This window comes from Pseudopodoces humilis, chromosome 13, assembly GCF_049639895.1.
Source record: "Pseudopodoces humilis isolate 2021_Gansu_Grassland_sample_001 chromosome 13, ASM4963989v1, whole genome shotgun sequence".
NCBI lineage: Eukaryota > Metazoa > Chordata > Aves > Passeriformes > Paridae > Pseudopodoces > Pseudopodoces humilis.
In genome coordinates this window covers 17484328-17545275 of record NC_142212.1, presented here as the reverse complement: position 1 = coordinate 17545275, position 60948 = coordinate 17484328, and the positions used below count along the sequence as shown (strand labels likewise).

The 60948-nt window shown below is 45.3% G+C and overlaps 1 protein-coding gene across 1 annotated transcript; it reads left to right on the top strand.

The window, feature by feature from the left end:
• Positions 1-245: 245 nt before the first annotated feature.
• RYBP (RING1 and YY1 binding protein) lies at positions 246-38860 on the top strand. The gene is made up of 5 exons (XM_005521978.3): positions 246-442; positions 1264-1389; positions 33931-34107; positions 34222-34320; positions 38272-38860. The coding sequence occupies exons 1-5, from the start codon at positions 411-413 to the stop codon at positions 38522-38524; spliced, it is 687 nt and encodes a 228-aa protein (XP_005522035.1). The 5' UTR covers positions 246-410; the 3' UTR covers positions 38525-38860.
• Positions 38861-60948: the final 22088 nt, after the last annotated feature.

Genomic DNA, 60948 nt, shown 5'->3' with positions numbered 1-60948 from the left:
AGCCCGCGCCCTCCCGGTGCGGAGGAGACCCGGCGCGGAGGGGCGGCCCGCGGGGGCTCCGTGCGGGCGGGGGTGGGACCCGGCGGGGCGGCGCAGGGGGCGCTCCCGGCTCCCCCCCGCTCCCTCCCCGGCAGGGCCGGCGGCGGGGCCGCCCCCATTGGCCGCGGCGCGGCAGCAGCTCCGCCCGCCGGAGCGGCGCGGCGCGGGGAGGGAGAGAGGGAGGAGGAGGAGGAGGAGGGAGGGCGCCGGGCTGCGCTGCGCTGCTAGTCCGGAGCGGAGCCTGGCAGCGGCAGCAGCGGCGGCGCGGGGTGCGCAGCAGCCGGAGCCTGCTGGACGGAGGCAGCCCCGTCCCCCCGCCCTCCCTCCCCTCGCCTCTTTCTTTGTGCGCAGGGCAGGGGCGGCCCCGATCCATGGTCATGGGCGACAAGAAGAGCCCGACCAGGTGAGCGGGGGCGCGGGGGCGGGCTGGGAGAGGCGGTAAGATGGAGGGAGCGCGGCGCGGCCGCCTCTGCCCCGGCCCCGGCCGAGGGGATGGCGGCGGGTAGGCCCTGGCTGGCAGCCGCCGGCGTGTGCTCGGCCCCGGCGGGGGGGGGCGGCGAGGGGCGCCTAAGATGGAGGGAGCGACGGGGGAGGGGGCGGCGGGCCCGCGCCGCCCCGCCAGGTCCGCGGGGGGCGGGGGCGGGGGGGGCCGCGGGCGGGGAGGGAGTGAGGGAGGCTCCTAAGATGGAGGGAGCGTGGAAGGGCAGCAGGAGGAGGAGGAGTGCCGGTGTCTCCCAGCCTGCCGCCGGTGCCAGGGCTGGTGCGGTGCGAGCGCAGCCATGGCGGCTCCGCTCGCTCGCACTCCCCGCTCCGCGCACTCGCCGCTCCCAGACAAAGGGAGGTTTAACAAGGTGGAGGAGGGAACGCGCCTCCCAGCCCGCAAACTCGCCCACCCACCCTCCCCCCCTCCCGCCGCGGGCGGGGGGACGCGGGCGGCCCGGCCCGGCGGGTTCGGCCCGGCGGGGCCGGGGCGGAGCTCGGCGCCCCCCGCACCTCTCCGGGCCCGGCCCCGATCGGGGTTTGTCGGCTGCTCCCGGCCCCGCGGGAGAGCGGCCGTGCGAGCAGGCGCTGGGTTTCGGGGCTCTGTAACATGGTTTCTCATGTGTGTGTTTTCTTTCTCTCCTCCTCCTCCTCCTCTCTCTCTCCTCCTCCCGCCGCCTCTCTCCTCCTCCCCAAACACACACGTACACACACACGCTTTCCCTCTCCCTCCCCCTCCTCAAGGCCGAAAAGGCAAGCCAAACCTGCAGCCGACGAAGGCTTTTGGGATTGTAGCGTGTGCACCTTCAGGAACAGCGCGGAAGCCTTCAAATGCAGCATCTGCGATGTCAGGAAAGGCACCTCCACAAGGTACGTCCGCACCTTTCAACCCGGCTCTTGCTCCGCGCTGGGCTGCGCCGACTTGTTGATTTTTTTTGCTGTTGCCTGGATATCGGCTGGTTGCATCCCTTCTCTCCCCCGATGCCGTCCCTTCTGTCCCCGTTCAAAAGCTTGTGGATTTTAAAAATTCTCTTTCAAGCGTTTAATTGGAGCTGGAAGACATGTTTCGTGGATATGGCAGCAACCCGAATCTTTTTGTTGTTCTGTGCTTTTTTGTGTTGCTGGTGTTCAGAGAACCTTTTGGAGATGCACAGCCAGCCAGAAACGTGCTGACTGTGGTTTGGGGCAGATGGTTTTCTGTGGTTTGGGTGGAGGTTTACCTGTGTTCTCTGCAGGAGTAGAAATGATTTAGGATTAGGGAGCGAGAAAGGAAACGGCTGAAACTAAAGATGCGGTAAGAACAACTCCCTCCCTGAGATGTTGATCTCTCGGTGACTGTTGTCATCAGAAAGGAATCGGCTTTGTGTTCAGTGTGGGAATGGTGCGGGATTTTGAAAGCTTTAGCTGTCAGGTCTCTCTGATTGCCTTGCTCTGAGAAACTGTGGAGGTCTTTGTGAGGTGGTGAGTCTGACATGCAGTAGTTAATTTAATCTCAAAAAAGCCCCCAAAGTTGCTATTTCTCAGTTGGAGGGTTTGGAAAGTTTGTCCTGGAGGTATCAGTTGATGCTAAAGCAGGCATGTGGTGCTCTGCTTTCCCTTTTTTTTGTGATTTGTTCTACCATGTTGATTTCAGATTTTGTTCATACTGTGCCTTCCAAATTTGGGTTCCCATTGCTGTGCTTTGCCAAAGAAATAGTCTGTGAGGTTTCCATTGTGAAAGGCTTCGTTTTCCTTGAGTGCAGCTGTGTATTGAGGTGCTCTCATCAGCAGGCTGTTTGCATGACTTGGCTGTCTTAGCTTGATTGACAAAGGAGGTGAAAGCGTGTTGGATTGTTATTGTTCGCACTGTGCTTTAGACAATGTGAAGTGCCTACATTTTTAATGGGGAGCATGTTTTCGGGCCATTGAAACTCTGAGTTACAGTAACAGAGCACTGAAGTGCTTCACTCTGTGTTTTGTGATGCACGTCAGCTACAAGTATCTGTGTTTTTTACAAAATGTACAGAGGTTGAACTTAAACCAGTTGTAAATAACATGGTTAGAGCATTGAGTAATGTCTAGCTTTGGGACAGCAGTGTTCCGTGTGCACCTGGAGTTGATTCTTGACTCGTTCAGTCTTAGTTGTGCAGCTGAACTTTCCCAGCACGTTTCATTCCTGTGGGTTTCTGCTTCCTTGGCTTCCCTGTTGGCTCAGGTGGAACATGTTGCTCCTCCGGAGCGTGGCCGTGCAATCCCCACACGCTCCCAGTGTCACCAGTGCCTGGGTGTCAGTGGGAGCAGAGCCCCAAGGAAATGCAGGAGCCCAGATGGGATCTGTCCTGTATCAGACACTGTTATTTTCATTGGCCACCATGCTGCTGTTCATTTGGAGAGCAGCAGCCTGCTCTCACATGCCCTTGCGTTTTTATTTTTTTTAAAGATAACTTTCAAACTGTTTGTTGCTGTAGTAGGATGGTTTGTCTTTTAAAGGGCCATTAAGAGTGAAAGCAGTCGATGATTTCAGGTTAAGAGCTGTAGCCTTACTTGCAGATGTGATTCTCGGGTCTAGAGCATTGTAATTCTGTTTAGCTTTTAATGGACCCTTATGAATGGCTTCTAATTTTAATTCATTTAATTCATCAGCTTTCTATTCATTTTTTGCTGCTTTTAAAATTGCTTTTGTTTGTAGAATTTGAAAAAGTATTTAAAATATTCAATGGCCCATCATGTCTGCTTGCATATTTGTATAATTTATGAATAAATATAACAGAAAGCAGGAGTGATTGAGTGTTGTGAGAGAGCATTGTGTGTTGGGAAGTTCTGGGAGGTCAGAGCTATTTGTGGTGTTACTTTGAATTTTATACTATGTGGTGTACGAATCAGTGCTGGGAAATTATTCAGATTTTTTTAAAATAAATGACTGATGTAAAGATACTTAATGAGTTATGATTGATAATTTATTACTTGAAATATAAGGTGTCTGATGAGCTTGACTTTTAAGTTGCAATTTGACAAGTTGATGACACTTTTCTACAGTTAAAACTGCCTTGCTTCCTTGTGACTTACTTCAGTAACACAGAAATTTATCAAACTCACTTTTTAAAAAAACATAACCAAGTAGTGAAAGACATGGTGAGGGAACTGTTTTTCATCAAATTGTTGTATGCAGTCACAGCATGCCCAGGGATTTTTTTAAGATCTGGTATGACCTACTTCTCCCCTCCCTGTACTGTGAAGCCAGTTATTTGTTGTGGAATTTACTTTGGCTGATAAATATTCTCTTATTTAAGAACTGGTGAGGCCCTTAGCTAGTTCTCACCGTGTGTATATTTTTTCAGAGTCAATATAATCTGTTGGTGTGTGGGAGGGGTGGCTGGCAGCAGTTAGAAGTTTTATCTTCTCAGATCCAACTATCCCCTTTCCCTAGGATCTCATAAAAGGAGCTTCAAACAACAGTGAGTTTTAGAGCTGACCTGCCAAGTCAAAATCATTGTAGAGGCTGAACAGTTAAATTGCACTCGACTGCTTTTTCAAGGAGCTGTTTATAAATATTTCAGGTGCACTTTTAAATAAAAATTAGGTCAAATCCATCTCTGAAGAATTGTTGTGCAAAGATTATATTAAACGTGTAGCACTTGTATACTGGATTTGTTACAGTATGTCACTAACTTCCTTTCCTCACCTGGCTTCTTGCTATTTTATGGTTAAACTTTTATTACTTTCTATTTAGGCAAGTATGATGAGTTTTTTTTTTACTGTTTTCCTTCTGTGAGGATGATGGCAAAGACACCATCTCTGTTCAATACAGAGCTCAGCTGGGTGAGATGATGATTTAGCTGGCTGCAGAGTGAGCAGTGGGGAGCTGTTTGCTGGGGTTTATAGAGCCTTATCCCTTTCCTGGAGATTTTTATTGGTGTCACAGCACAGGGAACTGGTGCTGGTCACCACTTAACTTGTGTTCTCTGTCTCTTCTGGTGGTTTGCTCTGGTGTAGCAACACCAGCTCCTGCACTCAGAAGACTGGAATTGAAACTTCTGCCAGGAAGTTTGCTCCACAGACTCATGTTCCTTTCCAATATCCATTACTTCTTCAAACACGGAAGGAAAGTTTACTTTGGATTTCCTAAGAATGTGAGGGCAGGATTTGGCCTCATATTTCCTGTGAGTTCCTATTTGGGGGTAGGTGATGGCTCTCTGCTCCTATTTGTTTTTCCTAATGGCATTCTTGCTCCTCTTCTTGCTCCTTTGGTTCTCTGCTCGTTTACATATATTGTGTTCCTGTACACCTCTCATAACTTCCTCTCTCCTCCCAGGCAGGGGTGTGAAGTGTTTCTACATGGAATTGTTTTTAGACTTCATTGTGAAGGAGAATATGTGCTCCCTTCCTTATGATTTTAGGGAAACTGTTTTTTAAAACTTTCATTTTGGATGAATAGGCAAGTGGTGTGATGTGATGGAGTTTCTCTGATGTTATTTTTTTCTCTAAATTTGAGATGAATGCTTTTCTTGTCCAAACTCCACATCCTCTTATCATGAATGTGCCTTGAGTACAGAGAAATTCACTTAAAGGTAGTGGAAAATGTGAAAGCAACAAATGGATGTCTGGTGCGCAAATTAACAAAACAATGGGAGCTTTTAGTATGAAACTGAGTTGAAATGTGTGTGTCCTCTGCAAGGTATAAATTGAGCAAGAATTTCTGTTTTATTTGTTGCTAATACCTGTATGCCTGAAGTTGAAGCAGGGTTTGGAGTTTGTACCAAGTGATGTGAATGTACACTTAATTGTGGAGTGCTCAAGGAGTGATGACAGTAGTACTTCACCTTCTTGCCATCTTTATTTTTGAGGGGAGACCGAGCTAAAACTGTTTATATTTTATAAACTGAATTCTCTTCTATGGAACAGATGTCTCAGATACTGGCCTTTGTTTCTCTTCAGTTCTGCAGAAAATTCTCATGTTTGTGGGGTCTGAATTACCACCTTGAAGGATGCAAACTACTGTCCATGTCACCATGGAAAAGTATTCTCTTCTGCATCCAGGCTGGGATGACCAGAATAGGCACCAGATAGTCCTGCTATTCCTGGAATGAGGAATCAGGCTTATGATCCTGACCTTCATACAAATAATATGTGCCCTGCTTATTTGCCATGTGTTTGCAGGACTGTTCTGAAAACTCTTGCAGTGATGTGTGGCTGTGGTGTAGGTTGGAAGCCAAGTGGTTTAATTTTGTTCTCTCAAGTTAGTTAGCTTTCACTTGCATTAAGGTGGGTTTTATTTAGCATCATAGCTGGCTTTTAAGTGGCTTAATTTCTATAAAAATGGAATATATAACTTGTCTTAAAAGAAAGCTGCTGTGGAAGCAGTGTTGGTGCTTTTATTCTGGAATATTTGTTTTACTATTTGGCTGTTTAAATCTATTGTCAAATCATCCCTGTTTTTCCTGTTGATTGCTGAATTTAAATGGCTGTTGGATTAGGAGAGGAATGAAGCATGGGGCTGTACCATGCTGGAGTTGTGGCAGTGTTCCACTGGACCATTCACATCCTGAGGGTGTATCCCCTCAGGGACTGCTGTTCTGGTGCTGGAGGGTGCAGTGTAACCCTGCCTGGGTACTGCTGAGTGCTGCAGTGCACAATCCTATTTGCAAAATGTTTGCCCACGTGCCAGGAGTTCTTGAGATCTCTGTTGTCTCATCCCTTATTTACCAGCACTGCCTAAGAGTAAGTGGCTGTTACTTTGTGGATTTGGGGAGTGCTTCTACTAGGTCTGGCAAACCCACCAGGGCAGAGGAGCCAAGGGCAGGAGCAAACACCATCTGACAAGCAGACAATGCTGATGGTTCACAGCAAGCCCTGAATTCTGGGGCTGTGGTTTGACAACACACCAAGTTTGAATCTGTGACTTGTCTTGCAGAACCACATGTGTCTCAGCCACATGGCTTGGAGTATTGATCCGTTATGAACTGACTTCTGGTACAGATTCATGCTGCACTTACTTTTTAGACTAGCATGAAGTTGGTCTGTGTGGCTTCAACTGAGCAGATGAAGCTGTTCAGCTTCAGATCAGCTATTATCTGTCAGCCTGGTGCAAGCATAACCCTGGCATAAGATCTGTGTCTTGTACTTTGGCTGTTTGAAAGAAGTGAGAATTGTGTCCTGATTTGCTCTTTGCGGTGTTTGGCTCTGGCATTAATGATCTCATTACCATCACCCCAGGATTTCTCTTAGATCTCAGCACCTCTGGGAAATCATTCTCAGCAGGGAGAATCCTCAGTGTTGACATGCAGCACCAAGGCAATACCCCTTTGCTATGGTTGTCAGATTTGGGTACCTGAGAAGCTGTGGGTGGCAAATTCAGTTTGGGAGTATGGTGGTTCCTGTGACTCACTTTGCTTCTACCACTTTTTTTTTTTTCTGAATGTCCTACTAAGGAATAATAACTATACCTGTTTTCCTTTTTTTCATTAGGATAAAAAGATCTTTTGGCTAAAATAAGTAATAAAATCTTCAGCATGCTTAAGGGGCGTTGATAATATTTATGTGGATTCCCGTTTGGGTTAATTGTGGGTGGTAGAGTTTAATGTCAATCTCTGATTTCTCGTGGAGACTCTCTGCAGATCTAATGGATAAACTGCGACACTGAGCGTGTTAATACATCACTGATAATATTCAGTGTGGATATTATTCATTTTTCCGTTCCTCCACAGGCTGCTTTTCTGGGAGATGGGAATCTAAATCAAAGTGTGTGTGTGCGTGTAGGAGGAGAGGGCATGCAACTCTCTTTTATTGCTGTGAACAGACGTTGCGTCCACTGGGATGCTGACCCCTGGCTCCCAACAGGTCCTCGTGGGGAACTGGTAGGCAGAGGAATGCAGAGCAACTTTCTCTGCGTGCCTTTCTTAATTGCCCTGATTGTTTCATGTTCCCATCAGCTGCTGCTGCGGAGGGGCTGCTGCCTTTGCACGGCTGGTGGGTGCACCCCTGATGTGGGGTTTGTCTGGTAAGAGGAATTGGCTGCACTGGAAATAAGACAGTGTGCAGTGTTGCCTGGAGTGATAGTTGAGAGGAGGGAAGTGGTGGGTGCAAAGTGTGGTTCCCTGTGGCTGTCCTCTGCTCCTGTGGCACCCTGGCTGAGTGTCCTGTGCTCAGTGTTGGTGTTCCCCAGGAGGGTGCAGCACTCTGGGACTCTGTTTTGGCTGAATTTTTAAGTCCCTGAAGAAAATGCATGAGACCCTAGACCCTCATGAGAGGTGAAAGGAGTCAAGAAATGTGCTATGGGCTGGATGGATTGTTTTGGCTGGCTACACCTGGCTTTTGTGCTGTAACTTGGACACCCCTGCCATAATTCCAGATGAGTTCACTGGTGATCTTGAATTGGGTGTCACTCGTACTCCAGCTGGTTTGAATTATTGGTGGGCTTACTGTTCCTTGCTGTGGCACTGCTCCTTTTCTTCCTGCTCCATTGGGCTTGAACAAACAGGTCCCTCCAGGGTCCCTCAGTGAGGAGCACAGAAGTTCACAGCACTTCTGGGGAGTCCTGCTGGTCTGCAGGAATATGGCAGCAGAGTGAGACACATGGCTCCTGCATCAGGCAAAGCATGTGCTCTGCTTGTCCTTTATTTCATGTGCATCTCTTCTTGTCTGGGGAATTCTTCTTAGGAGGAAACTCACTGACCTATTTTGTGGGATTTCAGGTGGTTCTGTAGGTTAGTGGGTTCCAGTCCTGCAATGTAGGTCACTCGCAAGGTGCGCTGGAGTTTCGTAATGCGTAGCTCTGACCTGAAATAAGATTCATACAAACTCTCCGTGGCTGTGTCTTCCAGCTGTACTTTGTCTCTTTGCACTGGGCTATTTCTTCACAAGGAGAAAAGGAGAAATTTGACCATTTCCAGAGGGAAGGGAAGTTTATGAGTTATTTAAAGTTGTTTCAGACAGGTAAGGGCAAACTTCCCTTATGGCCATTTTATGTTAAGGGCACAGCAAAAAAAGCAGACCAGGAACACTGAGTAGCCCATCCAGGCTACCCTAAGCAGATGTCCAGGATTACAGGATACAACAGAAATAATGTGGAAATGCCTTCATTACGTTTCTCTAAGTTCCTTTTAGAGCTGACATATGCTAAATACATTGATTGTCTCTTTGTGCAGACAGATTTCCTTTACATCAAGCAGAGCTCCTTTTGCACTCTTTTGGTACATCTGGAGGTACAACCAGATCCTTAACATTGCTCTTCCCATAACCCAGCTATTAATTAGGAGCATGTTTTTTGTAGCAGAGTGCTAATTGGTACACCAACAAAATCACTGCCTGTTAAACATGGGAAAGATAGTAATTCTGACTGGCTCAAATATAAGTGAGAGAGAAAAGCGTCACTTCTCTTTGCTGACCCACTGGGTTTTGTTTGACTGTTCAGTAACTCATTGTATTCCAAATAATGTCAATCTCAAGTTCTCCCTACAAAACCCAAAATTAATTGCTTAAAACTGTGTGTTCCTTTGATAATATTTTATTCCTAAAGTTCTTTTTGTGTTTCTGAAAGTTCAAAGTACACCCACAGCCTATCTGCTGTTAAGTAATACTGGAAATCCACAAGGAAAAGGGCTTGTAGGGATCTAAAATATGGATCATGAAACCAGGAGACCTGATTTGAACTGTATGTGGTCTTTCCTGAGACACTGGCCTGGGATTGTGGAACACACCCTTATGCCACAAGGATCAAGACACTAGAAATTTGGAGAGGGAATTTTTACAGGGGCATGAAGGGACAGGACAAGGGGAATGGTTTCAAACTGGGCAGAGGGCAGGGTTAGATTAGGTATTAGGAAGAAATTCTTCATCGTGAGGGTGGTAAGGCCCTGGCACAGGTTGCCCAGAGAAGCTGTGGCTGCCCCATCCCTGGAGCTGTTCCAGACCAGGTTGGACAGGGCTTGGAGCACCCTGGGATAGTGGAAGGTGTCCCTGCCTGTGGCAAAGTTGTTGGAACAAGATGATCTTTAGAATCCATTCAAACCCCAGCCATTCTATGATTCTCTGTTCAGAAGTTCCAAAAACTTTAGTTTTAGGATCTTACCAGATTGGTTGTCTTTAAATAAAATGGAAGCAAAACAAATCAGTTTTGGATTTTGTTTAGGGCTAAACAAGGAATAAATGTTTAGACATGTTTTCTTGAGCAGATTGTTCATGGGGATTTCTGAGTTATAATGAATTGTTTGTAACATGCAGAGGTGCTAAGTGAGACAAAGTATCTTTCCTGAGATAAAGCTGCCTTCTTCAGATTTATATTTTTGAGTAGACAGAAGTGAGACTGATCATAATCAAAAATATTTTAACTGAACTAAATTATTTTTGTGCACATGGAGCTGTGTCTGGGTAATTTGTGTGCAGCTTCACGTGGTTGATTTGGGCAGGTGGACAGAGGATGCAGAACTGCTGGGATTTGGTGGCTTCGGTGATGTAAAGTTGATCAGAAAACTGCTTGATGAGTGGTGAGTGTGGATTACTCCCTGCACCCCGGTCCCATATGTGCAGCATTTTATAAATTATAGGGGTATTTGTTAATGGAATAGGATTGCTCTCTTTTTTTTTTTTTCTTTTTGTTACCTATGTAGTAAATAAATACATGGAAGGATTTCTATTTTCTTCTGTTTGAAGATGACAGTGGGGCTTGTATGGTATTAATGTGATTTCAGTCTGTGTAAGAGATGCTGGAATTCACCCTTTAGCAAGTCAGCTAACTAAATATCCTCAGGATGCCATTTTTAATCTGTATTATTATATTCACTGTCTGTGTTATAATTTGATCAAGAAATTTATGTCTGCAGTACGTGTTTCATTCCTTTGTTTAATTAAAAAGAAAAAAGATCTAGTTTAGCAGAAGGATATAAATCTTACTTGTCCTGGGTGGACAAAGCATGGTGATCTGTTCAGGTTGCTGGGAATGTGTGTCTCTGCTGAAATATTTGGCTCTCATTATATATCTTGGAGCTCTTATTCTGAAAGTGCTTTCACTGTTTTTTTCGGAAGTGGCACAGAGCACTTTCTCTTCCTGAGATGAGATTTCAATAAGAGAGGCAATACATTGATGGATGATGGCCCTGTGATGGAGTCAATCAGCCAGTGCAGTCATTTGTCTCCTGGGGATACAGGGTAGAGCACATCATTAGCAGCAGAAGGGGAGGCTTTCCTCTGTAATGCTAATAGGGCCAGGGAGCTGTTTGGTGCCTGTTTGCTACCATTGCTCCGTTATTACAGGTGCCTTGAAGAGAAATAAAACTGTTTTCATTTGTTACCTAAGGGTGTGGATCAATTTAACAGAAATATTTAACAAGATTTAGGAAATGTTTGCAATTCAGCATACTATTAGCAATTCGGAAACCTGCACCCTGTAAAAATGCTGCCCATAAAAATGGTGAATTATTCTGGGGGAATTGTGTGTCTTATTGGTTTTACACACAAGTAGCTTGACTGGTGGAGAGAAGACAGGCAGCTGGCTGATTTGAAGGGCGGTGGGTCTTAATTGGAGGAGAAGTGTTGAAAGGGAAGCCCTTGGGTTGCAGAAGTTACTGCAGCGGAGTCTGGTGGCTCTGGGTTTCTGTCAGAGCAGAAGGCAAAGCGTGAGGCAGTGAGGGAGGGTGGCTTGTCTGGGGCTGTGCTGGTGTGTGGCAGCAGCACTGGGGTGGATTCAAGGTAGCTTGGTGTGCTGGTCTTCATCCAGCTTTGCCCAAGGAGGGTGAGTTAACCTGCAAGCTGCTGCTCCTCCATGGCTGCTTTGCTCCCTTCTGGGCTCTTGGGAGCCACAGCAGTGATCCCATCTGAAGCAAGCATGGACTTCCCTCAAGGTGGGCAGGAGTTTTGGGATACAGGGCTGCAAACCTTGTGTAAGCAGAATCTGTGTCCAGAGATGGTCAGTTCCAACAGGGCACACATGGAAGCTGTACATGTTGGGAGGAAAGGGCTGCTCTGAGTGGCTGGTGGGTGTTTCTGTACCCTCCAGCACTGTGAGTAGGGGGCTGGCAGCTCTGACATGACTTCTTGGGGGGTGGGGGGGGAAGCTTGCTGTGAATCTGGACATTTAGGTAACTCACCTGCATGCTTTTACCTATCCGTAAAATAAATGCACTGTGAAGTCCACGTACAGCTTGTTGGGAGACACTTTAGGTTCTGAAATGTCTTGTCAAAACTTCACGCGAAGTCAGAATTAACAAACAGTGTTTAACTTCGTTTGTCTGAGCTGTATAGATAAAAAAAAAGAGCAAGGGCAGCCAGAAAGCAAGTGATGTTGAGCTGCTGGAATGGTCTGGGGGTTACTTTTTGTACACTTTTCTCTCTTATACAGTGATGTCTTTGCTCCTGAAGTACGGGAGGAATGGCTCAGCTGTGTGGTACTACAGGCACGGGACTGTCAGAGCTGTGCAGTTTTATATAGGGGTTAGCAGAGCGAGGAACATGCTTTGTCATGGGTGTGGGAATACAGGGCTCTGGCAGCAATTAAGACTCATTAATTAGGAGAACTTATTGCCAGATGTGAGTCAAGTTAGTTGTAAGTTGCTTAACTTCTGAGGTCAAGAAGATCTGATGCATTTGAGACATACTTTGTTAGCAGCCATGGGACTGTGGGGCTGTCCACAGGGACAGGCTGGAATAGCAGAGCTCAAACTGAAATTTTGAGCTTCGTTAGATGACTTATTGACAGTGACAGTTTGGCAGCACCTCTGCCAGCTGGGACCGCATATTTGCATTCAGTACTGTAGACCTGTGAAGGATTCCTTGAGGCTCCTGGGTTGCATCAGCTGGGAACATACAAGTGCACTCCAGGAATTTACACTGCTGGGCTGAGACACACTGAATCAGCATTCAAAAAAGCAACAGTGAAACTTGTAAGGAAAAGCTATCCCATCTATGAAGGGGATGATTTTTTTTCCAATTACAAATTAACAAATTGGTAGAAAAATCAATGACAAATAGAATATCATGCCCATGTGCTGCATTGCTGCTCTGTGAATGCATGGGAGATCACACCTTCATGTTCAGCCTGTGCACTTACAAGGATGTAGAACATCAGGACAGTCTTGCTTCTTGTGCCTGAAAGAGGCACTCATGCTGCCAATGGCCCAGCATGTCAAGCAAGTAATGGAAAAAGATCCGTAATAATGTACCTATTATAGTTCTCAGGGTTTTCCCTAATGTGCAGGGACAGTGAAGAATAGCACTGAGCAGTAGTTTGGTTTTATTTCCACCTCTCTAGTTTTTCCTCTCTTGCAATTTTTGAGTTTTAAGCCAGACTGACTTTCCCACTGGCACTCTGAATTCAAAACTCTTAAGTTGTACAGCTGTGTACTGCACTTAGTTGTTTATAAAAGCTGTCACAAGCATGAGTAGTGTATTTTTTATTTTTTTTTCCAACAAAGGTGTAGTGTGAGGAGCAGGTTTACTTAGTCACAGGTGTGGGAATACAGACATTGTGCTTAGAAATGAGTTTGATAACTGTTGGTTGCTTTATTTCTGAGTGTGCTAGCATCTGCATGTCTCTCTTGGTTCAACAGGTAGTTGATGCTTGGGGAGAATGTGACCTTTTGCTCCTTGCATTGATTTTTTGAGTCATGTCCAGAGGCTGCAGAAGTCAGCACAGCACTTTGCTGTCAGCTGCAAGGGCTGGATCAGGCCTCTGGGATTGATGCACTGAGAAAAAAGGGAATAAGTTGACATGAAACTTAACATGGTTGTCTTTTGTGATCTTGCTTTTTTTTTCCAGGACTGTTTGTTCAAGTAGATGTTTTTAATAGATAAAAAAGATTTGAGAAATGTGTTGAATAAAGCCCTAAACAAAGACTTCAGGGAATAGCATAGTCTGTCTGTGTAAGCAGAGGACTCATCAGACTGCTCTTTGCTCTTGGTCTTCCTAGATCCTCTAAAGTCTGAACAGGGCCTGAGACTGCTACATCTGGTTCTTTTCTGTTTGTTGGTTTTTTTTTTTTAAGGAGAGCACCTTGGTGACCAAACATTTTCTTGTTTCCAAGCAGAATGGAACAAAATACCCAAAAAAACCCAAGAGATTCACCAAATTTTGCAGAGCTGCAGTTTTCAATGAGCTTCATCTATGTGCTCACTTGTATCAAAAAGATTACATTCCTTTTCCCTGGAGTTGTATCCATGTCTTTGCTTGTATAGCCAACAGATTATTAGTAGGTAAGACAGGTCGATTATCGTGACTTACTGCTTTCCCTGCTTGTGCCAGTTCAGGGTATTACCCTTAACAGCTTTTAAAGTAAAGTTCCTCCTGGAAGAATTGCTGGCTCCGGGCAGAAAAAGTTTTCCAACCAGTTCTGAACTACTGGGACTGTTGAATTTTTGGAAATGCTGTTCATCGCTCCACAAAACTGCTGCGAGTACACCTTGAATCATGCATAGCCTGAAGAGCATCCTGGGGGCAGGGAGACATAAATAATTGTTTAGTTGCTCTGCTGTGTAGCTTACATCATGTTGAGTATATAGAAAAAGCTGATTCTAAACAGTGTTTTACAGTAACAATTCTCTGAGACTGAGGATGAGCATTTATCCCAGTAAAGTTTAATGTGGTGGTAAGCACAGCATGCAAATGTGTCTTGACTTGAGTTTGAGTTTGTTAATAAAAATCAGTCTCTCAGCTTTCAGATGTTTGGTAATTACACTAACCAAAGTCTTGAAGAGTTTTAAAAGGAAAATGTCATTCTTTTGGAGGGAAAAACTTTGTCATTAACATGTACAAATTGTTAATAACTATTTTCATATTTCATTAGATTAATGAAAAAACATGTCTTCTGTGGTTGTTAGCACATACAGTAGAAATCAAATAATATACTAACATTTTTTTGATTAAGAATATCTTGATAATTCTAAAAATTCCCTTTTGACATTTAGCTCTTAGGCTTTAAATTAATGTCAATCTTGGGCTTTCTTATGCTCCAGGAAAATATGCTCTTTTCTGAAAACAAGCAAGCTCATGAAAATCAGTATAACAGAGTACAGCCATTGCAAAATATCATTACAATAGTTAAGTAATTAGCCCACTGCATGACTTAGCAGGAGGGATAAATAATGCATGTAGAATTGTGTTGGAGCTTGCAGAGAAGGTCCTGGCTGGCAGAGTGGCTGGGAAGAGCATGTGGCTGAGGAGGAGGGTGTCTGCTGGGTCCAGGAGCTGGTGGCTGAAACCTTTCCTGTGAGGAAATGCAAACCAGACCAGATTTTCTTTTTTCCCTATAAATTTGAAGGTGGCCATTGGGAAGTCTTCCTTTGCTGTGTTAGCACAGCTTGGTTCCTGCCTCTTCCCAGAGCTGTCCCATGGACAGCGTGTCCCAGCCCCTGATGGAGCTGTGGGTCTGGTCAGCAGGAATATTGGCTCTTTTTGCAGCAGATGAGGGGTTTGATTTGTCTTCCTTTCAGCTAGAACTGAATATTCTGAATCTGTCAGTTGCTGTCAAGAGGATTGTACTTTGGATTAGTGAGCTCCTGGAAGCAGTTTGAATCATTGCAGTTAAAAGCACGCCGAACAGCGGTGTAATTAATTGTTATATAATGTACCCAACAAGCTTAGGAAGCCAGGATGTAACTTGGAAAGAAACACAGCCCTGTGCAATCCCTGCATTGCCTGAGGACCACTGTGCATTTAAAGGATGATGTTTTTTGTCCATTATGGTCAGGGCAGGTTTGTTGCTGATGTGTCAGTTCCATCACGAGACTTATGGAGGCATCTTTCTGTACCTTTCCCTTTTCTCTGATGTCTTTCTCATCAGGCCCTGCTCAAACCAAGAGCATTGCTCATGTTAAGCTTGTTGGAACTATTCTTTGCTTCTGTGTTTGCAGAAATCTTTGGCTGCTGTGTAATTGTGGATGCTACATGAAAAAACTCCCCAGCTCCTGAGAATAATATGCATTAATACACACACTCTGTTGTGGAGTTTTTGAATAGACATTTCAGGGCAATTATGCAATACCTTTCTGCTGTGCAGTACCTGTCAGCCCTTAACCACTTGTGTTTTTAGAGGAGCTGAAATGGCTATTGAGCCTTCCAGAGTAATTTCTGCTTTGTGACAAGCTCGAGCCTGTCAGGCAAAGCTGTGTTTTTCAGCAAGGCAGCAGGTGAGTCTGTGCACCTCAGACCTCCTGTCTTGTAGGGATTGGATTGGAGGTAACACTTTCAAGTATTTTATATTAATGTCTGTGAATATCTTATGCACACAGAGATGGTGATCAAAATTCTGAGGTGTTGCTCTATCTAATTCTGGGTGAGTTTGATAAAAAATTAATGTAATTTTCTTCCTTTAGCTGACTGATGAACACTTCAGTTGTCTTAAAACCTTTGCACTCCAGTGTCTAAAAAGGTTTTTTTCTCTTAGCTGATGTGTAGGTGGGGTGTTTGGAGACATGGTTTAATGGTGGACCTGGCAGTGCAGGGTTGGACTGGGTCTTAAAGGTGTATTCCAACCTATGTGATTCTGTGAAAAAGGGAGAATTTTGCTGGTACAGACCTTAGTATTTCTGTTTCTAAGAAGGCACAGGTTATAAAATGTGATTGGTTGGTTGGTGATTGATTAGAAAGTAATTCTCATCTCTAAAAGGAGCTACTTTATTTTAAAATGGGATGCTACTGCTAAGCAAATGTAAGGCTGCCTGCCCTCCTGGTTTCTATCTATATTGCTTCCCCAAGTCAGTTTGCTCAGTATTCACTGCCACTGACCTTGGATAATTAAGAAAAAAGTCTGCTGTTCTGAGAAGATAAATGCAGCTTCTGTTTGGAATGAGGCTGATTAGCTGAGTTGTGAAAGTGTAATTTAATGTCTGTAGTTTCTGGTGGGATGGATCCTGCCTCTGCCAGGCTTGATGTCCCTCTTCTGCTCCCTGATACCCAGCTGAAGCTGTTGCTGAAAATCCCCTGGGCTTCCAAGATCTAAAACTTGCAGTGGACCTCTTCAATTTCCAAAGAAAATTAATTGAAGGCTTCTTTTCCTTTCTGAATCACTGACACTTTCAGCATATTCCCAGTGCAGCTACAAGGCTGCAGTTGTGCTCCAGGTATGGGTTTGAGATTCCTGCTTGGAGCAGGGGCTGGTACACGTGGCTGTTGCTGTTCCACAGCAGGGCTGATGTCACTGCCAGCCCTATGCACAGGGGCTGGGTGGAGACCAGAGAAACACCAGTGGAGAGGAAAGGCCAAGTCACAAAAACAACTAAAAAATCAAGCAAAAGAAAAATTTTTTCAGACCTGTGAAAATACTTGTCAAAATTCATCTGTTGGACAGGTCCCTTGCTCTCTTTATTTTTCTCTGTGTTGCTGCTTGGGCTTCATCTCTTACTTCTGTTTTTGCTCTCTGAGTTACTTGGATTGTTTGTGACTTAAAATACCTGCTTGTTTACAGTGTGAGGGCTGTTTGTTTTTTAAGCATCTTCATGATGATCATGCAGTTGCATGGTATTTTAGTGGGCTTTTTTCTTAGTCTAGGTTTTCCACATGAGACACTTACTACTGTATTTGCTCTGGCAAAGTACTCCAGGCTGAAGATGGTTCATAAAGTTAAAGTTGCATTTTAGTGATCTTTTCTGGTTTTGTTTTTCTTTAGCTGGTGTTAGCCTTTTCTTTAGAGAATATACTTTGGTGGTAAATTGTGTATTTTGTCAGATTGTCTTTTATTATTACACAGTGGGGAACTGTTCCTGATGGGATTTTTGGGTGCTGATGTAGTGGCAATACTTATCAATAAGATTTTGAATGGCATGTGGATACTTAGCTTTTGAAGCCAAATATGCAGCCTGAAGATCTTCAAGTCATCATAATCTTCCCCCCCCTCTACAAAGGTAGAAATTTATTTGGGAAATTGCATAAGGCTTGTTATGCAAGCTGTCTCTTTTTAGCCTCTGTGTAAAGTGTATTATAGAAAAAAGTGGGTTTTTTTTTCAAATTCAGGCAGCAAGTGGCACAAAAATCTCACAACTGAGAGGTTTTAATGAAGGTTGTGTTTGGAGCAGAGGTAAAGCAGAACTGCCCACAGCTCCAGCAAATGCTCACACCTGTTCCCAGCAAGAGATTCAATTCCCACCATGCATCCAGTTCCAAGGAACAGTGGTTGAGTGGACAGACTGTGGATAAAATCAACGTAGGTCTGTTAATTGCAATACATTTTTCCTGGAATGTTGCTAGTAAACAACTTCTTAAATGAAATCTATCCATCCAATCTTACTGTACATCTCATTTAAGGATTTGCTGCTTACCCAAAGTTCTAGGTCATTTTTCACATGTCTGTGCATGTCCTGAAGTAACTCATTTTCTGGACCTCTCTCCCTTTCCTCTGCAGGCTGGCTTTGTTTTTGAGTTTCCCTGAGAATCTGGTTTGAAACAGAATGAGCTGATACAGTGAAGTATTGCTGGGGTTGTAGGAGGACACCAGACCCCTGGTCCACTTTGCACCTTTAACTCCACAGCATTAAAACACAGTGTGGCTGCTTCCCAACATCAGTGCCTTATGGGTTTTACATTCAGGTTGTAGCTGTGTGCCTTGACTAAATCTGTTTAGTTGGGGAAGGGTTGTTTCATGTAATATGTCTGAGTGGAAGAGTTACTTGAACAAAAGAGACTTAAAATGAAGCTGTTAATTGTCACAGCCGGTGACTTTTTCTGTGCATTGCTGCCAGCTGAGAGCACTTAAAGCTCCCATCTGAGGTATGAGAAGGCCCATGCCTCTTATCTGCACCTCCCTAAGTAAGGAAAGCAGTTGTTCAATTATTCTCTATAATTAGTGTGCTTCACTGGGTAGGCAGGTATTAGTTATTCACAGCCTCTTTCACTGTCTCCTGCTTTTCCAGGAGTGTTTGCTTACCCCAGTCTTCCTTCTCTGTCCTGAGGCATCTGGGTGAACCTTACCTGCCAAGACCTGGGTAGTGGATGGGCTGTTCCTAACAGTTGTGAAAAGGGGGAAGTTTACACCACTACAAAGATCACTCCAGCTGATATAAGAATGTCTTACCTAGGTTGAAAGAATGTGAGAGATGCTGTGATTTCAATAATGAATGAAGTATTTAGAATAACTTCTCCAGTTTTCTGTGGTTCCCGTGAAAGGAGACTTGCAAGTCTGAGGGCCTATTTTTCAATCTCATGAGGTTGATTTAGACTAAGCTTATGCCTTCCTGTAGATATTATTGAACTTAAACCAGCAGGTAATCACCACCTCAGTACTACTGTTAACGCTGCTTTCTATAAAATACTTGTTATAAAGTATTGCAGGATCCAAAAGGTTTCTCATCACTTGTAACCCAGACAGGTTTGTTGTGCACCTGTGTGTGATGTGGAGGGTATGTGCCTGTAGGTTTAGCATAGTTTATCTGCACAGAGAGCTTTGTGGCCTGTAAAACTCTTGACAGAATACTTAGACCCTGTGTTATGGGAATTACACTCTCCTGGGAGTGGACCAAAGGGGAATATATGATCTGATGTTTTTGCTGTTATGGAAAAAGAAATACAGAAGATTTTGTTGCTGAAACCTGTGTTAAAAAAAAGGTGAGTCTGAAGCTGTTGTGGTGATTTTTTGTTTTTTGAGCAGTGAAAAAATAGCTTGTCAAAGGCTTTGTGTCCTGGTTTTGCAGTGGGCATTGTAGGTGCTGCCCATTATCAGGTCAGCTTCTTTAGACTTTATCATTTAAGGTTCTTTTATAAGCTTATCAGGTATTTTATGTCACTACATGTCAGTCATTGAGATGGTAGCCTTTGAAACCACATCTGCTTAGATTAAAAATCAACTTTCCTGAGAAAAACCTTTTCTTTGAGACTTCTTTTGCCAAGTACTTTGATGGGAGTCTGTCTGCTTTGGTGAAACCCGTGTTTTAGCTCCTACTACAAAGAAAAGGGGACTGTTGGGGTAAAACAGTGATGGAAAAGCACATTGCCTTTTTGGTGGTTGGGTGTACCTAAGATTAGGAGAATGAGAGTCCTGGATTTACACCTTAATGCAATCACATCGTTCCCAAAGGAAGTAGAGCAGAGAAGAGCACTGCAGCGGATGTCAAAATGAGCAGAAGATATTTAGTATCCAGGCTTTCTGCTTAAAAAGTGTATTTAAAAGGTTCATGTTACTCTTCCTTCAGCCCTGATCCCTCAGTCAGTCCACAGCCTGTGTAAGGCAAAGAAGTTTGCTTGAACCTGGTGGAATTGGTGTCACTGAGGTTAAACTTCATTGTAGGATGTATTGTCTGAAACACCAGCGAAGTGCATTTGTCTGTGAGCAGAGAAGCCAGATGCTTCCCAAGCATTTGGTATCCACAGCAGCATCTTTGGGAAATGCCTGCAGCCTCCAGGGAAGGAGCAAAGGATTCTCTACTAACTCACGCTGGGAGTTTTTTAACCACTGTGTAAGTAGCATTTAAGCTACATCAAGCTTTAACTGTGTAACTTGTTGGCTTTTCCCTCTTCACCTCCACCACCTTCTTTGAGCTTAATGTGACACATGGGGTCAAAACCAGGAATTCTTTTCAAGGAGGCTCTGAGGTGATTTGTTACCTTTTCCTTTGGAGAAGACTTGAAGCTTTTTCCAGGTTCACAAGGACACGGCTATCTGTGTTTCAAAGAGCAGCATGGAGTGGCTGTCAGGATCAAGGGCTGCTTGTTGGTTTTGGATGGAGCTTCCTGCCCGTGCTGCCCTGGCTGCCACCGGGAGAGGGAAGAAGCTGAATAAACAGGGAAACTGAAATAAACAGAAACAAAAGCAAACCAAGCCCCTGCCTCGGGGTGTGGGCTCAAGTCAGTCAAGTGGACTTTCTTTTGTTAAAAGGAGGCACATAAAAGCTTTTCTGCTTTTGGTTTTTTGGTTTTTTTTTTCCATAATGATAATTTCCATGTTATTTTCTGTGGTATTTGATTGCTTTCAATTTCTTCCGAGGAAACTTAGTGGAAAAGAAAAAGTTTGTGTTGCTGCAGATGAAGGGGTTGCTTCAACCTTTCCTGCCACACATACCCCAGTGTTTTTAGTAGAAATGATCCATTTCAGGTAGTCAGCTTAAGCCTGCATGTTTTTCCAAGTTACTACCCAGCTTTTAAAGATGTTATTAGGCGTTTTGGATTCCAGGTCAGGCTGTAAATACTCATTCTGAGACTTCAGTACTCAGAACCTTCCTCAGTGTTTATTGTGAATGACAAAGCTGCCAATGCACCAGTGCCAACCCCTCTGGCTTTGTGTGTTAATCAAGGGGGAATAGGTGGGTTTGGGAAGCAGGAATGGCAGGAACAGGCAGGGCTGTCTCATGTAGGCAGTGCAGACAGATGGGGGAGGTTTGTTTGGTTTGAATCCTGGCACTTGCTGCAGCTCTAAAGTGATGCTGGAGATTACGAAAAGAGATGGTGATGAAAAATATTTTCTTGTTTTTCCTCTAGACAGTTCATATGTGTGTAATTGCTCACAAAGTTCTGCTAACCCCAGAGCTTGTGCTCTTTTACTCCCCAGTTTTGGTGCAGAGTGCGGGTAGGAGCTCCTTAGGAAGTGGTTGCTCAACTCCTTTTTCCGCAGTGCGTTCTAGTAAAAACAAGGTTCTGTTTTTAGCTTGCTTTAACTTGGAAATTCTAGTGATAAGCATTTAGCTGCACAAATCCAGTAACAAATTAGAGGAAGAAGCAGCATAACATAGTAGAATCCCACTGAGTCATTTTTGTAAATCTCCAGAAGCAAGCAATTTCTCTAAACTGGTAGATGTGTATCACCAGTGGGGTGTAGTCCCAGAGCTCAAAAAAAACTTCCCCTGTAGTTAAATGGAAATAAACCCTAACCAAGGGGTATCTTAATAAATATACCTGAGATTGAAGTGCCTGGGTATTGTGATGCTGGGAGCTGGATGATTCTCTTAAACCAGAACCCAACCCAATGTAGCTTAGTAGTGTCTTTCCTTAAGTTGTTTAGTTACCATGTTTGCTAATCTAAAATAATTGGTGTGTGTTTATTAGCACCAAAAAGTTGTAATATGTTGTCTGAAAATACCTGTATATAGTTAGATAGTTGGTAGTTTTATCTTTCTCTGCTCATATAATTCACAAAATCTCTGTTACATGACATCAGATATAAAGTAGAAAATCTTGGTGTGTCAGGGCAGTGTGTGTTGTCTGAGGAGGTTGTAGAGAATGTGCCATGTGCTGTTCTTGAGCTGTCTGTTCTCTTTTGTTGTACAGAGGAAGTGAAACTTCAGCTGTATTCTGAGTATTCTTTTCTTCAATTTCCAAGTAAGATCTCTGCCAGCTTCTGTATTTCATTCATCTACAAACCAGTTTCACTTTTGTGACACTTGTTAGTTACGCATGATGGTAAATTTGCATTTATTTGCTATTTGCACGTTGTGTGGTATTTCCTGCTGTGTATTCATCCTGTCAGAATTTACAGTGGGATTTACAGGGCTGATGCATTGTCTCATACCTAAAAATACCTCAGTATATCTTTTATACAGAAAAATACCCAAGCCTCATTTCTTTCTGCCCTGACTAATTGCCAGGCATAGAGACAGTTTAACAACAACCCCTTAAATCCATGAGTGACAGCTGACTTGGTCACAAATAATTTTTGAGTCCATATCTCTGCATTTTCACTGTAATTAATTAGTTTAACAGAAGGTAGGTTGTCTAAAAAGAAGTTACTCAGAATCTACACATTCTTGATGTGCAGATTTTGAGTCATTGCAAGACAACAGTCAAGTGAGGACGGATGTTTTGTACGAGAAAGCTTCGAGTTGACTCTCCAACCTTTGGTTAAAGGATCGTGCTGGATGCTGCTGTTCTTACCTCACATATTTGTCTCTTGGAAATCAGACGGTGGCAAACACCCAGACACTCACTTCTGTACCTCCTTTTCCACCAGGGCTGGGAAGTGAAGTAGCTGGAAGTGTTGGGAGCTGTGGGGGCCCGTTTTGCCCCGAGCCTGTGCAGATGACAGAGTGCATTAGGCTGACAAACCCACACGTGTTGCGGGTCAGGCAGGCTGCCAAGAGCTCCGCGCTCGGCCAGCGGGGAGAGAAGCATTAGGAATCCAAATAATCCGCACATCAGTCTCTGTGTGCTGCCTGGTCAGTGGAGACCGAGCGAGCGAGCTGTGGAGAGATTGTGGGTATTAAGTGGGATGGGTAATGAAAGGCTGTGCTGGCACTGATGTGAGAGTCTTTAAATGGAAAATGACTTTAAATGATGGTGCCAGGGCAGTTGGAGTGATTTGCCGCTGGCGCGGGATCACAGTGTAACTGGTAGCTTTCAGTGAGACTAACCACTTCTCCAGGGTGGAACACCAGAGTTGTTTGAAGAATTAAGAAGCAGGGGGGAAAACAACTCTTCACTGAATTTACTTGCTTTCCCTCCTTGGGACTTGTACCATACTGATGGCAATTCAGGATTTTGGTTGGGTGTGTTCGTGTACATACAAATAAACACAAGTCATGAGAATATATGCAAAGCTGCAAAGTAGAAGTCATCAGGATGAAAACTGGTAGGACAATAAAATCAGAATTTAGGCTCAAGACTATTTTATCTGAGAACTTTCTTGAAAAATCAGTTTGTCTGGACAAGTAGTTATCATTGTTATCCGCAGATCAGAAGTTGGCTTGCGGAGAACTCGGAAATGTTTCTGTTGTTGTAATTAGTTGTTCCTGGCTTTTTGTTGTGTAGGAGAGCACTCTCTGCAGTTTTCTTTACAGAAGTAGCTGTGTTGCCCTGTCCTACATCATGCTAGGCACATACAGGTAACTCACACTGGTACTCCAAGCAGGAGCCAAAGTTTACTAAGTAGCTTCTCCTAAGGCTTTCTAGCTAGTGGGAGGAAGAGCTTTCAAACTGAGTATTGTAATATTGTTTCCTGGCAAATTTTGAAACCGTCTGGGTCAGTTCCTCACGCCCAGGAGTAATAATTCTGAAAGCAAAAGTTTCAGTGCTCTGGGGCTGTGTTGTTCCCACGGTGCCTGCACAGCAGCTATCGACAGCAGCCTGACTCTCCCTGTGGCTTTCCCGGGCAGCAGCAGCGTGTGCAGGATTGCTGGAGCTGGACACCCCCAAATGTCACTGGTACATCTGTGTTCACTTATCACATTGTGTTCAGAGAACACAATGGAGAAAAAGAGCTCCTCTGAGCACATGGTGGCCTTTTGAAAACGCATGTCTGCCTGCCCCGTCCTTCAGAGCGGCTTTTATTTCTTGGCGTGTTTAGAAAAGCAAGCTGAGTTATTGAACAGTGAGGTTTTCTCTAAACCTCTGGCAGTGACCTTTTCACTGCTGATGGGGCTGGGACAGTGGTGTGAAGGGAAGGGGTAGGTAGGGTACCACTTACTGGTACCAGTGGGACCAGCTCCCTGAGCTGCTTCCCAGGCAGTGTCTGCTCCACCTTGGAGCAGCCCTGATGTCTCTCTGAGTGCAGGCTGCTGCAGGCTGGGGCTTTGTCATGGAGCTGCATTCTTGGCTGTTCAAGGGCTCTTGAAATGCTGCTTTCATATGAAAGGAAATCCTATCATTGATGTTCTTTTAATAAAAAGGAGGTTTGGCTTGCTGGAAAAGCTCAGTTCTTGCTCTTTTAGGTAAAGCCTCCAGTGTCTGATGTAGCTGAATTAAAATTACTACCTTGCTCAATTGGTGGTTTTTTGGGTTTTTTTTTCTTTTTTTTATGGCATCCCTAGAGATTTAGGGTCTATTAAGTCTATTCAGAATCTGTTGTAGAAATGGTAGTTTGTCATTTTGCTTCTCTCTGGACTTACTCTGCTAGGTAAATGATAGAGAAGTCTTAATTTTTAAGTGTACAGTATTCCAGTGTCATGCAAGCGTAGCAGAATTTTGCTCTGATGAACTGGGCCATATATTTTGAGGGCACTTTGCATGAGTTGCTTAGAAGAAATTCTTCCATTGTTTCTAAGGAAAGCCATTGTGCCTTTCTATCCACTGGTTGGGTATTCAAGTGATTTGAATTTCTCCAACAGTAAATATGATGTGTATTTAAGCACTATTCTCTAAGTTCTGGACTGGTAATAGGGGTTCAGCTTGAGAATTTAACAGACTTTTTTTTGGTAGGGACATATTTTCTCTGCATCTCTCCTTTTTCTTCCTTGTTTTCCAAGTTTGGTCTCTCTCCTGCTGTGATTTTGAAGCGTGAGACTCGAGTATCCCAAAACCTGGAGGCAGATGCTCACAGATGGGACATGTCAAGCTGGATTATATGTGACAATTTCCATTATTGGTCAGGATTTCAGTGTCTGAAACAGAAATGCATATATTGGCTGCAGTAATAAGATACTTTTATAACAGCAAGCCTGGTATTCCTAGTTTCTAGCTTTGGCACTAAGAACTATTATTTTCTTCATATTTTTGTTATTTGAATTTATAATACAATAACCATAAGCAGTTGCTTTGGGGAATCTACATGTTAAATTTTTATCAGAATAATTTATCCCCTCATGCTGCCCAACTGCACTCTGTTTCCAGGAAGTTTTGAGCCAGTGTGCTTTTCTCAGGATTACACATAACTTAATAAACAGTGAAATAAGAAGTATTTTAAGTAATTGTTTTTGTTGTAAATCCGTGTATTTTATTATACACATCTTGCTTGCTGCCAGCTTTATGAACTGTTTTCAAATTTTTGCTAGTGAGAGCAGCTTATTTTTGTCAAGCAAGTAAAATGGCCTTAGTTTTATCATCATTCTGGTGCTTGTAGGCAAGTAAATTTTGTGCTGAGATCAGTGATTTTCCATAACAACTTTGTAAGTCCCTGTAAATCATGGAACATTTGGTATTTTGCAGTAAGGTATGGCCATAGATGAAAACAGCAGAAGCAGCTGCATGATAAATTTTCCTCTTTGCGAGTACGGAGTAGTGATTGGAATTTTTAGTGATGGATTAAACTGAAGCTCCAAGTGGATCTGTGATGGGTCAATAGCACAAGCAGGGCAGTTGCAGTAAGTTTCCAGAAATTAAGCTTGTGCAGCACTTGCAACATAGAACTAAAATTATTGGTGACCGTGGAAATTGGCATACCTAAGCGGAATGATTTTGGAATCTCAAGGCCATCTTTTTAAGTTTGGGCTCAGGATGATCTTTACATTTCCACTTGCATCTCATTTCAGTTGTGGTTTTTGTGTATACTCACACAATTTTTCTGTTGCTGTAGAACTTCTTCCCTATAAATGCAGTAAATGAATAGGAAGCAATGCTCTTTCTGGAATTCATAGCCTGGACCTAACTACTGCTGGTGGTAGAGGGCAAGAAGGGGAGTTGTAAAGTTGTTTTTGTTCAGCTGGAATTTAGGGTGATGTTGCAACTGGGAGTTGATGCCGTTTTAATCTATTACATATTGCAAGTTTTGTTTTAAGCAGAAGAGATGTATTGTGCTGTATTTTCTTAATTTATGATTTTTGTAAAGTGGGCCATTAAAAAATCTTAATAGAAACCCTTTTTTCTTTTTTTTTTAAAGTAAAATAATGGAGGAAGAAATCATCTGAAAATCTGTATTTCTGGCTATACTTTAGTCTTAAGGAGTCACAGAATCCTGGAATAGTTTGGGTGGGAATGTACCTTAAAAGTCATCTTGTTCCACCCCCCTGCCATGGGCAGGGACACCTTTCACTAGACCAGGTTGCTTAAAGCATCATCCAACTTGGCCTTGAGCACTCCCAGGGAGAGAATAGTTTGTATATAGTCATGAATCAGAAGCAGTAATCTTATAGCATAATGAAGTTGTGATCACTTGGACAGTTCTGTTTCCCCATCAAATGAGACAAAAATGGTCTTAAAACATGGTAAAATTGGTGTTTTGCCAATTCTTTACTAATTTTACACTTAGTTAATTAAGCGTGTTGAACCCCTTATTTAAGGAAACGTTGCTTTTTTAATGAAAGCAGAAAAAGCTATTTCACACATTTCCCCACTCTAGTCCTTAAAAGATGTTCCTATTGGAAGTTAATCCCAGCAGATGAACGCAGAACAATCCTTAGTTAGAGTACACAGCTCTTCAGCACTGCCCTGCTGGGTGTGGTGTGTAAATATATTTATTTATACACACCCAGAGCTCCTGCTGACAGGGAGCTGGGGGGCTGCAGCTCCAGGGACAGAGCTGGGACTGGCTGGGAGCATCCAAGCGTTTTCCAGGGATTTGGGCTAGTCAGAGACAGCAGTTGTGGGATGAGCATCTGCTGGGTAGCCGCGGGGCTTTCGCTGGCACTCATTAGTACAGATTAGATATGAAATGATCTGCTTACATGGGTGCTACAGGTGAGCAGGCAGGTGAGGCTGCCAGCACCAACTGTGCTTCCAGGCAGGCTTTTCCTCTGAAAGGAGGAACAGCAGCCTTTCTTCCAGAACTTCAGCGTGACTTTTGTTTTGCCTCCTGCAGACACAGTAAGTTAAATTTCATGGTATTAGCACTTAAGTAAACGTCAGGCTCTGTTCCAATAACTGATACTCAGTGTTGTTACTCATCATCACTGCTATTTTCAGTCCTCACTCTGGTAGCAAAGAAGCCTGAAGAACAACTTCTGTTCAACTCTTGCTTTTGGCTCTCTTTTCTCCAGAGTGTACAGGAGCTGCTGTTCGCTGCTGTCTTGAAACCGCTTGGTATCAGGATCTCTCCAGAGTCACATCAGAATAAACCCATGGTCCAAAACACATGCGCTATACAGTGTTAGCTGTCTCTTTTTGAATGATTTTAGTGTTGTGTGATAGGTATGGACAAGGAGCAGAGCCCATGGGACTTGGCAGAACAGACCCAGGTTTGTGGTCACTCAGGTTCAGCTCTTTTTGACCAGAAAACCTGCTGTGTGATTTAACAGTTTCTCTGTGGGGAAAAAAAAACCCAAATCAAACCAAAAGAGAGGCCAAATGTTTGCAAAAATGCAAACAGTGATGCTTCTTTACTGAAAATTTTCCAAGAAAATCCCAAATAGCCCTATTTTCTGGCTCAGGGCTCCTTTCTTGCTGGCAGTCCCCCACCGTGTCCGAAGTCCAGCTGTGCAAGAAGCACCATATAAGATGTTTCTTAATTTGATAGGAAGTGAATGGTCCAGATTCACTTTCATGACTGCATTTCATTTGCAGTTTCTAGTTTTGTACTCTATTAGAATGGGTGTTTTGTGGAATTCTGTGACTTCTCCATTTTGGGGTGGCAAAATTCTAGTCAAACTGCTTCCAAAAACATCTTACGGCCCTGACTTCAGAGTTTTGTAATAGCATTACATGGAACAATATACATTAAAAAAAGAACTGGAAAGGTACTGAAAAACCTTTAACATTGTGCTGTTGAGAAGTCCTAGTGAAATAGTTTATAGAGCAGTTCTGGGACTCTCTTAGAACTGTTTTTGCATGTTTTCACTGAAAAGAAGTCAGAAACATGAGCTGCAGAATCTGTGCAATGACAACACTGGGAATAAATCTCTTTTATTTATACGCTTTGATTTGTAAACATGCCCAGATATTTTTAAAAAAGTAATGCTGAGGCTCCTGTAACAAGCAAGAATGGAGTATTCTTTTTACAGGCATCATTCAGAGTCTCAGCTCTCCTCTGGTGGCACTGACCAGACACTTCCCAGCAACCAGGAATGCTTGTCCTGTTCTGTAGATGGAGGTGACAGCTTGCATTTAATTTAATAATGTTCTCACTCTTATTTGATCCAAAAAAAGAGTGAGAAAAAATAGAAGAAAAGTATGTTTACATCCAAAAAGACAAAGAACTGGCAGCTTTATATGAGCCCAGTAAATACTAACTGCTGCAAATAATTTTGAACTTTATAAAGTTTATAAACTTAAGTATGGGATGGCGTGGGGGCGGGGAAAGATTGTTCAATTTGTGAGAAGTGACCTGAAGTCTAAAAACTTCTGGTGGACAAACAAAAAGTTTAAAACACTCTTCAGAAATGTGAACAACTCAAGGTTTGTTGTCATGGCTGGGAATAGTTATCAGCAAAGCTGAGGCTTCTTTATCTCTGTTGCCTGTTCTTGACTCCTCCAAGGAGGTGCAAGACAGGAATTGGATGGTCAAGAAGGATTGAGCAGCTGAGCAGTGTTTGGAGGTGGCTGTACATTTTTAAATGTACTTAGTTTATTTTGTGACAAATAGTTGCTTTCTTTGGGTGAAGCTATTGTTTCATTGTTTTTTTCTAAAATATTCAGACTTGCACTCTGAGTCTTTTAAACTTGTTGCTGTGCCCAACACCTGGGGCCCACAAGTGGGTGTTCCTTAGATGGTCTTTTGTATTTTTAAACATCTATCTTCTAAATAAAAACACAGTGCTAGCACATCAGTGTTAAAGGAAAAATCTGTTCTTCAACCAAAATATTGCTCAGTCACATATTTCTCGCAGTTTGTCCTTCTAGACTTCTTTTCCTGTTGTTTTGTTTCCTTGGCCATGTGGAGAACTTGAGATGAATGTATACTGCTGCCATGCTGCTTTGCAGTTCTACTCTAACGACAATGTGTCCATTCATCCTTGTTCTTGTTGCTAAAAAGGACCATGTGGTCATCACAAATGAGCTGGAAAATATTCATGTAGGAATGGGGGCTCATCCCATCATGTTTATAACTTAATTTCCCCAAATCTTTGGTTCTTCTGGATGTAAAATTCTTTTGAGGAGATGTTAATTGTTTGTGCTCATGGGTTAGTTTCTAATCCTGCTTCATGCTCAGAAGGATGCTTGTTGTATAAGTGTTTTGGCACTGTTTTATAAACACTGTAAATACTTTTAGTCTTGTTTTCTTGTTTTTCTTTGAGCAAAGATATATTCATGTGTGACTGGGGTTATTAAAATAATCATGTACTTCACACTGCACAGTGCATGAAACACATTTTCTCAAAGCACCGCGGAGCCGCGGAGAGGTCGGCTGGTATCACCGCACGCATCAAAGCCAGAACAGCATGAAATTATCCAAATCCTCTCTACTTCATGTTACATGAGGCTTTTGACTCTGAAATCCCACTCGATGCCACTTTCATTCTCCTGATAACATAGTTTTAGGGAAGTCAGAGCAGTTGTAATTAGAGCCACGTTCCTGGGGATTGCCGGGGTCCCTCCAGGTCTGTGTTTCCTTAGGGATAAAGCTCAGTCGTTCCCTGGTGTCTGCAAGAGACAGGTACCTTCCCTTTTCTCAAGGCAGAGTGGCCAGAGAAATCCCAAACACATAGAGAAATTTAAGTCACATGAAAAATGAGGTGCAACTTATCCTCCTGTATCCCTCTTGAAATCCAGGTCTGAGTAACTCCCATGTTGCATGTGTGGTGACTTGTGCTGCTGCACTCCTAAGCTTGCTTGCAGAGGGGTTATAAGTGGAGCAGCAGAATTCCTGGGTGTCCATGCTCTGGATTTGGTTCTGAGGCATGCTTTAAAGGGAAGCTTTGAGATACAGAAGGAAATGCAAGTAGTGAAACACTACTAGCCAGAACCTTAAAGTTACACTTTGCTTTTTAATTTATTAAAATAGCCCAGCAATGTATGCAGTGAGCCCTTCAGAAAAGTCTTGCATTTATTCCACTTCCCATGAGTGAAACATCCCAGTGTCATTTCATGGCAATCTGAGGGTATGATATTTACATATATATATATATATATATAATATTTGCATATAGTATATATTTGCAGGCACTGTGTTTCTGTGAAGTCCGTTACTAAAAGGTAGTAAGGATTATTTCTGTGCATCATTTACAGGAGTTGATGGTGAAGAGACCCAGGTGCCGCAGCCATTCTTAGAGCAGACAAATATATTTCAGCTTTTCTATGCAGGAGTGTGTCCTTGTTGCAGAGGTCATGAGTTGTTGTGCAAAATGTCTGCTCCTGGGATGTAAACTACAGTTCAATTAATGTGAAACAATTTAATTGTCTGTACATAACTTTGAAAGCACAGTTTAATTTTGTTTAATTGCTCTTAGTTTTAGAGAGGAAGAAGACAGTCCTCTCCATGTTGTAGAAAGAAAAATGGTGTGCATTTGTTTGTCACAGCAGTGTTGGATCTTTATTTAGTCTTTACTCAGATTATCACCTAAATTAGGGCAAAATTGCCTAAGCAAAGCATAATTTTACTATCATAAAGAAATTCAGGTAGGAGAAAACACACCTATTTCAGATACTTATATTGAAAATTCAAGAACTAAGTCTAAAACTAAGTATTGCATCTCTTCAATTTTTGGGAACTTGAGGCCTTTTAGCTGTGAGTAGCGTTGGTACTTACCTTCTAGTAGGTTACAACATAGTTGTTCCTTAAGCATGAGTGCTGGTTAGAAAGGCTGAAGAGGCTGAACTAGGGTTTGATTTTTGTCACATAAATGTATTCTCTGTGTATCTGAACACGTCAATGTTGCAGAAAGTAAACCAATGAGAAGATCTTGAGATGAAAAATGGTTAATATTGTTTCTGTAGTTGTTTATTCTTACATATAAAGTTTAGAAGTAGTTGCAACCTTCTGTTCAGATTGTTCTACTTAAGTGATAACTACTTTAATGTAATAGTCATGTATTTGTGTTGATGCATTCACTTTGGAGGTGGCCAAATCATTTTTGGTAGGCAGGGAAACTTGGAATAAGTTTTGGAAGTTGCAGCTGCTTTACTCAATTGTGGTTCCTATGGTTATAGTTTGCTGTGGTTAAAAATGTGCTGTTCAACTTGCTTTGCTTGGCTTTTTAGTAAAGGGCTTTTAACCAGTGTGTCCTGGCTGTAGTGGCAGTGTGGGCCTTACTTGAAGGATTTTATTACTCCTATTATTATTACTATTACTATGCCAGTTACTTAAATTCCTGGTTTTGACCCTTTTCCTAAGCTTGCTGCTGGCATGGGTGAAGCAATCAGATTAGGAACTAGAAAGTTGTTGGGTTATTTGCATTATTTCTAAAAAAATCTTTCCTGGTAGTGCAGCAGATCTTGAAAGATGCTCAGTGTTGACCCAAGGCTCAGCAGCTTTGTGCTCCCTCCCTTGTGGCAGGGCTGGTTCTCCTTCTCACAAGTCCCTGGCTTCTTCCACTGTTTTCCCTTCCAGTTTTGGCTTTGCCCTCACTAGCAAACCATCCTGGTGGGTAAGAGGAATATGTAAACATGGATTTTGGAGAAGTTGTGCTGGTTAGGTCAGTGACTGGCCAGAAAATGATTGAAGTTAATAAATGCAGTGTGCTGTCACAGGCACAGATAAGGAGCAGAAGAGCATGGGGCAGTGTCTCCACAGGAGTGCTTTAAGGCTGGTCCTTTTGCCATTCCAGCCTCTAGGAAAATACAGTGGGACTTATTTATGTGGGTTAGGTTTTTATTTTAGTTTGCATTTTAAAATTTGTATCTCTGTTCAAGGAGTGCAGCACTCCTGCAACAGGAAGGGCAGCTGGGCAGCTGCACAGGTTGGGTGCAAGGCTTGGAAATCACATCACAAGGAGCACATCAGAGTTGTGCAAAGTGGGAAAAACTCTCAGATTCATGAACTGGGATTTCCCGTGAGTGGCTCAGGTTTCTGACTTGGCTGGTTGTGTAAACAGCAAATGACTCTAAGTCTGGGCAGAAGTGGCAGCTTCAAGCAGTGAGGTTAATCATGTATAATCATGCAGGGAGATGGTATCTTCTGCCCTCTCTTTGAAGATTTCTTGACATTTTATCTTTTTTTCAGTAGGCGGTGAGCAGGTTGCTTGACACAAGTTACTGTTGTCAGCTTTTAGTGTGGTTGAATCAATCTGAAAATCTTTTCCATGTAACCAAACCGCTACGTTTTACATGTTTATTCTCAGTCACACAGACAGAAATTGCTGTGTACTGGATTTCAAGGATGCTAAATATCTTCACTGTTCTGTGGAACAGGTAACTGCTTGATCTGATCTACAAAATGTTTCAGCATCACAGTTATTTAAGGCTGAAGACCAGATCATTGTTCCCTCAGATGTGTATGCAGATCGTAGCATCAACTGAGTTACAGTTTCCATGTTGGGTGAAAAATCCAGATACCAGAGGTGTGAGATGGATCAGGGGCCTGATTACAACCTGGTGCATAGACTTTATTATAATCTGTGGTGGAGAAATGAAATACTTGGGTGTATCTGGCTTTAGTAGGAACATCTTGGTACCATTACACAGGAAACCAGTACTAAGAGAGACTTAGCAGATACTTGGATTTTCCCATGACAGGGAGTAGAAATTCTCTGGGTGTTCCCTTGTGTTTATCAACTCTCAGTGCAAATGTTATATTTGAGCAATTAATGTTCTATACTTTTTTTCAGCACATCACACCACTAAGTGGGTACTTGAAGCCTCTCTAGATGTTTGTAGTAAAAGCTGGGTGCAGGTACAGAGCTCTGCAGCACAAACCCCTGGGGTTCTGTGTGCCAGCTGTAGAGCTGATGGTATTTGGGTGCAGCTTTCACTGACAATTTGCTGTAGTCTGATCTACATGCAAAACTTGAATTGTATTTATGAACAATTTAGCAACCCTGGACAAGCCTGGGCAACTGTTGCAATTAGTATTTGGATTATTATAGATGACTAAGGGAGTTGATTACCTGATTTAGTTCCTCTCCCCCAAGTGTGTGGTCACAGGAAGCATAGATCTTTCTGGAGTGTTGAAGAGATTGAATCAATCATGAATAACCAAAATATTCAGAGTATAAATTGCTCTGTGATATGCCAGAGGAGAAAGTTTTTGAGTTGTCAAGAGAAGACTAAATTAGAGTTTAGGTGAAGAATGCAGGAGAGACAGAGGTACCAATTCCTGTGGGATGTGAGGATCAATAACCAAAATATTGGTTACATGCAGAGCTCCTCTGTGCATTAGCCATGATTTGCAGTGGAAGCAGCGTTTGAAAGGCAGTTTGGGTCTGTTTTTTGTCTGAGCACACTGGGGACTGGGGACAATGGTATGAGGACGGTGTGTCCGAGGCTGGCACGGCCCTTCCCAGTACAAGTGTGAATGCCCACTTGTCTCCTGTGCTCCTGCCAGCCTGGCCCTTGGGACAAAGTCATCTCAGTTACCTTCTCTTGTTCTTTGTTATTTGTGCAGCGTTTGCTGCTGCTGAACCAGAAGCTGATTTGAGAAATTGAACTGAAGGATATGAAGGAGGCTGATGTTTATCAGGAAACTTTTTTGTCACATTCTGTTCCTTTTCTTAAAGTGCAGCCACAGTGTATGGCTGGCAGCTTCTTGAAAGCTGCTTTTTCTCTATTGTTCCCCCCCTAAAATTGGCTGTGATTTCATGACATAGATGAAGGAAGGGAGCATTATACTTAATAATCTTAGATGCTAAAACTTGATGAAACAGCAGTTTAGAGTATTTCTTTCTTTTAAGGTTTCTGTCTTGTTTGGTTACAGCAGTAGTGCTTCACATCAAATAAGGACATCCATTTGGTTCTTTAAGTGGAGTGTTCTTTCTCTGGTTGCCGAAATAAATCTTCATACTGCTCTCACTGTAGTTATTTTTACTGTGTAAGACTGACTATAGATCTCTCTCTTTTCATTGTCGTTATAGAAAACCTAGAATAAACTCTCAGTTGGTGGCACAACAAGTTGCCCAGCAATATGCAACACCACCACCACCTAAGAAGGAGAAGAAGGAGAAAGTGGAAAAACAAGACAAAGAAAAACCTGACAAAGAGAAGGAAATTAGTCCAAGTGTTACGAAGAAGAACACTAACAAGAAGACTAAGTAAGTTTGAAGGATGCAGTGTTAAGTGTGATGTGATTTCAGTAGCACTGTGCATTGGTTAATTGTGCAGTTAAACCAACATCGTAATTTCCCTCTTCCCTCCAATTCTCACAGACCAAAGTCGGATATTGTGAAAGATCCTCCTAGTGAAGCAAACAGCATACAGTCTGGGAATACTACAACAAAGACCAGCGATTCAAATCACACTTCAAGGTAACTCTAGACTAAAGTTGAGACTGTGGTATCTGAGAACTGTGTTAAAAAGCAAACACTTCTTTTTTTGATGCACAAGCACTTGAACAGTGCTGGTGAGGACAGATTTAGGCTTTGGAAATATTAATTCTGTTGTCCAATCTGTTTTCATTTCTCTGCTAAAACGATTGTATTGTCAGTTGGGTAGTAATGCTTTTGGCTGTAGACAAAGTGGAGGAAAAACATTAACCAGCAAAGAATCGTATCAAATTCTTATCATCGCTTGATAGCAGTAACAAAGGTTACTTTTTTACTTCCTTATCTGTAATTCAGTCACTGTAATTGTCAAGATAATTTTCCAAGTATACAGGAACTAAGTATACATGAACAGATTTGCTGGGATCTTGCTATCAACAAAAAGCACAAATGACTGGTTTGACATTTGTCTAAGTTTGAAATGGGCCTATAGAGAGAGGTTTATTCCTAGTCTTCCCTGTACTGTTCTTCCATTTTTTAAATCAAAAATTCAGCACCACAGAACAGTTTTTGTATTACTGAACCTGAGAGCTCCAAGAGGAAGAACTGAACTGGGTGTTTTGCCTGTGTGGGCTGTATAAGAATTGCATCTCTCTTTAAAATGTGCTGTAATAGGTGTTTTATAGTGAAGCCACGTGAACTGAGGCAGTATTAGCTGCAAACACTTGTAAAGCACATGGGAAATACGGTTGGCACTACTGTTGGCATTGAAGTTGGCAAGGTATGACTGCAGAAAAATCTTGGTTCGGAAGTTTTTAAATAATAGCATGAAAATCTTTGAAAAGAGGGAATATCCTTTTGCCCAGTAACCCACTGGAATGTAGCGAGGGCAGTGTGGAATCTGCTGTGCTACAAGGCTGAGCTGTTTGCAGGGATTTCTCTTAACCAGAAACCCCCAAAGAGTGAAGTGTTCGTTCCCGATTTGATTACAGACAGGCAGCTTTATTGTAATGACTCTTTTCTTGTCCTGTTCTTCTTTAAATGGTACTTATTTTGAGCCTTAGGATGCAGGAGACTTGATGTACTTGACTAATGACATAATATTAAATTGAGAGATTACATCAAATAATTGTTTTTACTCATTAAAGGAGTCACTCTGTCTACTGCAAAGTCTTTTAGTTCATGTTTTGTGGCAAGCTTTTGCCAGGTCTAATTAAGTCTTAATAGTACCAGGTCTAGGTGGGTATTTTAAAAAGATACCTCATCTCCTTTACTACTTGAACTGTCTTTTTAAGTGTTTTGTTTAGTGTTTAGGAACTTTGCTGGCAATTCACTGTTCTCAGGAGTGCTGTCAAAAGTCTTTTTCTGATTTTTACAGAATTAGAAGGTTATTTTCATGCCCAGATTCTTAACAGTTGTTTTGGGGTTTTTTGTAAATTGTTTTTTAGGGCTCTCTGGATTTTTAAGAAATTCTGTTTAAGCTTCTTGGACACCATGGCTGTTTCTGACGAAATATCTCGGTTTATACCATGCCTTCCTGTGTACTTTCAGATTGAATGTTTTGAAACACCTCACTTATTTGGCCATAAAACTTCCTTGCTATAAACATGAAGCATTGGGGTGTTTAATTTTGCAAAATAACATGAGTGGGCCGATTGCTTTCTTCTGTAAGAAGTAAAAATTGTAGGCATGTGCTGAGGAGATTGGTGGTTTCCATCTGTGCTTAATCAGCTCTTTGTACAGGGGAAACCCTGAAGACCGTGCAGAGCAGTGGTTGGGAGGCTCATTTCTAAAAGTGATAATGTGAATGTTTGTGAGTGTTTGGGGCTGTGGGGAAATCCTGCACCTCAGCCCTTATGTGTTACTTTGTCATGGCATTTAAAGATGCATGGGCAGTTCCATTTTTTTCTTTTTTTTCAAATTAATTACATCTCTCAGAGCTGCCTTTTAACGAGCAATAGCCAGAGTTCCTGTCCAACCTTGTAGCAAGGAGGAGGCAGCAAGCTCTGTTGCAATATCTGGGACAGCATTTTGGCTCTTTCTGAGTACAAGAGGAAACAAATGACTGAGGCAAATTACAGGAAGAACTGGGTTCCTAGAGGAACTCGGGGCTCGGGGAGGAAAATACGTCCTCGTACTACGCTTCCGGGAACGCCGGCAGCCGCGCGGGGGATCTGCCGGGACGGTACCAGAGCGCCGGCAGAAACCTCAAAACCTGCTGAGCCAGCTGGCCTTTCTTGTAAGCCACAAACAAGGTGGCATCATTTCATCTCCCCGTGGTTATGTGTGCAGCTTGGCAGCTCCTGCCAGTGTGTCTGTGCAGCGTGGGCACCTCTCCTTGCCCTGGAGATGCCCCGGGAATCCAGAGCACGGCTCCAGGCTTGGAAAGGCTGGTCCTGGAGAGAAGGGGCTGCTGCAAGTAGGAGTTTTACTGAGTGTTAGCCCAGTGCAGCAATGTTTTGTTTTGGTTTTTTTTGTTTGTTTTTGTTTGTATTTTCTGTCTATTAGAAATGCTTTTCCTATGGTACTTGTTAAAATTTGCAGCAGCCTCCTAGGTTAGATAAGAAAATACTATTTTTGGTGCGGAAAAACTTCATTTTTGGTGAGGAAGTTTGCAGAAATACAATTGTTCTATTTTGGAAGCTGTACATCCGTCCCCAATGCATTTTTCTGTTCTGTCTGATTCTGGAATACCACTTAGATAACTGCTGCTTAAGGACTTTCTCCTTACTAGCTTACCACTGCAAGCCATTGAGTATTCATGGCGGGTAGAAAATGAGCTTAATTCCCTCTTTTTCTGTTTTACTGCACTAGCCTTGTGTGCTGCAAGTGATGAGGAGAAAAGGCAAAGTGGTTTAAAAGCTGGAGCTTGATCCCAAAGTAAACCAACCTTCTTTCCATCCCTCTCAATAAGGCAGCTCTCAGCAAGCTGCTTTTCACTGATGTATAAAGACTCTCCTTTTTAATTTCCCTATTGGGAATATTCTGCTGCTTAAGTCTGACCCTTAATTAGGAGCAAAAGCTGTAAATTACAGCAGTCACTGCAGCTAACTTGGAATTTGCTGGTAGCTGGAGGAGTGTCCAAGGCTTGTTGAAGCGGAGCTTTGGACCAGCCCATGAAATGTGCTTGAATGTCAGCTTCCTAGGGCTTCGACCCTTATTAGCTACATTACTAATTGAATGATAGCACAGCATGCAAATTACCAAGATAATCCTGAGCAATAAATACCAGTGGGTTCTTTTCAGGTGGTTTGTATTTTTTTTTTCCCCCCTTTTTCTTTTTCCCTTAACCAAAAGCTCTGGCTGCAAAAAATACCGTTGTACATTCTGGATTTTATTTACAATAGCTTTGATTCCAGAGGGAACATTTTGAGCTATTTTATCCATAGGCTGATTGGGCATCTGATTTGTATAAGCTGAAAGCAGCTGAAAGAGAAGCCAAGTTGTCCCAGTGCCTGTGTTGTTTGCAGCTGCAGAGTTCCAACATGGGAATGAAAGAGCCGTGGCCGAATGCTTTCATGTGGTTTTGTATTGCAGAGTCACAGCCTTGTCTCATAACATCAGGGCACATGATGAGATGGTGAATTTAGATAAGAGAACTCTTTCATCTGCCCCTTGGGGAGTAGATCCTTCGCTCTGTCTGGCTCCTGTCCGCTTGGCTCTGCTGTGCCGTCCTCCTTTCTGGCAGGATTGGATAGGGAGAAGCCTGCAAGGGACTCACTGTGCAGAGCTCTGTGAGACAGGCTGTTCTCTGGGGCTGAGTGTGCTCCACAGCCCTCAGAGGCACAGGGAGCCTGCCTGGCACAGGCAGCAGGTCACACCTTCATCCTGTGCTCTGCAGCTCTGCCTGCCCGGGTTCTCCTCCCAGCCACTGCCATCTGCACAGGCGAGGGAACACGAGTCACACAGAGTTTGTTTTCAAATGCTTTTCCTAATAAACTTTCCCTTTCTCCCTTATTTTTATCCTTTTAATAAATGTTTTCTCATTCATTTTAGACCCAGACTGAAAAATGTGGACAGAAGTACCGCACAGCAGCTGGCAGTCACAGTGGGAAATGTCACAGTAATTATCACAGACTTTAAAGAAAAGACTCGCTCTTCATCCACATCATCTTCTACAGTGACCTCCAGTGCAGGATCAGAACAACAGAATCAGAGCAGCTCGGGCTCTGAGAGCACAGACAAGGGCTCGTCCCGTTCCTCCACACCCAAGGGAGACATGTCAGCAGTCAACGACGAATCTTTCTGAAAAATTGCACATGGAGTTGTGGAAACTATGAATCAGGGTATGAAATTCAAACACTCCACCTGCCCACGCTGTTCAAATCCTGGAGAGCCTCTTCTGTGCTTGAACACACTTTCTCGGACATCGACCTCTTACTGATGCAACCAGGATAACTTCTGCTTGCCGTGGGCATCTGGCCACCAAGGAATTTCTCACCCTAGCGATTACTCTTGACACTTTTATGTATTCCATTGTTTTATATGATTTTCCTAACAATCATTTATAATTGGATGTGCTCCTGAATCTACTTTTTTATAATATCTGCTGTGCACAATTTTCCATGAACATGACAACTTTTTGTTTTGGGGTAGGGAGCGGGTGGGGTGGGAAGGGGGCTTTATTTATTGCATTCACAAACTCCATCCTCTTTCAACATATCCTTTTTAAGTTCAGTTCTTCTTCCAGTTATACTGTGTACTATCAGTTTTGATATAAATTATATATAAATATATATATAAATAAATATATATAAAGGGTTATTTGAAACCAATACATGGAAACGCTGGTGCTTGAAACACTGTGAAGTGATAAAACAAAATAATTGAACAGTTCAAGATCTGGGACAGTCCCCTTCTGTGAAAGTACTGAAACTGAAATGGAACTGGTCTTAGGTGAAAAGTGTTCCTGAAGGTTTGAGCCTGGATGGGACCTGTTCTCTCTATTGTTCCTTCCCCGTTTCTTCCCTAAGCAATGGCTAAAGTGTACTGGACACGGGTTTGATCGTTACAGCTTGGGATCTGAGATAGAGAGGGTTGCTCCAGGTAGCTGGTGTTTCCCTAGGGTGGCTCAGGTTGCTGATGTGCAGGTCCATGCCCAGCTGGAGCAGAAGCATTCCCAGCCACACTGCTGGTGTTACCCCACGGGTCCGTGCGCTTGGTACCGTGAGCACGGCTGCGCCATGCACAGCCAGTCCCACACGTCTTGGTGTTGTTGATGAATTCCAGCAGCCTCAGTGCCTGAGGTAACGAGAGCTGGAGTGGTGCTGTGGGTTGCAGCAGGGAGCCTGGGAGCAATCCCGAGTTCAGGAACCGAGCTGGTGCTCGCTCCGGCTGCGTGTGGGTCGGTGCTTGTCAGCCCTGTTCCATCTATCCTATCCATGCTGTTGGGATGGCTCTTGTCCTTGTAGTCCATCTGTATCCCTAGAGTGATCTCTGAACAGCATTTTGTCCAGTGATGGGCTTGTCAGTGTTTGGACACTTCGGAGTCTCCTGCTGTGGGAGCAAAAATAGGGAAAAGTTTTCATGCTGGCAAGTGAGCGATGTGTGGCTCATATGCTCATGACCAGCATCTCCTTCTTTCTTACTCTAAAGCTATTCAGACTATAATTTCTTTTCCTGGCCTGTTAGTGTTGCTTTACAGTTTACCTTCCATGCATTATCCTGCTAAAACACTCGGCTGAAGAGGTGAAACAAAATTTTTTTTTAAAAAGCAAAACATACCCCAGTCCTCTTTGGCTTTTCATCTTTATTTAGTGGCCCCAGGGTGCTTTGCAGTAATTTCAGGCACAGAGGCTGTGGCTTCATCTGACATCAAATGCATAACTTTTGGGCATGATGAAAGAGGGCCACATTTTGACAACTTTGTGCCTGCTTGTTATATTGTGAATTATTTGCTTGGCAAGAGAAATTTCTCTTTGTGGAGGCAACCAATTTAAGATTTCTTTTAAAATCTGTGTGGTTTTGAGTAGCAGACGTAGGTTCCTTTCACACTGGCGACAGAAATGTGTGAGTAAGGGATCTGGTAGAGCCCCTGCTTGAAGGCATGTGCAGTGGCAGTGCCTTGGCAGCAGTGGTTTTGTTCTGAATATGTTAACACGGGCACCCCAACTTGATTCTGCTTATATTCACAGTATAGGCTGTCTTTTGTAAGCATTTTTAAAAGTATTAAAGAACCAAAGGAAAACAGATGCTTCCTATGAGCATCACGACAATTTATTATACATAGTTTTAAATACTATGAATATCTCAATCCACATTTTAACATTAGTGGGATATTGCAAAGACATTCCTTTTCCAGTTTTTACTATTCCTTTAAGGGTCTCAGGGAGGGTAAACTGGTCAGCCATATTTATTTATTTTACTGAAATGTATTGGAATAATTTTTTAAGAGAGAATTTTTGAAGATGCCCCTGAACTTGTATATTTTGCACTGCTTTATAAATGATCCATTATCAATTAGGCTTGCTTGCATCTCGGCCGCGATCCAGCCAAGAGCGTGAGCGAGTGGCAGGTCCCGCTGGCCTCAGCAGGGCTCGTTCTGGTGCTTCAAGTCAAACCACGTGCTCACCTTCTTTGTTGGATCTGGGAATTTGTGCAAAAAAAAAAAAGAAAAAAAAAAAATAGCATTGTGTGTACCAGGAAATTGCTTCTTTTTCAAGTGAAACTAGACCTGTAGATCAGTTAAAAAGCTTTAACACCGTCCCCAGCTACTCATGGTAAAGTTGGTAACATCTGTCCCTTTGGCGTGCCTCCTTGATGAAGTAGCTTGCTATAAACAGATGGGAAAATTTCTTTGGAACGAGTGACCTGTAACTCTGCAATCAGTTAGGAAGTGCTAGCTAAGCATTGAACCCCCCAGCCTCACCCGTAGCTGTTGTGTTGTGGTTTTGAAGGACAGTGTTTGCTTTCACACTCGATTTCAGAAGTTGGCATTCCTGCGGCACCGCAGGTGGGGTTCCCTCCGCGCCGTGGCCGTGCGCCAGCCCGCCCTTGGTGGGGAAGGTGTTCCAGAAGCAAACCAAGCAAACACTAGTGTAGGGAAGGACCAGATTCACGGTGTTCAGTGGCACAGAACGCAGGTAAGTGAAGCACAGTGTTACAATGGCGAAGTTTCGACTCTTACACAGACACACACACACACAGACACCGACACAGCTTGCCTGACTCGCTCAGTTGACGTAGTTCTGCAAAGGAAAGGTGACAGCGTTTTACACCACCAGGCTATTTATTTCAATTGGAACTTTGCTTCAAATTGGACAGATCCAAAATTTGGCAGCAGCTTCTGTGAGTTTATTTCCACTGAGATGTTTTCACCTGCCTTACCAAGATCATTCTCAGTCTACTTTTTTAAGCTCTACCATAAACTTAAATTATTGAAAATTTATTAATTGCTGACAGTATAATAACCTTTGCTTGTATGTAACCGAATGGTTTTAAGAGCCAACATTTAGAGTATGACAATGGAGCTGAACAGTTTTTAATGCGCAAGCAGTTCTGTTCTTGTGTATGACTTGTAACCTTAATTTACTGTGTAAAGATGGTTACATTATTTCCTTAGCTTTGTTTGTTGGAGACAAATATAGAATGCTTGTTTAAGTATGTCAAAACATAATCTTATCTTGTGGATTTTTATGTTAATGTATTATACGAGCTCTATTTTTCATTTGCCCAGAAAGACAGCTTGTATAACGCTTCTGAAAGTTTTTCCGCTCTGTAAAGTCTTTAGAGCTGACAGTCCTGTTAGGTTTGTTTTAATCTTCATGCTAAAGTGTCAATGGTGGTTTTGTGAACTGGTCAGAAATTCACAGGTCTTAAATGTTTTTGGGAAATTTATATTGGACACTGCTCTTTGTCTAGCAAATAAAAGATGTTAATATATTCCTGTTACTGGCATGTGCACGACTGTTATTAGAAGCCACTTTATCATTTTCCTGCTTTAAATAGAAATGTCTATTTATGAATTCTGCTTGTAGTTTTTTCACAAATAAAATAGTAAAATTTAATTATATCTGAAAGCTCTCTTTTTTGGGAGATGCCAGTATTCAGAAAAAGTGGAGAGTCCTGTTGTTGGAGCAGCTCCTCAGCGTGTACGGCTCGTTCCTGAGCCACTGCTCGAGCACCCACTTCTGCAAACACAGGGTTGTGCCTGTGGAGAACCTCAGGCAAGTGAGTAAATCCAGTTTGTTCCCTGGGACTCAGGACTTGGGGACACTTTGTGGCAGATGTGTCTGCAGAATTTGGGTTTCTGGTCCCTAGAAATAATAATTTTTCCCCTTTGTGTAGCTGCAGGAGGGACGAAGCTTAGTGCAGAGGATTTAGTGAGAGCCCTTGGGAGTTCCTTCGCTAACAGAGTCCCAGGAGTAAATTTAATAAAATGTAATTGAGAGTCTAATTGTATATTTGTTACATAAAAATACTGATATTTTGCAAGCAGTGTTTTGGTCCTCTGCCTAGGAAACAAGGTGCTGTGAATTACTGTGCTCTTTCTAGTTTGAGTTTCCCCTCCACCACCCGAGATGGGAGATGTGTGATGTAACTGTTCAAATATGAAGCCCAAATTCAAAAACAAAGCAATGGATAAAATGCCAAGGGGACAGAATCTTTTTCCTGAGAATAGGAGGGCAGTTCCTAAATGAAAAAGCATTCGGATACTTTTAGGTATGCTGGGGGAAGTGTGTGTTACAAATAGAGATCGCTTTAGAAAACCCCATGTGCAAACAGACGCTTGAATGCTTTTAACCTCAGTTGGAAGCGATTCAGGTGCCTTTGTGCCAAGAATGAGAAGAAACAGGAAAGGTAGTGGTTGTTCTACAGACGTGAAAAGCGCTTGCTTGGCATGCTGAGGACTGAGCAGAGGAACAGTCCTTGCCTTGAAGAGTTTACAGTCCCTGTCCTCAACCTGTGACCGGACAAAGGCGCCAGAGCCACCGTGGGGGGCAAAGCCTGAGAGCTGCAGGGAGAGGAGGAGGCGGCTGCGTCTTCATCACCTCTATACTTGAATGGAGCCAGCGAAAAACTTCATGGCAGTGTTGTCTCCCTCAGAGCCTGCCCAGCCACCCCTCTGCTGGGATTTCAGGAATTTCCATGGTCTGGAAATTCCTTGCCTTGGAGCCACGAGAGCCAAGGGCCACCTGCGATGCTGGAGCTGCAGCTGTCCCCGCCACTGGCTGTCACTGGGTGAAGATGATGCAGTGCCACTCTCAGGGATCTGTGGATTCCTCCAGGATGCACATGTTCAGATTCAGGCTGGTGGCTTGCCTGGCAGCAGCTGGATGGATTCCTACAGCTCCACTTGGTTGTTTTCAAGGTAAACCTGAGTCTATACTGCTTTAAACAGTGCAGAGCTGTGAAACCTCACTTGTGATTCACAAACGGATCAGGTTAAAAGAAAACCAGAACAAAGTGAGCTGGAGAACCAGCAGGATCTGGAAGGAAGAGGGAGACTGGCTGTATTTTGTAACACCTGGATGCCCTCATGGCTTTTGTAGCTGTAACAAGGAGAGGGAAATGTTGGATCTTTCTGCCTGCCTTTCTCTCTGCTGTTCCTTGAATGTTTACGTGCCCAAGTCTCGCTTGCCATTGCTCCTGCTGTCAGCAGACACAGTGAGGTTTGTTTGCTGTTTTCCCTTACAATGATGGATTGCTTGATATTTGTATGGAGCCTTTTTCCAGACAGGGTTGGGGCTGATGCTGATTCCAGCTGAACCCATCTAATAGGAAGACACTGGAAACTTCAGCCCTGTTTTCTCATTGCTTATTCTCAGCAGAGAAAAACCTACATGCAGAGAACACCAATAACATCAAAAGCTGTTTCAGAATTTCCTAATCAAAGCACTTCACACCGCTGCAATTATCCCACTTGCAGAACTTCCCCATGGCAGAGCACGGAAGCCTGTGACAGTGAAGAGCACTCTGTGCCTGACTCTGGTCTGCAGTTAGTAATGAGAGTAAAGGTAAAAACACTGTTTTCCTGCAACCAGTGCTGCACATCTCTGGATTGCCTGCAGTCCCCTGTTGCTGCTCAGACAGGGATCACTCTTTGCACAGCAGGAACTGATCTGGCAGCCCCAGCAGGAAGCACGGAAGGCACGAGCCAGTTGTGCTTCCTAGATGAGGAATCAAGAAACAAATACTCCCTTGTTCTCCTCTGTCTCCATACAAAAAAAAGGAAAAAGAAAATAGAGAGATATTGCTCTCCACCATGACTATTTATTATTCCCAGGATACTGGAATTTCATTGCTTTCTAACATTCTTAATTTTTCCCAACTTCTTTCCCTTCATTGTTAGTTGTCAAAAGTGTTCTGACATCCTTAAGAGGCTGTTCCACTTCCTCCCTTCTCCAAAACCATTCTGAGAAGGACTGAAAATGGCACAGTAGCAACTAGAGAGTCCCAGTGTGAGAATCCCTGCTGCTCCACATCCCTGTCTTGGCAATCCTCCCCTTCCTCCTGCCAGCAGGTGAGGCAGAGGCATCCAAAGCTGATATTCCCTTAAATACTGTGAAATTCCCAGTGCAATACACACTTGATAACAGCACATCAAAAGGTTTTTAGGAAGCTTTTTAATTGGCCACAGCTACTGAAGCTGGACAGAGTTTGAGGGGGGAGATCTGAAGTGTTTAAGCTAAGTTTCTCTCAAGTGTTGGAAAAAAAAACCAAGTTTGGGAGCTGAATTTGGGTACAGAATATCCCTGTGAGCAGGAGGAGGCTGGAATGCTGTAGGAAGAGCACACAGTGGCCCAGGTAAGTAGAATGGGAATGGATAAAGCTGATTTTTGTTCCTCCTCGTGCTGTGCTGTCTGATTCATGTTGCCCAGGAGGTGTGGTGCAGAGTTGGCAGCAGGAGTTCTCCATGTTTGTGTGTGTATTTTAGGAGGGATTAAAGCTCACAGTCGAACCACTGAAATTTTAGTTATGCCTTCATCCAGGTATTGATACCTATATAATACATACAAGCTATAATCTTAAATATAGATGTTGTATTTTTACATAGGTTGTAGAGATATTCTATGGGACAGGCTAAAGGTGCAGTGAAGTTTAGAAGCACAACTTGTCAAAAGTTGTCTCTGACAGGGATTTATTCTTTTTCTGACTCTCTGGAGGAATCACCAGCATAAGCCAAGAGTAGGGCCAACAATCCCTCCCACCCCTTCTGGGTGGTTGTTACAGTCTTACTCTGAAAATTGGCTTCCACAGCAAGTAGGCTGTCCCTATTCATATGCTTTACTTCCCTGTGGGGTTTGTAAAAATAAGATGAAGAAAGGGCAGGAAAAAAGTAGCTTTCCATTAAATTAATTGCTTTCTGATCCAAGAAAGACAAAATCGTGGAGCAGCAGAATGAACTGGTTAGGCTCAAGGCTGATGCTACTCTCTGGGTGGGTTAATTTATTTATACATCCAGATTTTTTTCAAAGGTTTGAAGAGACATCCATCAGTCTTGAGCCTCCCAATGGCTTTGGAAGAGGCTTCACAAATGGAGAAGCTGCCCCACAGCCAGGGGAAGTCCTGTGGGTGCCTCTGCCCAGGAGCAAACAACTCGTACCTTTCAACCTTTCTCACATGCACACGTCCCTTTTCTTCATTCCCAGCAAGGAGAATCCTCTGAAATCTCAAAATCTCTCTGCTCAGCCTTTGTGAGAGGTCGAGGCTTTGGCTGAGAGCTAGGGCTGCATCCAGGCTTTAACAGAGCTGACAGCAGAGCCTGCGGAAGCCAGGCAGCATCCCTGCCTGCCCAGGACCTGCGCTCGCCACCAGCAGACAGGGGATGGAAATTCGGATTATGTATTTATTCTACTGTTCTCCTTATTCAACCCAAGTTCTGTTGGTGTGAAGTTAAGGAAGGAAAATGTGGACTGGAGTTGAGGAAGCGTTCCCTGGGAAAGGAATAGGGTGATTGCTGGGGGCGGGATTGCTGCGGGATGTGATGGTGTGACAGCCTCCGCCAGGGACCGACCTGCGAGCGGCTGTGCCACAATGGCACGGGGAGAATGAGTGATGGGAACCTCCCCTGACTGCTGAGCTGCCGAATTGTGATGACACTCAGAGCAGGAGAAAGCCTGCCGGGGGGCGGGAGAGCCTGACAGGGGGGCCAGGTTTGGGGAATTGTGTGCAGGCTGATGTCTCTGACTCAGCCCTGGCTGCTGTCTGTGTTGGCTGCCTCCACCGTCTCACTCACCCCAGGAGGGTCTGCCACCCCTCCCTGCCATCCCCTGCCACCCCCCTGCCACCCCCTGCCACCCCCTGCCACCCCCCTGCCACCCCCTGCCACCCCCCTGCCACCCCCTGCCACCCCCTGCCACCCCCTGCCACCCCCCCTGCCATCTCCTGCCACCCCCTGGCCTTGGCAGGAGCCAGGCTGCAGGAACTGCAGCAGAACTGCTGCATTCTGTTTCTCCACGCTGCTGTGCTGCCCCAGCAATCCCGGAGCAGGCTTGGGGAGATGGCCTCACTGGACACCCCTCACCCACAGCTTTGTCAGCCCTTGCTCTCGCTCCCTGCCTCAGTTTATTTTACCACACAGGACCAGCTCTGCTTTGGGGTCCTCATGAACCCCTGTATCCTCTGCAAGTCCTATTAGAGATGCCAATTGTCATTTTCCTTCTGTGCCAAGTTATAAATCCCACAGATTTTTATATCCAAAGTCCTCAAAGTAATCAATCAGAAGATTAGGTCAAAGGCAATGAGTTAAAACAAGTGGGAGGTGAGTCCATTGAGAGCAGTGATGAGCCAGTTCCACTCCTGTAGAGCTGGTGATTGCCCTGAGCTGGGAGTTGTGGGCTCACTCTGCCCTCTCTGCCAGCCAGGGAGCTCAACCAGCCGAGAAAAGGGGTTTTAATTAAAGGATTCCACTGGAGTGGTCCCTTTCCTCCCCACGTCCATACACTGAGAACCAGGAGCTGGATGGAGCAGGATGTGAAGCTCTCAGACCCCTGGCTGAAAGCAGAAGGCAGAGCACCATCCTGGCTGGTCCTGGGGAGGAGCCTGCCCTGAGCCACTGGAGTTACTCCTGCTGAGGTGTTGCTGTATTTTACACATGGCTGGGAGTGACTCTCCGTGCAGGAAGGGACTTTGTGCCTCATCCTGCTGGACACTGGGAGATGCTTTCCCCAAGAGTGGATCAGCAGTTTATTTGTAGTGGGTTAATGACTCTCCTGGTGCTCAACAAGTTCTCCTTCATGTTGGGTTTACCAGAAGGGGATTGGCATTCCCAAAAGCTGGGATGGTGGAGTGGATCTCAAACAGCACTGAAATCCAGTGATGCCTTTCTCTTTTCTCACCTTTATCTAGCACTAACAAAACTCTCAGCTTCTGGACTAGGGTAAATAGAGATTTTTTAACTGTGCCTCTGCATCTGGATTATTTCCACTTTGCTGGCAAAGCTGGAGGGACTTTGAAGGAACAAATCTGTTCCTGCAGGAACAGGGACTGGGGATCTGGTCACAGATCTGGTGACACACAGAAGCAGAAGGTGAGCAGGGAAAGCTGCCTCTCTGCTCCAGTCATCCCTAGTTTGTCATGTGTGTTTGGACCTTGAGATGCTCCTGTGAGGCTTTCACAAGCTCTCTCTTGGGATTTTGGCCAGTGCAAGTAATTCCACTTAGGAGTCTTAAAACTGCTGTCTGGGTAGGCAGAGCTCAGCCTGCAGCTCTGTGTGCATATATCCTTGCTGTTCCTTGGATTAAAAAAAAATAATAAAATAAACAGTGGTGCTCTTACCTCAGGCTATCCATTAGGAGTGTGATTTAGTGCAGGGAGGGCTATAAAGGCAGTTGATAAATCTTCTGTGCAGCACAAATAAAATCTCTTGCGGGAGGAGGAAGGGCCCTGGATAACGGAGCGGAGAGGGAACAGCCCTTTCTCCCTTGTCTAATTAGGCTGTCCAGGAGGAGTTAATATAAAATAATAGATCTGGAAAGCCCAAATCTTCACAGCTTTAGGAAGGACTTCATCCCCTTAAATTATGAGGCTAAGACCTCATTCAACAATGCTTTGAAGGAGATGAACTGGCAGCGCTATTCACGGCTGCTCCGGGCTCGGGTGCGGACGCTGCGTGATTGCAGCATCTTCTGAAGAGAAGAGCTCGCTCCTGTTCCCATTGAATGCTACTATTTTTATCCTCCTTAATTTCTAGAAGGTATTTCCAAGTGGGAAGAGGAGCAGAGAATAGCAGATCTTAACTCTTCTCCGTGTAACAATTTCTGTAAAAAGGAGGGAGAGATGTTTGAAATAGCTGGCATCTATTTTTGGTACCACCAATGTGGTAGCAAAGCACCTGGAGGTGTTTGCAGCCCTTGGCACCCTGAGGGTGGTGGGACATGGGGTGAAGGGGTCACTGCTGGGCCAGTCTCCCATGGGGTTCACAGGCTCCTGATTCTCTTGGAGCCAGAGGTACCTGGAGATGTCTCGGAGAGGCCACAGGAAGGGTGATGCTGGCAGGGAAAAAGGGGATGTCTCCTCCTCCCAGCCCAGGACACCTCTCCTGCCTCACCCCTCCTGGGCCCCCCTCGCCTTTGGAGGGTGGTGGGAGAGCTTTGATCCTTTCCCATATGGGAGGCAGAAGAGCAGAGGGATTTAATTAGGTGCAGTTACCTCACCCACCGCAGAGCAGCCAGGCCCTTGGCACAAAGTCCGAGAGGAAATCCAGGGCCCACCAGGGCCAAAGTGGAGGAGTTTTGAGGGATACCTTGGACCTTGTGCTCTCTCCCACTGAGCTGTAAAAGGCTCAAAGTCTCCCAGCATCATGGAAAGGCTGGAGAGCTCAGGACTGACCATCACTGACCCCTGGATTGCTGTTGGAGCTGTGGGGTGAGGGGAGGGCTTTGGGAAGGGGATAAGAAAGGATGGATCCTGGCTGGAAAACACAGCCTGGGACTGAGTGTTGTGCAAGGGGCAAATAGGGACAGTGGTTTGTGAGTCCCCATTTCAGTTTGTGACCCTGGCCACGCAGTTCTGGATGTGTAACAGGGCTTTTATCTTCTGATTTCTGCAGCCACAGCTTTTGCTTCTCTACATGCCCAGGTTCTCTGAAGCTGCTGTGCACAATGTTGGCACACACAGCTCTTGTGCTGGACAGAAGAGTCCTGCTTCACTTGAACATGAAATATAAATCAGAGATCAAGTGAATTATTGTGCCATGCTGCTGCTCATGCAATAGGGAGTCTTTAAATCAATCAGGCCCCAAATAAATAAATAAACGTGCAGCAGACATGCTGGAGTGCATGTCTGATTCCTATCAGAGGCAGTAATTCAAGGCAGATGCTTGCAGTTCTCTGCTTCCCACTCTGTGTTACCTGGGCTGCTGGAGTCACGGGAGACAGAAAGCAGATTTTTTTCTAAGCTTTCATTATTGTTGCCAAAGAAACCATTTCATTTGGTTGCCACGTGTGCAGCAAATCTGGTTCAATCCATCTGGATGCCGAGGGATGAAGGAGAAGGGCTTTGGGGAGGGAAGTCTGCAGAGTCCAGCCACCCGTGATGGGCCCTGGCCCTGGGGATGGGGCTGGCAGCTGCAGGAGGCAGGGTTGTGCTGCTGCCTGGAGAGGCTGGAAGGGTCCCACTTCAAGGGTTTGACCTGCATGAGCATCCCCAGAGTGTGGGATAGCTGGGTGAGCTGAGACTGAAGGGCTCACCCCCCAGAGACCCTCCAGACATCGTCCCAGGGCGCAGCTCCACCGCTGTGAGTGCCTGGCTGGAAGATCCTTCCACCCTCCGGCGTTAAGACTTCGCTGGTTTTCCTTTCAGCTCACACTGGCACTCAGGAGAGAAACATTTGAAGTGTTTGATCTTTCTGGGCTGCTGTTTCCCTCCTGCAGGCGCTGGGCTTGGGAGCAGAGCTCCCTGCAGTTCTGAGTCTGCCAGGCACCATCCTGCTCCCCATGGCTCCACCATCCTGCTCCCCATGGCTCCACCATCCTGCTCCCCATGGCTCCACCATCCTGCTCCCCATGGCTCCACCATCCTGCTCCCCATGGCTCCACCATCCTGCTCCCCATGGCTCCACCATCCTGCTCAGTCTGGGCAGAACAAGGAGCGTGCTCTGGGTCCCCACCACTGCCCAGAGCTGGGGATGGCTCCAACACCAGCAGTGAATTTGGGCAGCCAAGCCTGGCCTGGAGGGGCAGGGGTGGCACAAGCTGTGCTAGCCAGGGAGAGCCTAGGCAGTGAGGTGGGTGTGCTGCCCGAGGAAAGTGGCACTGGGGGCTTAGTCCCTTTTCCAGGGCAGTTTTTATCACTTGCAAATGGTTCTGGGCCCCTCTCACCAGCCCCTGAGGCAGGAGGTGTGTTTGGATCTTTGGGAACTTTGCTTGCAGCTGCAGTCTGTGCCCTTGCGTGTGCCCAGGGCTTTATAAAGGTAAAGGAGCCCTGACGCTGATGGGAGGCTGCTGGCACTGCTGGGCTTTCCCTCACACCATTTCATCTGTCCTGAGCAGACCTGGCAACATCAGTCCAAGGTGATGATATTTCACTCAGCCAGGGCCTCTTCTCCCTTGAGTTCCTCCAGGAGAGTGTTGAAAGGGAACCTTGGACCAGTGGAGCTGACACTTTGTGATAAAAGATAAAGCGGTTGCAACACTGGGGATTCAGCCTGGATTTCTGAAGATTTATCCCCAGGGGAGAGCTGAACTGATGCATGGGTAAGGTTTTTTCCTCCTAAAACTCCACTTATAACCCCAAAAGAATAAAGGTCAATCAGTTAAACACACTCAGCACATAATCCTGTGCCCTTCTGAGTTAGCACAATCTGTGTAAGAACAAGGCATGCTGATACTCGCAGTCGTGCTGGACAGACACACTGTTTATTCCACAGCAGGTTTACCCCTCAGCTCCCAGTGCCATTTTTGGTGTGTTCCTCCTCCAGCAGCTCATCCCAGCCCTGGACAGCAGTGTAAATCCTTCTTTGCAAATCATTGACCCAATAGGTCATAAAAGTTCCTTTATGGCCTGTCAAGACAAGCGAGGTTCTTTACGCGCACCCTAAGTCAGCACAGTAAAACTTTTATGATGTTTTCAATAACAAGACCTACTGCACATGAACAGCAACTAATTTTTAAAGCCTTGGTATTTCAGCTGAGATGAGGTTTTTTTCCCCTCTCTTCTGTTGGAAAAACACTTAGATTAGTGTGCTCAGCAGTCAGTGCCTGGAGCTGAGCTCTCTGCCTGACGTGGTGCTCCGACTCCCACAATTGCTGAGCACCCCTGGAAAGGAACTTCTGCAAGCCAGGCTGCTCTTCTGCTAACATCTGTGGAGAAGCTGAGCCCCAGGCTCCCAGGTGCCCTTGGAAAGCAGGAATCCCTAATCCCAGGCAGTGCTGCACCCAATGGTTGGGTGTGGAGGTCTGCAAAGGGAGGGGGACAAGGGGCACAGAGGGGCTCAAGCCATCCTGGGACACCTTCATCGGTGAATCACCAGGGTTTATTCAGAGTGCTCAGCCTGCTGCTTGTTACACTCATGATTTCAGTCCTCTAAGGCTGCTGTTGTGCCATGAGTGCCTGCTCCACCCCAGGATCCAGTCTGGGCAGAGAAAAGGGGATTTGATGACCTGGACAAGGGCATTGCTTTTTTGTGGTGTTGTTGTTGTGTTTTGTTTGTTGGGTTCTTTTTATAAGAGAATGACATTATTTTCTGATCTCTGCTAGGCCTGAGCTGTCCTGGCTCTGCATCTGACCTGAGATGTCCTTAGACCAGGTGTGATGGATGTTGTCCCTGTGCCCTTTAATTACCTGGTGGGGATGACCATGCCCTAAATCACACAGCGGCAGCCTGGGGTTGTAACTTCTCTCTTCTCCACTGGATCCTCAGCCACTTCATTGCTTCTCTTCACTCTTTTTCCCCCAGTTACAGCCTTTGCCTCTTTGGACTCAGGCTCACTTGAAGCTGTGCTGCCCCATGACCCCAGTGTGGGGTGCACACGTGTCCCTGACCCCTGTGGGTTACAGGACTGGGGTCTGTGGTCCCATGCCAGCAGTGGGGTCCCTGCTGGCTGGAGCCTCAGCCCCACTGCTGCTCATGCATGAGGAGCACATGAGCTCCAGGCACCAGGGTGGGAATTGATGCTGGGACAGTCAGTGCTAATTTCCCAACCCTGACAGAAGCAGGGAGCAGAAGGTGAGAGAGGCCCTGCTGTTGGGGTTGGGTTTGGGTTGATTTTGCCACATTTTCATAGATAATCTCTCTGGGTTTGCTTTTTTTTTTCCTTTGTGAAAAATCTTCTTTTTAGGAGACATGAAAACATGGGGAAACCCTTCCTCTCTCAGGTCTGTCCCTGGACAAAGGACATGGGACAATTCAGGGGCTGTGGGTGCTCCATCACAGCCCAGCCCAGGATCCGTGGGGTGGGGTGGAGGGGATGCTCCTGGTCCCAGCTGTGGGTGGATGTGCTCCTGGTCTCTCAGCTGGGTTCAGCTGGACCTCCAGGAGGGCTGGAGCCAGTGGAGCCCCTCCATCTGTGTGCAGAATTTGGTCTTTTTCCCCGTGTTGGGAATGACAGTGATGCTGGAGCAGCAGCACAGCAAAGGCTGGGAATGCTCAGGGGAGCTCCAGGGAGGAACTGTTGCTGTCGATCTGTTAATTAAGATTAATGTGCTAGCTGATAAGGATGACTCTGCGCCAATTGCTCTTACGAGCCAAGATCCTGCAAGGCAGCGAGCAGCACATTCCTGCTTCCTCAGCAGCTGGAGCCTCTGCCTTGCAGAAAGGTTTGGGGCAGAAAGTGGGATCTGCACAGCTCCCCAAACGCTTGAGGGCCCCTGGGCTCACTTGCTCTACTGGTGGGATTCTCAACAACTTGGTCTTGTGCTCTCCTGGCAAAGGAACAGTTTCAGCTTTCCAAAGGCAGAGCTTTGCATCCCCTCCTCCTAGGATTAGTGCTGAAATGTCTCCACCCAAATAGTGCATGAAACGAGGGACATGGTTGAAAAATAGATGTGTGCACATATATATTTTTTTTGTCCTCCCAGGTGGGATCTCTGAGGAAGATGGATGTGCCTGGTACAGCAGGATGTGATGAATTAGGACTTGGTTTGCCTTTGCCACAGCTGTCAGTGCAGGGTTTTGGAGCACCACAGCACCCCATCCCATCTTGGGAAGAGCCTGCTGAATCAACATCTCCATAGTCCCTGAGGAAACCCAAAAAGAGCCACTGAAACTGGAACAGCTGTGGGTGACCATGTGCTCAAGGCTTCAGAGCCTCACAGATTGTTGAGGAGCTCATTTTAATGTTCTTTACCCCCTTCTTTGCTTTAACAGCCTGCTCATTCCTTTGGTTTCTGTGTCTGGTACCAGCTGCATTTAAGGGCAGAATTTGTGTAACCAGCCTCATTAAAGCAAACAGGTTTGCCAAAGCCTCAAGGCTTTGCCATCCTTTTTGGATAGCATCATTTTATTAGTGAAAGGTAGAAGTGGAAGGAGTGTTCCCTGAATCCCAGATGAATTCCCTCCCTGCCTTCTCCCCTTCCCACCCTGACCGCTCCTGCAGCTGCTTTCATTTCCCTGCTGTTCCCCAGGCCTGTGGCAGCAGCCCTAATGAGTAAGTGCAATTAACCTGTGCCACATCCCGGTGCCTGCCAGCAGCGTGGGGGACAGGGACAGAGGCCATCCTGCCCTGCTGCTGTGATGTGCAGCTCTGGGACCAGGCAAGGACCAGCCCTGGCTGTTTGGGGCATCACCTCGGGTCAGGGGCAGTATCTGCTGTCATGCAGAACAAAGATTTTGCTGAAATAATACTGCCCTGGGGGAGGAAATGCCATTTTCCCTGCCATAAAAGCAATTCACCTCACATCAAAGCAGGGAGCTAATTTTATTTTTTTTTTAACTTTGGAGTGGGATATGATTTTGAAGCCTCTGCTGTCCCACAGTTTGCTTTTCCTTATGGGCACTGCTCCATGGCCTCTCCAGCAGCCCCTCCCCACCCTGTTCCTGAGCTCCATCAGTTTCAAAACTGAGCCAAAATCTTCTTGCCCTGAGAGTCTGGAGTCTGCAGGAAGGTGCCCAAGCGACATATGCAGAAGGAGAGAACCTTATCCCTGCACCCTGCACCCATCAGTGCCTCCCGTGACTGTCAGCTCCTTGCAGACAGAGGAATCTCCTAGCAACCTTGCACTGGCTCTTTGGATGCAGCCTAATTCAGTTTCTGGTCATCCAGAACAAAACCTCATGAAGGCATCTGGCAACCAGAGCGACAGACAGGCTGTGGTGGAGTGCTGGAGAGTCTGGCATGATGATTCTTTCAGCAAAATCCCTGCTCAGGGCTGATCCTGAGGTTTTTATAGTGAGCCTGAGTGTAACATTCAGGTGAGGGCTCTGCAGCATCCTGCTGAGGGCTGGGTACCACCTACCTGAGCTGAATGCTCAAAGGAATAATCCTGGAGCTGGTGAGAGTGCTCCTGCTTCTCTTTCTTTCATTCTTGTTTCCTGGTAAAAAGGAGTGAGAGAACGTGCTGATGGTTGTGATGGCAGAAAAAAAAAATAAAAAACAAGAGGAAAGAGAGGAGGAGTGAGGAAAAGTGTGGCATTTCTCTAGCCTAGGGGAACAACACATCCAGCTCAAAAAATTTGAAAAATTTGGCAGTCATCCACTGCCAGTAGATTTATTTTTTTTTTTTGCAAATTGCAGCAGTGCAAGAATTTTAGCCACATCTGCTGTCATGTCTGTAGGTGACTCAAAGGGATGCCCAGTAACACGCTGGGCACTGGGAGCTGCTTTAGTGGGAAGTTTGAGCGCTGCTGTCTCATAGTGCCAAGTCCTGACTTGGCAGGATGGGTTATGGAACCCGAATCCCAGCATTTACTGACTGGTGAGCATTTGGCTCGGGGAGATGAGCACTGGTCTTTACCCGTGCTCCCCATGCAGAATCCATGCAGGCAAAGCAGTAAGTCTTTCTGAAATAAATTAAATGCTGATGCTCATTTAGAAAGGATTTATAGGAGGCAGAGTGTAGCTCCAGCTGGCAGTGCAGGAATGGAAAGTGGAGCACGAGGCAGGGATGGGGGCAGGACTGGGGGATCGGGATCACACTGTGCCCCACGTGGCAGCTGCTGTGGGGTGGCTCTGCACCCACACCCTGTGGGGACACAGCTGTTCCATCCCACAGGTCACAGTGTTCCTGTTAACAGTGCCCAGCACTGCCCAGCTCCCTGGGAGCTGCCTGGAGTGGGGTCAGTGGCTCCCAGTGCTCAGTCTGGACGTGTTGAAATTTAAGCACGAGCCATTTCCCGTGGAGGGGTGAGAGCCCTTTGCTGCTGTCACTGAGCTCAGCAGCTCCCACCAGGGATGGCTCATGCCATGATTTTACTCCTGATCTGGAATCTCTCCAGAGCCTTGGAGAGATTCCTCTGACCCAGCACCAGCTGGAGGTCTGAATTTAAATCCAGACAAAATTTGGGACTGAGGGGTTTCCTGTGGGCTCATCCCAAACCAAAACCTTCAACTAAGATTTCAGCAGCCGGTGATGGATGTCTGCAGAGCTTTGTGCCACCCCTTCTGCCCCAGCTCTCCCATCTCTCCAGGAAGTGTCTCCAGGTCCAATCCTGCCCACACAGAAACCTCTGGCACCGGCTGATTCTCTGCAGCTCTGCAGGGGAGGGTTTTCCTCGCAGTGCTGTGCTCTGGGGCAGTTTATTCTCCTGGCACCCGGTTTTACCCTGCCCTGGCTGCTCACAGAGGGTTTCAGAGAACAAGGGGCCGGTTTCAGATCTTGCTATTACAACCTCACATTCAAGAATTACTACTACTATTATTTCCAAGGAAACAGGGACTCACACTCGTATCTTTTATGTGATTTCTCACATCCGGAGGTTCTCACGTGACTTTGCTGCCTATTTTTAGCTCCTCAAACATCTCTGCCAGGATGAAAGCTTTAAAGAAAACCCACCCTTGAAAGGGATGAAACAGGCATTTGCTTTAATGGTAAATTTGTGACTGTGACCCCCGAATCCCTACATTTCAGTGGCCTGGGGACAGCAGGCAGGAACATCAGGCTGCAGTTAACTGTTTCTGTGTTTGCTGTTACACCCTCCTTCTTCAAACAGCAAAGATTTGTTGTAAAACAGAGCTGTTTCTAGAACCAGATCCACCTACAAGTCATTTAAAAACCTCCTACCTCAATTTTGCAGGTAAAATGTTAGTCTAGCAGGAATTGAGAGGAGGGATTTTCCCTTCCATCTGCTTCTTGGTGGGTCTGAGGCAGGATAAAAGCCACCACTGCTATTTTCACTTGCAGTACCCACCTTGGGGTGGGATGGGTGAGGATGGGACCCCTCTGTCCTCATGGGCTTGGGGTGGCTGTGGGCACCCACCTGGTCCTGCCCATTCCAGCACATAGGATGCAAAACTTGGCATTTCCTTTGGATGCCTCACAGGAAGCATCCTATTTTAAAAACCCAGCCATAAATAACACATAGTTGTATCCAGCTATTAGAGGGAGAGGAAAATTGTTCGCATTGTCGCAAACTTTCGTTTCCATTTTTGTCTCAATTTCAGCTTCATTAACACACACTGACCTGCCTTATCAATTATAGCTATTTCTAGTGTGGGCATTTTGGTAATTGCCATCAAAATGTCAGGACAGCCAGTTGGAGCTCTCTGGGTACAGAAACCTCAGCAGTGCCTCTTGCTGATTACAAGCTTCAATAATTAGCGATCAGCCGAGTCCCACCCTCGCTGCCACAGCTGCAAAATCCCCGTGGCACCACACTGGAGGCTCAGCCCCAGCTCTGGTGCTCCCTCCCGGGACATGAAGGGTCACTGAGCACAGCTCAGGGTGGCAATCAGCCCCTCCTCGATGCCCCAGAGCCACACAGAGCTGTGCACCCCGACAAGCTCCTCCGAAGGTGGCAAATTTATCCTGGATGAGTCAGGGCTAAATTTGCTCTCCTTCCCTGAGCTTGCAGCGTGCAGCTCTGGCTGTTCCTGTCCCTTTTCTTTCCTGGGTTTAGGGTCAGAGCTGTGGAGCTGTCTGAGCTGTTGGGGTGGTGGTAAAGACCATTCCTGGAGGAGGAGGAATGGAGGGGTTCAGCGTTCCAAGAGGCTGGGGGTGCTGGAGGGAGGGATGAGCTGGAACAAGCTCCTGCCAGACAAGTAATTGGGGCTGCTCCAGCAGTGGGAGGTGGAGATTTTATAGGGCCTCTTGGAGCTTGGTTTCCTTTTAAATACTGGTCTCCAGAGCAGAGGCTGTGCTGCCTGCAGAAAGCACAACACAAGGAGAGGAGCAAGGGTTGGTGTCTGCAGCACCTGGTTGTCAGGGCTGTGGTTAAGGGCTGGCATGGGCTGGGCAGGTCACTACTGAGCATCACCTCTGCCAAATTTTCTTTTCCTTTGGGAAGCTGGGATGAGGAGAGACCTCTGCCTTCATCTGAGGGGTTCTCTGCTGTATGTCCCTGCTCTGGGGCCAGTACCTTGCAGGGAAGGGGCAGCTCTGGGCACTGCTGGGCGCTGCAGATGTATTTACCTTTCCACGCTGGAACTGCAAAGCTGTGGAGACCTGGTGACCCCGTGTGACACGCTGCCCTGCCAGAGGGACAGGGCTAATTGAGACGTGACAGCCTGTGAAAGCAAACTTCTCCTCAGAGGTCAAGGAGGCAAAGCTGATGAACAGATGCTAAACCCGACACTTTGAGAAGCTCCTGGAAGAACATCACGAGCAAGGGAAGGCAAATCCCAGCCGTGGCTGCACTGGGCTGGGTGCTTCTCTGTGCAGACAGGGAATTTGGGCAAATGCCTGGTAATGCCATGGAGGTTTTGTGGCTGGATGCTGTGGAGACATGGGATAGCTAGTTCCTGGGCACCAGGAAGGGCTGCAGGGGCTCTGCCTGAGTCAGGCAGATCATCAGGTGATTTGGGAGGGGAAGATGAGTGGGTGATGGGAGAGCAATCCTGAACACCCAGAGAACCCTGAACTCCTCATGTCTGAAGTTAATTAGAGTGGAACGAGAAGAACTGCCTGGCTGAGGTGGATTAAGTGTGTGTGCCTATTTCTCCCTTCAGGAGCAAAAAAAAAACCATAAACAAAACCGAGCTAACAAAAAAAAAAAAAAGCTGCCAACATTTGGAAACGTGGTGAGGCTATAACTCTTAAAAACAACCCGAGCCAAAGGATGCAGGGGGAGCCTGTGCCAGCTGCCCTCTCCCATCAGCACAGCAGTCAGTGAGCACAGCGGTACCCAGCGTGTGCTGGACACCACAGCAGCCTCTTCTCAGGGTGACATCCCAAAGATAAATGAGTCCCATTATTGCCTTCATTCCCGGGCAGTCCCCTGAGGGCCCTGCACAGCCCCGGCAGCCGTGACGAGGTGCTCAGGGCTCTGCTCATCAAATCCTCCCCGCTCTGCCTGCTCATGCAGGTGGGGTTTAACCTGGCAGGGCTCTGAGAATCTGAGCCGAGCTCTGGGAGAGAGCTGGGGCTGCTGCAGTGTTTTACCCAGAACTGCCAATATCCCCTGGATGGGAGAGAACATCTGTGCCTGGCCCTCTGGAGGTGTTTTTTGTGGCACTCTGCTCAAATTTTACAGCTGGGACAGGGGCAGTGAGATGCCACGGCATGCTGTGCACTGCAGCCATCAGAAACACGCCTGCTGCTCTGTTTTAATCCTTTCCTCTGTTATTTGCCTCTGTTCCCCACCTTGTCTTTCTGTTTGCAGTGCCCCACAAGCACCTTTCTCACCCACTGGGGCAGGAGAGCAGGACAAACTGGCCCCTCTGCAAGCCACAGCGAAAGGCAAGCTAGAGTTTGGGCTTGTTACCAGCAGCACGGGTGGAAAATGGCTTTGGGGTTAAATCATTCTCACAATGATCAGGTTTCACAAATATCTCATTGTGCCTGGAACTAACGTGAATCAATTTGTGCAGAGAAGTCCTTTATGGAGGCTGGTGCTACCTTGGCTTTCTAGAAGTAGAGATGCTTCCTGTACAAACATGGGTGCAGGGATCCTGACTTTCTGAACTCTCCTCAGCCTCAAGACACCCCACGAGAGGTTGTACACGAGCAGGCCAGGCTCAGGACCAGCACCCAGTCTGGCTGCCAGCCAGGGGTACGGGCTTGGCTCCCCACCCCAGGGGTTGGCCCCACATCTGGGGGATGCTGAGAGCTCAGAGATGTGATCTGAGTGCTTTAATTCTATTACTCATGAGCTCTGAATAGCTGCTTTAGACACCCTTGACCTTCTGCTGCAGAACAGATCAAAGCAAATCTCTCTGTAGTGATATATTTTATCTGATTCAAAGGGGAAGCATCCAATGAAGCGCTTGTTTTGAAAACATTATTTTACGTTGTGCCCCGTTAAATTGTTGACATGTTGCCCTCTGGCTATTTGGCATTAGTTATACTCAAATGCTATCTACAACCTTAATCTAATTTCTCCTTTCCTCATCTTTATTCCTTGATCTTCATATTACACTGCTTAACAAATCTGTTCAAGGACAAAATTGCTTCAAGACGGGGTTTGATAAGCCGGGGGAAAGGGTTTCAGAGCCGGGCAGGAATTCGGGTCCCAGGCACTGGAATTCAGAGCAGCCAGAAGAGGCCTGGTTTATCTAAACTTTGCTCCTTGCCTCCAGGAGTTCAGATTTCTGCTGGTCACGAGCTGTGCCAGGAGTGGTTTGTGGTTTGTGCCATTGATGGATATCTGACTCTGGGGTGGTTTTTGTGCCTTTGAGGAGCTGCAGAGCCCTGGGGGTGCCATGGGACAGGCTCTGTGCCCTGTCCCCGCAGGTGGCACTGCTCCAGGGAGGGTGAGTTGATTTTCTCTTCTTCAAAGCTTGTGCTACATCTCTTCAGGCTGGATCACCTACACATTTGAACAAATCCCCTGCTGGTTCAGGGGTGTTGGTGGTGTTCTGTACCCTCCTGAGCCCTGCCAGTCCTGTGCTTTGGTGATACTTTCCTGGGCTGCTGAAGGAATCTTTTCTTCAGCAGGGCTGTACCCAAATTGCCATCATTTTTGGTGTAAATCCACTAAGAAATCAGCAGGGAGAAAGAGGTTCCAGTGCCCACCAGCCACTGAACCACCAGTCTGGAGGGAAGGCCTTTTGCTACCACCCCTCCAAGCTGCTCCATGCCTTGGAGGGTTTATGCTGAGTATTGAGTCATATTTATCCTGTGCTCCTTTGTGATAAGCCACAGGATTTGGTGGGGAATTTGGGAAAAGTGAGCCCTGCTGTGCTGGAAGCGTGCTGGATGCTCTCACTCTTTGTGTTGCAAGTCTAGATTGGAACCAGGTGAAAAAACGTGCTCACAAAGCAGCCAGTGGAAAAAAAATAGCTTGATTTTAAAAGTGTTTCATTTTAAAAAAGGGAAGAAAAGCTAAACAATCGGTGCTGTTAAAATTTTCCATCACTATCCTTTTCACGCAATAGGACTTTTCCTGTGCTCCAAAGCTCCAGCTCCAGCAGCAGCACATGGCCCCTGGGAAACAGCTTTCATTAGAGGAGCATGGAAAAGGTCCTCAGAAGTGGACCAGGGGTTTACAAAATGGAAACAAGAGTTTTCATGAAATCCTTTCCCAATTTTGTGGTCCTTTCTAGGGGGGGTACAGAGGTACAGCTCGTTGTGCTGGCCATCGTCCCCAAAGAGCCACAACCACTGGCATCTGTGCATGGAATTCTCCAAATGACAACCTGGCAACACTGTCAGTCCCTTCAAGAGCTTCAGACAGAGATCCTAGCCATTTTCCTTGAA

What these genes read in the sequence shown, in the direction of transcription:
- RYBP (XM_005521978.3), top strand. Translation starts at nt 411, where the DNA reads ATGGTCATGGGCGACAAGAAGAGCCCGACCAG. An exon ending in AGGAAAGGCACCTCCACAAG is followed by an intron (nt 1,390 to 33,930) that starts GTACGTCCGCAC and finishes TTGTCGTTATAG; the next exon opens with AAAACCTAGAATAAACTCTC. An exon ending in AACACTAACAAGAAGACTAA is followed by an intron (nt 34,108 to 34,221) that starts GTAAGTTTGAAG and finishes CAATTCTCACAG; the next exon opens with ACCAAAGTCGGATATTGTGA.